Here is a 72,089-nt window from a genome sequence, read left to right on the forward strand (position 1 = left end):
GCCTTGTACAGAAATAATACATGAGAGCTTGTTCCATTACCACATGGATCTAAAGCCATTGGAAATAAATGGGTCTACAAGATCAAACGAGATGGTAACGATCAGGTGGAACGATATTGTGCAAGACTGGTAGTGAAAGGGTATGCTCAGAAAGAAGGTATTGATTTTAATGAGATATTTTCTCCAGTTGTTAGACTTACTACTATCAAAACTGTATTGACTATGTGTGCTGTGTTTGATTTATATCTAGAGCAGTTAGATGTGAAAACTGCTTTTCTTCATGGAGAACTTGAAGAAGAAATTTACATGCTCCAACCAGAAGATTTTGAAGAAAAAAGAAAAGAAAACTTGGTTTGCAGGTTAACCAAATCTCTGTACGGCTTAAAGTAGGCGCCAAGATGTTGGTACAAGAGATTTGATTCCTTCATAATTAGCCTCAAATACAACAGACTCAGTGCAAACCATTGTACGTACTACAAGAGGTTTGATAATAATGATTTCATTATTTCATTGCTGTATGTGGATGATATGTTGGTTGTAGGCCCTAACAAAGAAAAAGTCCAAGAATTGAAGGCACAATTGATTAGGGAGTTTGATATGAAGGATTTGGGACCAGCAAACAAGATTTTAGGGATGCAAATTAACTAAGACAGAAAAGACAAGAAGATTTGGCTTTCTCAAAAGAATTATTTGAAGAAAGTCTTGCGACGCTTCAACATGCAAAATTGTAAGCCAATTTCTACCCCACTTCCTGTCAATTATAAATAATCCTCAAGTATGTGTCCTAGCAATGAAGCAGAGAGGATGGAATTGTCTCGAGTGTCATATGCATCAACAGTGGGAAGCCTAATGTACGGTATGATTTGTACAAGACCAGATATTGCTCAAGCAATTGGTACGGTCAGTCGATTCATGGCGAATCCTGGTAGAGAGCATAGGAATCCTGTGAAGAGGGTCCTAAGATACATTAAAGGGACCTCAGATGCTGCATTATGTTACGAAGGATCAGTATTTATTGTCAGAGGATATGTTGATTCAGATTTTGCAGGTGATCTTGACAAAAGAAAATCCACTACAGGTTATGTGTTTACTCTTACAGGAGGAGCAGTAAGCTGGGTATCAAAGTTGCAGACTGTTGTGGCTTTGTCTACGAATGAAGCTGAATATATGGCAGCTACGCAGGCTTGCAAGGGGGCAATATGGATTAAAAAACTATTGGAAGAACTCGGGCACAATCAAGAGAAAATTTTTTTGTATTGTGACAGTTAGAGTGCCTTGCATATTGCAAGGAATCTAGCTTTTCATTCCAGGACAAAACACATCAGAGTACAATATCACTTCGTTCGAGAAGTTGTGGAAGAAGGAAGTGTGGACATGCAAAAGATTCACACCAAAGACAACCTAACAGATGTTATGACAAAACCAATCAACACTGACAAGTTCATATGGTGTAGATCCTGTTATGGCTTAACAGAAACGTAAATGGCATGAAACTGGCAAGACTAGAAAGGATGAAAAAAAAAAAAAAGATTTGAAAATGACTTTAAGTGGGAGAATGTTAAATTGTAAAGTTATTTCTAGAATTCAAAGTCTAACATAGGGGCTGTACTATTCATATGGTGGCTGTACTATTTATATGGTGGTTGCACTATTCATTTGGTGGCTGCACAAGTTTACAAAGGTGGTTACACTATTCATTTAGTGGTTACACAAGTCTACAAAGGTGGCTACACTATTTATTTGACGGCTTTGAAAAGGAGGCTTACAAAACCCCTATAAATAGGGAAGTGGTGGTGAAGGAAGAAATCATCCCAAGCATCTCCAACTCCACCTTTAGAGAGAGAAATCAAGTACTCTCCTGTAAAGTGTCTTTGTTGAAGCCTGTGTTTCTAGTTTCTCCTAATTTGAGATAAGTTGTATCATAATTTTTCATAGTGGATTCCTTCTACTCTTGCCCGTGGTTTTTCTCTCAATTTGTTTGAGGGTTTTCCACGTAAATCTTGGTGTCAATTCCTATTTTCCCATTTTTTATTTTAGTTGTGCGATACTACCCATTCAATTTCCTAACATTCAACAATTCCATTGAGCAGAAACTCCATTGATGCATATTTGACAAGCATCTGTCTGCAACCAAAGAGATGTTGGAGTAGCTTTTACAAAAAAAAGCTTCCATTTCTCTCTTTCCAGATTTCCCAACAAATAGTCACTAGGATTGCAAGTGTGCCCATCTTAGGAACTCCTTGCTTCTAGTTAAATTCCATGTGCAGGACAATAAAGATAGCTTACTAGGCATAACCCAATGTAGATTCATCTAATGCTAGGTGTATTTTTTACTAATTAGTACACTACTAATTTTCAACAAATTAGTAGTATATTAAGTTATTTTATGATATATAACAATCAACGGGATATGACTACAAAGGAAATCAAATATATAATGGAGACAAGTTTCAATATCCCGAACTTATTAGATAAAATTTTTACAATTTTGTTTCTTGATTTATTATTATGATAAACATAGTACTTAACTAGTTGTTGATCTAGTACTTGCTGGTATCAAGAGTTTCTTTCTTGAAAACGTATTGACTAAGGGTAACTGGTGGTAAAACAAAAAGATATTTTTTAGGAGAGGAGGGTAATTTTGAAATGCACAATCATTTTAGAGGGAACAATTTAATTTATTATTATTTTCTAAAAACTTCGCATGAAAAAGGTACACAATTCTTAGAAAGGGATCGAATCCTATATATATGCCTTTAATATGTCTACGTAAATGGAGGGTGTCATTTGATGTGACGTCTTTTGCTTCTCAAAAATATCATTACTTGTGAAACTTTTAAAAATTCATAAAAATATTAAAGTAAGTTTCTAAGTGATAAAAGTAGAAACACACCTCCAACGACCAAAAAAGCAACATAAAATATTGAGCTCATACGTGTTGCTAAAGACAAACATATAATTAAAAAAATTAATAGCACCACTTAATTAAGAATGTTTTTTTTTTTTTTCTTCCTCTTGCTTTCAATCCCCCGAAATATATATATATTTTTTTTTCTCCTTTCCCAACTCTCTAGAGTATTTATTCTATTTACTTGGACATACATAATTTGTTGGTATACATATATACAGTGGGCATGACAAGATGAAGAGACCAACTAAGCATTATCCCAACATACAAGAATGTGTACATATATTTCCTTTCCCCTTGTATTCATGTTCCAACACAAGGGGGACAGCCTTGTCCCCTCTGCTCGAATCACTAGCCTTTCTTTTCTTTTTTCTTTTCCATGTTTTATCTAAACCCTCTCAGTTGAAAGAGACACATACACACAATTTCCAAGTCAATTTGTGCAAACTCCCTCTCCCTATGGCTCTTCATTTTGCATATTGATCCATGTTTATGTTTAATTAAGTACATTTCTTTTCTTGCAGGGCCAAATGATTAGGGTTGATCATCATATATTCCAATTCCATGGACAGTGTGCCTTTGAAGAAGCTCTAGCCACTGCATATTAGTTATTTCTCAACACAAATATGCCCAAATATCCAATCAAACAATCCCATTTAATTTGAACAACATGCATAAATTCTATCAATCAGGTAGTATGGTAGGAGGATTTGTGTGTGTGGCTCAAATTTAAGATGTGATAGACTAGGTCAACCTATGAAAAATGGATATACATGCAGGTCAATTAGTTAATGTCTTTTTAAAAGAATTTGGTCGATCGAATCAATTTGTCATGGAGATAGTTTTGGTAATAGTTTTGATTATTAGGTTAGCCAAAAGTTCTAGTTTTCTACCATAAGAAGATGCCTATCCTGCTTATTCAGTTAAGGTAATGACAGCAGTGCGAGTGACTTAATGTATAGGTGGTTTTGTATGAGACTCAATTCCTCTTTGAGAATTTATATAATTGAGCTCTTAGGTTTAGTGGAAAGCATGATGAAAGGTGAGCATAAGCATGGGCAATTGATGTAAATAATTGTAATAAAAGTTTCTCATAGTGTGAGACTGTTTAGTAGAGTGGGTTAACGTCAACTTACGTTATTTGCTCGATCACGTTACTTCCTTGTACTTTTCTTCACCGCTGTCAATTCTATTCCCAACAAAGACATACGGGAAAACTACTCATAAAAGTGATTTATATGACTTGGCAAATTATTCTTATAATTTAAATTAATTATGTAAGTTATAAATCGTAAATCATAAATATCACTGTGTCGTGCGTGTTACTTTGACAAAATAAAAATCAACGTCATCCCGGTTTGGGAATATAAATTTAAAAATTTTTAATAAATGTAAACCACGTTTAACCCAATATTTTTCACTTAAATTTACACAAGTTTCACCATTTCAAACCCATTGAAATTCATACGAGAGGATTCCAAACACAGTGTTAGCTAGTGTGCAACTTTTGTTTTTGGAATAATCTAAATTTGTGGTGGGAGGATGAGGGTGGCCCCTCGGCTATTAAGGAGGAGGAGAATATGATGGATTGACGTGGTCCAACCCTCATAACATTAATAATTAAACACATTCATATTCTTTTTTCTTTTTTATCAAAATGGATACAGAGCTATTCTGCTTTAATTTGCTTGAGGAGACCCCATTGAGAAAAAGAAAAAGGCAAAAATAATCTTGACCCATAATCACCTTTGAAAAGAAAACTGATAATATTAAATAAAATTCAATAAAAACAGAAATCAACCAAAAAAAAAAAAAAATTCATTCTTTTGGGCTTCACCTAGCTAGCTAGCAAGGATTTTTTTTTTTTTTTTTAAATGTATATTTAGAACTGTTATCTGCTAAATAAGTGATAGGTTTCAAATTGAAGGCGACGAATCTAAGCCGTATCTAAAATCTCCACTACTAAGAAAGGAAACAGTGGTATGTTGGGACCTCTACGGTACAATATGATATTTTGAATCAAGATGCGGGTATGTAATATCACCATCATTATTATTATTTTTTTAAAAAAATATATCAAAATATAGAGTCGTCACTATTATTGTATGAGCATTAATATTTCAGCCATAATTTTGATGAGTTGGAGTTACATATACTTATGATTGAAAGCGTTGAAACGCTAATATTTTCATGGACGATAAAACAATGCTCTAGAAAAGCTCTCTATAGACATGTAAATTGATCTCCTACAAGTATGAGGGCATAACCCTAGGACAAATTTCTCTTTTTCTTTTTGCTTTTTCCATGATTAATCATTATCCATGCCATGCATATGCCTGGCTTTGATCCATCATTTATATATCTTCTGCTAAAGTAGCCTTGCTTTGATTATCAATGTTTGTTGATTCTCTCCAAGTTGGAGGGTATTGGGTATCTTTGTTTTTTGGGAATATAGAGAGACTTCGCAGAGAAGAAAGAGAGCATATTCAACACACATGCACACATACATGGGAAAAGAGAGAGAGAGAGAGAGAGAGAGAGAGAGAGAGAGAGAGAGAGAGAGCATGTATCTGCCTAGGCTTTTTGCTGTGTTCTGGGTCAAGAGAAAAGTTATCTTTGACACTCGTATACCCATCAAATCAAAAGGGTTATGATCAAAATCAAAACCCAGTTGAACTATAATATTAAAGGAGGAAGACCCACCTGTTAGAGTCTTCATATATATAATGGCTACACTTAAAAAGTGCTTTAAGGTCTAATGGGTAGCTAGCTAGAGATCCCATGCAGCATGTCTCAACTTGGGCAGAAGAAAATAACCATTGCATTTGATGAGATGCATATATATAATATCAAGGTCTACTTGCAAAACGAGTTTGGGTGCATGCATGGCTTCATGATAAGGTCATGCCCAGAAGGTATAATAGATTTGATGGCAGAATTAATATACCTTAAGTATATATGCATATGCTACATTATTGTAATCACATATCAGACATAAAAGCCTTTTTCATATATAAATATTAATAAATATAATTCAATGATCATATCTATCATAGACAAATCATAGTGTACACGTACCTACACTTACTGAAAAAGGCTACAATTTTTTTTTTTTATTTTAAAAAAAATGCATTCACCAAACAATGCCTTCACATCAAATAAGGGTTTACTTTTTGAGACTTCGTTGGACAACATCTGCTACATAAAATTAATCAGAGGGAGGGAAATATTAGTGTAATGTGGCATGGGAGTGGTGTTGACTGGCCAATGGCATGGCTCGGATGAACACTTAGGTGTGGGGTCTCTGTAAAATATAGTGCAAGGCCCATTCATTATACTGCCTCGTCGACAAATAAAAGAATGGGAAATAAAAAGGCTAAGCTTTTTCTTTCAAAAAGAGACTTTCACCAGCTTCCAAGAAGGATCCTATCCTTGGGATTAATACGTAAGAGTAAAAAAGTACAAGAGGAAAGATGGTGAAAAAGCAAAACCTAATGAATGTTACCCAATGGATGTGTGATTTGTAAAGGCTTGTTCAAGAGTGATACTTTTTAGGTTCATTATTCAGTTTGGTTAAATATATATATATATATATATATATATATATATATATATATATATTAAAATAAGATGCTTGGAAGCTGATCATGTGCTTGAGAGTTTAAAGTTCAGGAGTAGGATTTAAATTAATACAAATTTAAATGGAATATAATATAAAATTATATAAAATCATGTCTAAACTTTCATAGCTCAAACCAAACCTGAAATTTATGTTAATAACAGTGGATTTTAGACTCTTAGTTTAAATTTATTTGAATTTAAATAAAATAAAGATAGGATTTAAGAATATGAATTTTGAGACTTAAATTTGAATTTGCATGAATTTTTTTTTTTTTTAAAAAAGCACTCCATACATATTCAAATTTAAATTTAAACTCAAACTTTCAACCCTCAAATGCATTGTTAAAGCTCCAATAAATTTGTACGGGTCAATTTAAACAATATGCATTTTATAATTCTATCGAATTTCATAAAAATATTCACATGTTCAAACCTAAAACCCCTAATCGTAAACACAACCTAAGCATTTGGCTCAATTCAAAAGAGGAGATAAAATTGGTTCATGAGTGGATTGTTTAAACTTGGGAGGTCTGCTTTAGATTAGGGCATGGGCGGGATGTAAAACATTTTAAGGGCCTCTCCGCCCTTAAAATCAGGAGAAAGGCAGCTGTTTTGAACCCTCCAGACAAACAGAATAAAGGGCATAGGCCCCAAACTGCCCACAGGGTTACCCTACACAAGCCCATAAATGTCAAAAATGATGCCCGCAAAACGGCAAGCACACGTGCCCCTATGAGCTATAAAACGCATAGGACCATAGGCAGATGGGAGATATGGGTAGATGAGGAAAGTGGCCTAACTTGGTGCTGTAATACAAGTTGCTTATTTAATGGACCCCATATGCAATAGATTTTTCACAAAAGGCTCCTGCATTACCACTTAAAAGAAACTGAAATCATATGAATCAGCTTTAGGGAAAAAAAAACCAGAAAAAAATAGGGATTTGAAATTATATGGATGGACAGAAACAGGAAATGAGAACACATTCATTGTGCCAAACAAAACCCTAATAACAGGAAAGGGGCAGGAAATGAGAATACGACGAAAATGAAATTCGGAAAGGGGAAGCGAATGAGAATACGAGAAAAATGAATTGTCTCATGTTGTATAGCTCAAATACAAGCTCCATGAACATCTAAACGGACCCGGAAAACACAAAAATAAGAATGTTGTTCTTGAATTATTAGAAAGTCACCGCCAGTGTCGCATCCCGTGAGATGGGGAAAGCTACCATTTTTGCTTCGAAGGGTTTCCGTTTCCAGACAGAAGTAGGGGCAGTGCATGTGAACATGACAAGGCAAGTGGAAAAATGAGAGCAAAATGGAGTGTCATTTACAACACAGATAATTTCAAAGGTTGATTTCCTGCCAACTGTTTCCATCCATTTCCCTTACCATTTTCCTCTAAAAGTACAGTCCTGGATGTCAAATTTATTACCTGTTTCCTGGATAAGGCAAAAAAGTAAGGAAATTCTTCCCATTTCCATCTGTCTCATGCCGTTTTCCATGCCCATTCATCTTACTCATTTTTCAAGACATCAAACATGGGTTTAGGTTAGACACTAACTTAATCATTCATTAGACCATCACTTCTCAACATCCATCAATGTCAACTTTCAATGGGCTTTAATGATTACAGAGGATCAAAACAGGCCAAGGGTATGGGCATGTCCTGTCCTTAAAGTCATTCTGCCCATCAAATTATCTTTACACAATCTCATTGATGGTGCAATTTCATAGTGGTTTCCTATGAAACAGTTGAACCGATTATTAAAGAAGTCCTAGTTCAATTTGGACCAAAAATTAAAGAGTCTAACAGCGAGAGATGAACCTTTTGTACCCCAGGAAGAACATGAAAAACTGCAAGCTCAGTTCTATGTAACCAAACAATTAAATATGAATACAAAATAAATAACTCAATCAATCAGATTGCTTATCTCTGTTCTCACTTGTATTGACATTCTGACCCCATATCCCAAAGAATCGATGGAGTATCCTATCGACATATTCCTGTCCATATTAATTACAGCACTCTAGCCATTAGTAACTAATCACCAGCCAATAAACTACTAAATGGAAAAGCGCATCAGGGAGAGGGAGGGGGGGGGGGGGGGGGGAGTCATTCCCACCAACTATTTTACAGCAACAAAATATTCACCTATTTCAATGTGATTTATAACAGAGGAAACAAATAAAAGTAGGCCATGGCAATAAATTCTACCATGCAAATGGCAACCCTAGACCACGAGAAAGATTGAAAATATTAAGGGAAAAAGAGGCCCATTCTAGTTCGCCCTCTTTCTCTCTTTTGCTGACTTTTCCTAAGAGTGGAACCTGACCATTTCAACCTTTCATAAATTTTGTACCACTATGCCCATGCCATCAATCAAGGACTGATATGCTCCATTTCATTCCTCTCTGTCACTGTTCTGTTGGGAAAAAAATTGACAGCTTTTACATGTGAACAAACAATCTATCTTTGATTATGCTGAGTGTATCTAAAAAGTAGTGCCTCTACCAAGCAAAGACTGAAATATGTGAATTTGGCTTCATTCTGATCAATGATTAGGGCAACCCCATCTCAATAGAACAGGGCACCTCCTAATAACTAGAAAGCTAGAATGGTCCTTAAAACATATAAGATGCACCAAAACAATTGTTCTACCTTGCAAGGGCAGCATAATATTTTTTCTTAAGAGAGTGCCCCATTCATCATGAATAGGGCCAAGCACCTGCCTTTATCTATCCTCTTCAGTGGAGGAAACACTTTTCCACTCTTTTGCTTTAAATGAAGGAGTCTTTAAATCTCACTGCCCTCTCTCATCTACCTTTGAGAATCCAATCAAAACCACACCTTTTATTTCTCAAAATTAAGGAAAAAGAACTAAGCAGAGAGCTTTAGTTCTGATGAATCTCTTTCACATGTTTGAATTTCATTCATGACATGTTTGAGAATTTAATTCCCAAAAAGCAGACATTCTCTTTGGAAATTGTGTGGGAATTAAAGACTAAGAATGAAATTTTCAGAGGGATCTCTCCACAAATTAATGGATTTATGACACTGTTAAAAGATAGGATCAAGAAAAAATATTTATACCTTGCCTCTTGTGGACAGCCATTAATGCATAGGATCATGCTTTATCTGCAGTTTCTTTATTTCCGTCAGTATCATTCTGTCAATCTAAGTTAGTTGCAAAAGCCTGTGAATGGCTGATGGCACATGGAATGTAGGCAGATGCATTACATTAACTCTCTGCGTGTCTCAGAGAGAAAAGCAGCTGGCCAGGCTAGAGGGGGAGTGGGTGGGGTGAGGGGATAATTGGTTCAAGGATGTCAAAATGACGAGCCAAATCATAATTGAGAAAATGACGCACCTAATTCAAATAATTCAAAGCATGATTCCCAATTGGCTTCAGTTTCACAGCTTTAAAGGGGGAGAGATTTCACATAAAAGTTAAATAAATTGCCGCTTGAAAAGCTAGATGGAGTTAATATTTAAATTTCAATGACTCAGATTCCATTTTTACCAGTAAACAACTTCATACTAAAAATTTAAAATTTGAATATTAGATTTTATATATATATATATATATATATATGAGGACTGGCCTTGGATCAAGTAAGATTGCTCTTTTGTGATTGATTTGTCATGAGTTCAAATCGAAGGAAACTACCTCTCAGCATTAAAGCAGGAGTAAGGTTGCATACACTGTGATGGCCCTTCCCCCCACCCTCACGAAGCGGGGGAGCCTTGTGGCTCGGGGAGACTCTTATATATATATATATATGTGTGTGTGTGTGTGTGTATTTTTATATGCTTTTCTATAATTTAGAAAATATATATCTTATTTGAGAACAAATCACATATTCTATTTTCTGGACAATAATTTTCTAGAAATAATTGAAGACTGAAGAGGCATATTTTGCATTTTTTTTTTTTTGTTGTTTTTTTTTTTTTTTTTTTTTTAGAAAAAAAAAAAAAAATATAAACATCTGAAGATCCAAATATCAATATTTAGAATCAACTCAGAATGTGGTCAGATACTTCTAATCTTCCCCCACTTTCAGTGGGGGCGGGACGTCTCACACGGGGCTTTGCGCCAAAGCCCCAGTGATGGTGCTGGTAAGATGACTTACAAACATTTGCATTCTTCTTTTCCAATTTTATTGCATCTTCAAATCTTATGCTAGAATATTGGCCACATGCAATATTTTTACATATTTTTTCTTTGAACACCAAGAAAAGCATTATTTGCACGAAGGATTTGAACACCAAGTGTTGCTAACAGTTTCCTTCAGACATATATATATATGTATATATATATGTATGAATGCATGTATATATTAATATCAACTCAAGTACTCCCAGAAATTTCATAGAAAGCAGTACTATGTCGCCCTCTGTTCCCATTTGGGTCAGCACACTATTCTATTCCCCTCTATCTAGATCCTTTCAACTAAATCACACTCTTTTATGTCTATCCATTTATTTATTTATTTATTTTTCCTGTTTTTGAGACAAGCATACCTCACATTAGGTACCATGGTGCATGGTTAGTCCTATAAACATCTCTCGAATTTGATGTGTATGTCAATCATGCAACACCCCAAATCAAATTAAAAGTTCCTTGATTGTGGGGTGGCTAGGATTTTGTGGAACTTGTTTTCCAGCTTTGGTGAGAATCGTGAGATTTTGGTGGCTCTGCAGATTGTTCACGATTTTATAGTGGTGAACTTTTGTGGTTTTGGAAAGGACAGAAGTAGGACTTCTTGGAATTGTGCAGTTTTTGCTACATTGTGGACACTATAGCTTGAAGGAATGCTAGAATTTTCAAAGATCAGAAGACTTCTCTGAACTCACTTTGGAAGAAAGTCATTTATTTATTTATTTTGCTTTTTTCTCGAGCTCATTCTTTTGGGGTTTTTGAGGATCTTTCAGTCCAACGTCCATAGGTATTGGAAGGCAGTGTCGATGTAACTCTTTTTTATTTCTTTGGAGGATACCTTATCCTCCTCCCACTGTAATTTTCTTTATTCTTGCATCAATGATTTTTTCTGTTCTTTTAAAAAATTAAAAATAACTTCTAGTAAACTGAACTTGTGAAACCTCAACAGATTGGGCTCTTTTTTAGTACCTCATAGCACTCACTGTAGAGATCAACAGCAAGACCCAAACCCACCCACCTGAAAACCCACGACATAAGCTGATTTATAGGCTTCCTAGTATACAAAACTTTAAAGAGGCCAAATTCTTAAAATTGTTCTCTAGTTACGATTTCTAGGCGAAGACATGCACTAAACAAGATATTAAGCAGCACAGGCCACAGAGAAGACCAGACATTTCTTTAAACAATGTCAAAGAATAGTCACTTCCTCTGATCATAATTTTAACACGCACAGTTATTTAGAAGCCCTCGCAATGATTTTAAAATGAAAAACATAAAGCATCCTTGATCAATTCAATATAAAAAGGCTCACTGAGCTGATTTTGAAGAAATAAAACTTGACATCACTTTCAACTGATGGAGAGAAAATAATTCTTTCAAGAAATCATTCACTTATATGCATGTACATGAAACTTGCATATGGATGTATCGTGAACATATGTATGTACAGATACCAACAAGTATGCATATGTGCTGGCAACATATTTGTATATGTACACACAGATGCATGAATGTACAAGTGTTAGCAAGCTTGTAAATGTGAATTAAATACAATGAAAGTTTATGGTAGTCAAGACTAGTCTGAGCTGAAATTAAAAGACAAGAATCAATCAATAAAGGATAGAAAAATGGCAACACAATTGTTGCAAATTATCACCCATATAATCAGACACTTGAATTTATATCCTCAAAAAGCCTTAGAAAGTGAGCAGGTGCATGCCTCAATATCTCCGCAATGAAACTTGCAGGAAGCCTGAAAAAATTCAATGAATAAATAAATTTTAGAATTCACACTAGCATGGGATTTTATTCAAAAAAAGTAACCAGAACCAAAAGGTAAGCAATCAGAAGAGATACAGCCTAACACACTGACACGCTAACTTTAGAAGATATTGCATAACATTGCATCATAAATATCTAAAATATAAATACACATACAGGTACAATAGTGTTTCATATGTGCCACACACTGATGCATAACATCATCAAGGATCTGCTGCCAGAGGAAAGAGAGGGTAAGGGGAAGGGGAAGAATAAGAAGGAAGAAGAAGAGAGGAGGTAGAAGGAGATACACTAGGGAGAACAAGAACACACGTTAATCTCAATTCAAGTTCAACAATAACCACCTCTTACATGGATTTCACACACTATTTATAAGAAAGCCTTTAACACGAAATTACAACTATATCCTTTAAGCAATATGAAATTACAAACATACCCCTAAACTACACATATTACAAACACATCCTCAAATAAACATATTCCTACACTAATCAAACTAAACACCCAATATACTATTAACTAAACCCAACAATCCCTTGACCCAATTCTTCTGAATCAATCTTCAAGAAAGGTTTTCCCATGGTCACACTTCTTGTCCTACATCAAATCACCCCCAATTGGGAAAAAATTGGCCTTGAATTTTAAATCTTGGAGTAGTCAGAAGTAAGAAGCAAACTTGGACTCTTTGAAAGCGGATGCTTGAGTGATGCAAGAAATTCCTTTGGTAGCACCATAGACTTGAGAATTGGCATCAATGAATGCATTGGGAATGACAAACTCAATAACAGGAATGTTGAAAGACTTCAGATGTCTTCAAACACAAGCATTTCCTTGCTAGTAGTGTCTTCAAGTTAACTTTGACATAATCAACAATTTTTGATTCTTTGTCTTGGTTGGTTGGTAGAGTGGGCTTCAAAAATGATCTTCTTATCATAGTGAAAGAAATGTGTTCTCACATACTTGAGTCACACCCAAATCATCCAACCAAGGAGAATGAAGGGCTACATGACCAATATTCATGGGTATGATATCACACCAAGCAATATCAAAATAGTCACCCATTTGGATAGAAACAAAACATCTTTCACATACATGATAAGTAGTATTATCAGTCCATGATATCTCATAATGTTTTGGACAAGGTTCCAAATGAAGTTGCATATGAGTGACCCCATTTATAGAAACCACATTGATGGGGCATCTTCCGTCAATGATGATTTTGCAAACATTTTCTTCACACTTGAGAAAGGTTTGAAAATGCTTGAAATTGCGCCTGAAATTTGAAAGATGGTATCCCTTTTCAAGAACCATCTCTAATCCACCTTTAGTCGTGAATAGCACATGTAGAACAAAAACACAGTCACTTAGGTAATCTTTGGGAGCATTAATTTCAATGTTTGGATTTGGATTTGGATTTGTGAATTTGGATTATGAAGATTTAAAAGAAACTGAATACAATTTTGTATTGCAATTTTTCCAAATTCATTTAGATCCAAATCCAAGGCCTGAAATCCATATCCTGAAACACAGGGTTAGAAAATTCACAAAATGAAGCAATGAAACCTGATTCTTGACTCTAGCAGTAACAATTTCCAACTTCTTATATCAAATTGTGCTTGCTTGCTATGTATCAAGTTTGCATTCAAAATATCATGCTACAGATTAAAATGTCTTGGAAAAAACCCAAAATCTCGCAGTTGGACTGGACAAATTTATTGTGAAATTGGAGAATATAGGAGAGATTGGCAGTTTTCCTTACGCATGTTGCCGGCACATGGGGCGTGCGTGTCATTGGTGATGAAATAGTGCTAGTAGATTAAGGGATGGTGAGTCCAGAGGTGGTGGTGGTGGTATGAAAAGAAAATGCCACAAAGGGATTTCAAAGGGGGTCGGCAAGGAAATTTTTCAGAAGGCGCATGAAGCCACACTGCTTATCAGATGGAGAAGAAATTTTTGTGCAAGGCTTTTTGGAAGTTTTTGTTTCAAATGGTAGTGATGGTACTGCAAAATAACTCATGCAAAGTGGCATTCAAAATTTGAGGGCACAATTATAATTAGCCTAGACTAGCCATGCTATATGGATAAGAATGTTGGGCAACTAAGAAACAATATATTCAAAAAGTAAAAGTCGCTGAAATGTGAATGCTAAGGTGGATGACCAGTGTAATATTAAAGGATAAATTAAGGAATGACCATATTAGCAATAAGTTAGGCATAGCACCGATAGAAGATAAGAAATGGGAGGGGATGCTTAGATGGTTTGGGCATTTGAAATGCAAGCCAAGTAGTGCACCAATGAGGAGGAGTGAATTAGTTATTGTTAATGTTACTAGAAGAGGTAGGGGTTGACCTAAAATAACTTGGAATGAGGTAGTGATTGCAGGATTTAACAGCTCTTAAATTAGTTGAGGATAATGCCCTCAATCGTGTGAGCTAGCGAAAAAGGATTCATATAACTTACCCCACTTAATGGGACTTAAGGCTTGATGTTGTTGTTTGTTGATTGTAATTAGCTTGGAAGTTGTAGTTTCTTTCCCCCCAAAATCTAGGACTGATAATTGATGTAGGATAGGGATAGAAAGTTAGAGAGAGAGAGAGAGAGAGAGAGAGAGAGAGAATTAAGAAAGAGAAAAAGAATGAAAAAGAGAAAAGAATAAGAAGAAGAAGAGAAAAAGGCAGAAGAGAAGAAAACAGAAAAATATTTACACAGAACAAAGGAGAAAGAATAAAGGAAGAAAATTAGAAATCAGAGACTCTGAGAGAGAAGATTAGAAATCAGAGAGAGAGAGAGAGAGAGAGAGAGAGAGAGAGAGAGATAATTAGAAATAAGAGGAGAAAGGAAGAGAAGGTGAAGAGGAACATAAAGAATGCTGCTGAGCAGCAAAGAGCAGAACTGAACTGAAGAGAAGGGAAGAAGGACGAGAAGAAAGGAGGTAGAGAAAGAATGATTGGAAGGAAAATGCCGCCCCCGGGGGGGGGGGGGCGGTGCTGAAATTGGAAGAACGGAGTTGTGGTTGTGATTTGGTACCAAATGATGCAGGACACAGCTCCAAGGATATGTTGCCATGGGAGAATTTAGAAGAAACTGAGGAGAGAGGGGAAGGAGAAGGAGAATAGAGGGTGAAGAAGGAGATCAATTTGGGGGAAAGAACACATGTTAATCTCAATTCAAATTCGATCATGCAGGACAGCATCAAGGATCTGCTGCTGAGGGACAATTTAGAAGAAATTGAGGGGAGAGGGGAAGGGGGAGGAGGAGGAGGAGAAAGAAGAAAAAAGAGTGGGGGTAGACTAGGGGAGAAAACACATTAATCTCAACTCAAGTTGAACAATAACCATCTCCTAGATAGCCTTTGCACACCATTTATAAGAAAGCCTCTAACAAAAGAAATGACACATATACTAAAAATACACAAGCACTACAAACAAGCCCCCAAATACGCATAATCCTCCTATACTAGTCAAACTAAACACACAATCAACTATTAACTAAAGCCAACAATCCCTTGACCCAATTCGTCTGAATTAGTCTCCAACAAGGGTTTTCCCATGGTCCAACTTCTTGTCATGCATCACGTGCATTCAGCAGCAGACCCACATATAACCAAATGGGGCCAGATGTCCCCACTGAAATTTTAAAAATGAAAAGGACTGTTTGGTAAATTAAAGGCTTATCCTCACTAAAAACACTACTATGCCCCCACTCATGAAGGCAATAAACATGAAACACCTAGTACTTTTATGTAAAATAAATAAAATGAGGCAAATTAATTATAATGAGATGCTAGGAAGTGTTTCTTTTAGCTCATTTTAAAAGAAAAATAAGTTTATTTGAAACAATTGTAATGTGTTACATGAGTGTTAATATACATTTTAATTTCATGTAAAATATAAAATTATTTTAATTTTTATAACTAATATATTTCTTTGGCCCCCATTGGAAAAAAATTGTGTTCGTCACTCCGTGCACCAAAGTCCTGTTCAAACAACAAATATCAAAACCTACTTCATATGCAGGATCTGTGTCCCTAATGAAGATTAAAACTAACTACAAAAATGATTACACATCATGATCAAATACGTTATCTAACTAATAAACTTGTTTTATTTAATTTGGCCTTTAACATGATTTTCTTTTTCTTAATTTACAATTCAGTCAGTTTAATTTTATGACTAGGCATAACTCTGAAGTTATAAATAAGACAGTTCTACCACTTAGAATAAAATTTTGATCATCGAAGTAGTTTGACGTCATGTATTTAGAAAAAGGGAAAAAGAAAAAAGAAAGAGAAAGAAAAAAAAGCAATGTCCAGTACACAATACACAATATTCCCATCCATATCAAGGATGTGGGAAGGAAATGATGTATATGTTATACAGCCTTGCCCCATATTTAGTGAGGCTATTTCCTTTACTTGAACCTATGACCTTTAGGTTTGGGTGCAATGCCCTTACCATTGGGTCAAGGCCTATTGACCCACAAATCATATGTAGTTGGTAAATGTATTTCACAAATGCAAGATAGTTCTTCTAGCAAGTAATAAAGCTATCATTCACCATGCTTTCTCTAAATTTGAACATGTCTTAATACCTCGGGGAGGCTTGTGGGCAGGAATGGAATATATTAATGCCTCGTGATTTATGCAATAAGTTGAATAAAAAAATGCAAAATGCAACACCCAATGCACAAACTCCGATGCTATCAGGGGGCTGGGAGGGCATGATGTATGTAGCCTTACCTTGACAACGGGAGAAGGTGTTTTTGTGACTTGAACCTGTGAACTTCAGGTTCAAGTGTAACACACTTATCATTGGGTCAAGAAGTTGAATGATACATAAATACATGCATATGTACACACGCAAGCACACACACACATATATACATGAGGCACAAGCACATACATTCACATGTATGTTAGCTAAAATAACACAATTTAATTTTAAAACAGCATAACCTTCTTACTTTAACTCATTAGATTGAGTAGCAAGTTCTTTCACATGACATTCATATTTTGAATGGAAGAAGAAGGCATCATACTATATCACTTAGAAAAGTAAAATCAAATCTATATTTTGGTCCAACTACTTTCCTTTATATTCATAGGATCCACACTTTGTTTTTCCATATTATAGATCCATGTAGTTATGTCAAGAATCTTCAGATCTAACACAAAAATTGCAAACATTATGAAGTATTGATTACAATTATTTCATGAGCAATGCAATAATAATCCATTTCTTTACTTACAAATGTGGCATTCTATCATGGATTGCAAATTTCTTAAGGTCAGGATTTTTAATAAAAATTGAAGTTTAATAAATAATGTGAAATAACACATCAACAGCCATATTAGTGAGTACGAGTTTTGAGTGGGAATTTAGAGTATAAGTAGCATTTTCCTTTATTCTTTGTTATCTTTTGGTCATTGAAAACCATCAATACTCTTAATTCTTATTGGATGACTAAGAAACACTTTAAAATGGGAAAAAGGAAAAACATTATAAGTTATAACGAAAAGAGAACCCCTACTACAACCATGAAAAAGAGATCCCTAGATTTCACATCTAATTGGATCCCTAGAATATAATAATCTACCTCGTGAAAATTATTACAAACCAACACTTTGGATTCACATTTCACTTGACCATCAGTTCTATTATTTCGCTGCCATTTTTTTCCCCTGATAACATATTAGCTCTTTAAAAGGTTCAAAACATGATTTAATAGGGCTATCTTTTGTATCTAATTTTTTTATTTTTTTGCCAACTTCTTAGAGATTTGACTGCCAACAAATGACATTATAAACTTTCTGAATCGACACAATCTGAACCCCAAAGTCTCCTGACTCAGCTAGTCACTAATTAAATTTAGGGCAAAATATATTGACTTCTACAGAATTTTGTTAAGGCAGCAGAAACTTCCAGACATGTTAAAAATTCCACTAGCCTCCTCTATCAGTGATATCCAAAAAATGGTGTGTGCTTAGATTTTGTTTTTTGCCATTGTACCCTTATACAAAATAAAGCTCTGACAAGATCCTTTTTAGACTGAGACATTTATCAAGTAATTATAGAAAACGACATTTTTTATTCACCCGTGCGATTCCATTATCAAGAGACGCTGCTGGCTACCCAAAATTATACCAATTGCCCTTTCACCATTTCACTGCGAAACACTTGCAAGCAAAGAGAACGGCATTATCACTTCTGACTGGCCATTGCAGCTACAATCATTAACTGTGGTACCCCATGCCCAACATGGAAAAGGAGACAGGGCTTCAAGATGAACGAACATAGAGGGATCAAAGAGAGAACAGAGGTCAACTAGTTTAATTTCATTTCAGGATTGGTGAAACCCAAGGATGTGAGAGTACTGGTGATGCAGGCTAGCATGGGTTATGGGTTTGTAAACCAAGATGCCAACTTGATCTAGACAATCAACATCCATCGATTTATCATGATGACGTAGACTTTGAAGAATCTCACACTGAGGATAACTAGGAAATTGCTTAAGCCTAGCTCTACCCCTTCTGTGGGTGCTCAGGCGACCTCCTAAGGCTTGAGTTGACATCACTCTTCTACAGGAACTGCAACAACCATGGACACATTTTGGGCATTCTGCTCATGCCATGAAGGAACAACAACAAAAACTTAAGTCCCATTAACTGGTCTGCTACAAGATTTCTGTTTTTCCAATTCACCCAATCGAGAGCATTTTCCTCTACTAGATTAAGGGCTATTAAATCTTTCCTTACTACTTCATTCCAAGTTCTTTTAGGCCTAACCCTATCCCTCTTCATGCCAGAAACAATAACTACTCACTCCTCATAGGTGTTGTACTAGGTCTTTATTTCAAATGACCAACCATCTAAGTTGCCCCTCCCTTATCTTGTCTTCGACTGGTGCTATGCCTAAATTATTGCATATGTGCTCATTTGTTAGTTTATCTTTTAATGTTATATTACTCATCCACCTTAACATTTGCATTTCGGCAACTTCTACTTTTCGTACTTGTTTTTTAATTACCCAACATTTGGAACCATAAAGCATAGTCGACCTTATAGCCGTCTTCTAAAACTTACCTTTTAATTTTAAGGGTATTCTACAATCACATAATACGCTTGACACACTCCTCCATTTTACCCAACTTTCTAAATTTTATGTATTACATCTTCTTCAATTTTCTCTTCTGCTTGCATAATAGATCCAAGATTTTGAAATTTATAAGTGCTAATAATTTCTTGATTATAAAAGTTTAATCTTCTCTCCACTACTCCTTACATTATTGAAATTACTTTTCACATATTCTGTCTTATTCCTACTTATCCTAGAACCTTTGGACTCTAATGCAGTTCTCCAAAGTTCTAACTTAGATTTAACTCCATTCCTATTTCCATCAATCAACACAATATCATTTGCAAACAACATACACTAAGGGATCTCATTTGGGATATTCCTAATAAGTTCATCAATCACTAAAGTAAAAAGATAAGTATAAGGATAATAAATGGTACTAAAAACTAAATGTGAAGTGAGATTTGTGGAATTTCTTAAATGTGAGGGAGGCCACATCTTTTTGTCAAAACTTAAGGGAGGTCAATATTTTGGCCTTAAAACACAATCCATTGCTGCATTAAAAACAGGGTTTTTCCAATAATGATGTTAATTTTTGACAAAACCATTTACTACTTAGTATCCTTGTTAGTGCAGGGATCAATTCGATATCAGCCCACAATCATGACCAGCTCACATTCAATCCCAAAACAACTGCATGCTAATATATAGTCTGCCTGATCTAGCTTTGGCACATTTGTAACATAAAAAATGCCCTTATAAAAAAATTGCTTGGGTTCTAATTATGAAACAAAATCATCCCCCTGCCTCCTATCCACCAAAAACTCATCTCAAAAATTTTTGACAACTCCAGCTAGGAAATATCCAGGCAACATAGTGATCCTGCTTGGAGCAAACCACCATTGATAAAAGAAGCAATGTGTCTAGCCAGAGACGGATTTGCAACGATCTTACTCTCAGTCTCACCCAGGGTCTTCAATCTCAATTTCGACTACAATTTCAAGGCTTTTAAAGCATGAAAATCTCAATGGAGATTTTTTTATGTTAAACTCAATTTTGATGATTTTAAGAAATGAAGAAAATTTGTAGTAAAGCATGGATTTTTTATGTAACTTTAGATATTATCAATAGACATGATAATGCAAGATTCAGAACTTAAATATTATAAATAAATACATCAAGGACAAGTATGTGGGGATAAGGTGCAATAAATGTAATATAATAATCACATTAAACATATCCAAAACGAGATCCCATGGTATTTATTGTTTGCAAATGATATTATTTTGTTTGATGAAAGTACGAGTGGGTTAGAATCTAATTTAAAACTTCAGAGAACTGCTTTAGAGTATAAAGGCTTTAGCATGAGTAGAAACAAGACAGAATATATGAACTGTAAATTCAGCCATGTAAGGAGGAGTACCAAAGATAAAATTAAACTTGAAAATCAAGAAATCAATGGTGCTAATAGATTTTGATATCTTGGATATATATATATACATATATATATATTAAATAGTAAACAAAGAATTTCATTAATAGATTAAGAATATACAGCCAAGAGAATAACATATCTCTTTAACAGAGCCTGGGAAAATCCAGATAAAAAACAAAGAAAAGAACCAAAAAACTAAAAAAAAAAGACAAAATAAAACCTACACAAACTAACAATCCAACACATAACGTCAATCGTGCTGAATATCAGAAAAGCTCACCCCCTTAATATTCACCTGCCCCACAAACCAAAGAGAAGCCAAATAATGTATCTTTTCCCAAACTAGCAAAAGCAACGATTTCTTCCCTAGAAAAATACACGCATTATGCTCCATCCACAAACCCCAAAATACTGCCAAAAAAAAAAGGCACATTTCCAGAGCTCTATCCTTCCTTTCTCCTTCCAAAACCAACATAAGAAACTGCCAAAAAGTCCTCCACTGCCTTTTAACTCACCCAACATTCGCCTAAACTACCAAATAGCTAATTCGCCACCCTCCAAGCATAATCACAATGCATAAACAAAAGCAATGCAAATTTTGAACAGTTAAAACAAAGCACACAGACGGCTGGAGATAGAGCCTTTAAAGGCCTTATTGGTATTAATTCTATCAAGGGCAACCAACTAGATAAAAGCCTAGATATCTTTGATCTATTATGCAAGTGAAGGGAGAAATTGAAGAGGATCTTGTACATAGGATTAAAGTAGGGTGGATAAAATGGAGTGCTTTGGGTGTGTTATGCGATCATAGAATACCATTTAAACAAAAAGGAAACTTCTATAGGACAGCGATAACACCAGGAATGCCATATGGATCAGAATTCTGCGCAACTAAGAAACAACATATCCAAAAAGTAAAAGTAACCGAAATGTACATGCGAAGGTGGGTGAGTATTAAATTAAAGGATAAATGTAGGAATGAATATATCCACTGTAAGTTCGGCATAACAAGGGTTGAAGATAAGATAAGGGAGGGACTACTTACATGGTTTGGGCATTTGAAATGTAGGCCAAGTATTGCATTGGTGAGGAGCAAACTAGTTATTGTTAATGGTACTAGAACAGGGAGAGGTAGACCTAAACAACTTGGAATGAGGTTGTGAGGAAAGACTTAACAGCTCTTACGTTAATCGACTAAATACTCTTGATTGAGTGAATTGGCTTATGAGGAGTCATATAGCCAACCCCACTTAGTGGGACTTGAGCTTGTTATTGTTGCTGTTGTAATATAAATCAAATTCATAATTCAGTTAAATATTATTTATTATACAAATACAGATAACTTATACATAACAGGTCAAATAAAATATTGTAGCTAATATCTAAGTTTAGTATTTTTTTTTTTTTTCATATAATTTCAAAACTCTGAAAGCTATAATTCATATCCTTCCTATAAGAAATCTCAATTTGAATTTCAAGGAAATTTCATTTTATTGTTAAAATTTTGACAAATGTTGCTGAAATTTCAATTTCTATACATTTCGGATGATTTATCCAAATTTGGACAGAAATTTTGTAAAATAGAAATTGACTACCCTTTCTATTTCAAGGGAAATGGAAGTAAAAAGTTTCGGCAGAAATTTCAACAATTTCATGGAAATTTAAGACCATGGTCTCTCCAGAAATCCCTAGACTGGTGAAACCATAACTATGATCTTGCTTTAATATGCTTCAAACCTCATCATTACAATCTTCATGGTGTCATAATAGTCAAAATGCCCAAGCCTTTCCCCTACCATTGTACCCGAACCTATAAATGCAGACAGTTCAGAAATGCTAGGGTGCCTACAACACAATAAGCAGAAAGAAAATAAGCAGAGAGAAAGAACCAGAAGTGAGAAAGGAGGGATCTGAGAGAGATGGAAAGGAATAAGCAGCATAGTGTTCCCCATATATCTGATTTTAATTATAATAATTCCTAAATTACAGAAACATCACTCCTAATCCTAACAATTTCAATAAACTACTCACCCTAATCAGGTGCAAAGATAACACATGCTCAGCTTGGGTAAAAATGAAATTTCACAACAGCACTCATTTGATCAATATGTCAAAAACTACTCACCCAGGGACCAAGGCATGCAATCATGCACTCGGAAATCTCCTTCATACAATTTTTTTGGGAAAAAGTGAGATGGCTTTTGATTTTATTATCAAAATATTGTCTCAAAGGCTTCCTATTGTCAATGCCCTGAATTGTCTACCACAAACCATTTTTCTTCATAGGTCAGGTGAATAAATTTCCTACAACAAAATCAGAATAACCTGAAGCAGATCTTGGTACTGGATCAGTTGGGAATCAAACAAGAACAAAAGTAAAGAAGAAAAGTTAAAAGTTTGGATAATACAAAAAATCAATGCCTTAGAGATAGAGATCAAGAAGATAGTTCATCATCGATCACTCAATGAAATCCACCAAAGAGATACAGAACCAGAGGGAAGCCAAAAGCTACAATTTCATTCAAAATAACATTTTGATTCTCTTGATTACAACAATGGGAATTATATATATATATATATATATATGTATGTATGTATGTATATATAATTTTGGCAAGCAATGAAAATGTGGAAAATAAATTTTTCCAAGTTAAAAAATGACTACTATACTTACAAAGACTCTTTTGACCACAAATTAAATGCTAGCATACTAAAAATTGCACTCCAATTGATGCTTCGGGAATTGAAATCATTAAGTTGTTAAATGACATCTCATTTGATGATTAAAATGAGGGAACCACACCAAGTCTGATTGGACTCAGAATTATCCTATTGGATTCCACAAAGCATTGGACTTAGGATTCAGTAGGGCCGGGATTTTGAGCTTTTATTTTATAACTCCTGCATCAATCTTCCTCAATTGAGGAGAACTTGCCCTCAAGTCCTTGTGGTCTTCATCTCGATGATAAAGAGACAAATCTTGAATAATGAAAATAACAAAAACACCATTTTGTATGCATTTTGTCCAGTATGCTCAAGTATTTTGAAAAGGAAACCAGAGCTAGGCAAAAGCTCGGAATGCCTTTTGCCTAAAAATAATTTCCTTCTCAAATACATTCAAACAAAATTTCTCTCCTTGAAAGCAACTAGTTTTATGCCTAGTAGCTTGTGCACTATACTTTTCATTTTGCTTAACACTGTAATCTCAAAACTGCTCATGCACCATCTTGATGAACAGAGCATGTTCTTCAGCATCTCCACTAAATATTGCTTTATCAGGAGTGGAGTCAAACCAATGGATTCAAGCGACTGTTGAGTAATTGGGTAAAATGGAAGACCCAAACTCAATGATAGGTCTCTCCCTCTATTTATAATATATGTAAGTACAATTGGAATGACTAAAATATCCTTACTAACACACACTTATTACTAACAAAATTCTAACACATAATAATAATAATGCTAAAAGACACATTGTACACCCAACAACAACCAACCAAAGACTTATCAGGAAGAAGAGGTACCAAATCCCAAGTATCATTATCATGTAGTGCGTGCATCTCTTCAACCATTGCCATCCTCCACCCAAAATGGGATAGGGCTTTAGAAATAGATCTTGGAAGAGCAACAGAAGATAGAGTACTAAAAAAACAATAATAAGAGGGTGACAAGAAATCATAACAAACAAAATTAGAGATCAGATGTTGGATACAAGTGCAATTACGTTTTCTAACAGCTATTGGAGTATCAACATCACAAGAAATAAGATCATTCGACGAGGGAACTAAAGGCATAGTAGTAGAAGCTGGAAAAGGCACTTCCCTCTTGAGTCTCCATGTGTATACCTACAAATTGGGATGATTCAAGCGACGAGAAGGACTCAAACTGGATGAAGATGTAGGAGGATTGGGCATAGATACTAGGTTTGGCTCTGGAAGGCAAGGCAGAGGGAGTGACTCATCAAGGTCAATAGAACTCAAGGAATCAAAGTAGTATGGTGTAGACTCAAAAAAAGGTGTCATCAACAGAGAAAGAATCGATGGTATAGTAATCGATGTAAAGTAGGACTATAACATCGATATCCCTTTTGAGTATAGGAATAGCCTAGAAAAATACATTTGATAGCACAAGGATCCAACTTATCCATTCTTGGAGATAACTAATGGGCAAAGGAAACACAACCAAATATACGAGGAAGGGAGAATGAAGGAGCCTTAGGAAAAATAACTGAATATGGAATTTTACCACCAAGAACAGAGGATGGCATTTTATTGATGAGGGAGCAAGTTGTGAGCACAACATCGCTCCAAAAGACTCTAGGAACATTCACTTGATACAATAGGGTACGAGTGACTTCAAGAATGTCTATTTTTCCGCTCTGCAACTCCATTTTATTGTGGAGTGCCAGCATAAGAGGACAGATGGATCATGCCAAAGTTAGTCATATAAGCACTAAATTGGGTACTGAAGTACTTCTTAGCATTATCACTACGAAGTATTGTCAAATTAAGTCTTTATTTGGGAACAGAAAGCACAAAAGATATCAAACAACTTGGAACGATCTTTCATTAAATATAACCAAGTCATCCTACAATAATTATCAACAAATGTAACAAAGTACCAAAACCCCAACTTCGATGTCACATGACTAGGACCCCAAATATCAGAATGGACAAGCATGAAAGGACTAACCACCCATTTGTTGACCCAGGAAGCAAAGGGAACACGATGATGCTTGCCCAATTGACAAGACTCACACTCAAGATTAGACACAAAACTCAATATAGGAACTAGCTGTTTCAACTTGTCCAAGGATGGATGACCAAGACGACAATTGATTTGAAGTGGTGTAGCGGCGATTGTGCAGGCAATGGGTGGAGAAGGCAACTCAAAGTTAAAAAGTCCATGAGCCTCACATTCTGTGCCAATTTTCTTTCTTGTCTTTCGATCCTGAATAATCACGTAATCAGGAAGGAATGTGATAAAAAAATTTAGTGACTTTGTAAGCTTACTAACTAACATAAGATTGAAAGGAGATTTAGGAATGTCTAAAGCAGAAGAAAGAGAGATAGAAGGAGTAGGGTTTACTATTCCTATCCCCTTAACAACAATAGTGGACCCATCAACAAGGGTAACTTGAGGAAGATTTTTAGGATAATGGAAATCAAAAAAGAAGTTGGTTGCACCTGTTATATGGTCAGTGACAGCAGAATCAATAATCCAAGGACTGGTAGGAAGGATACCAAATGACATGTAGACTGTATGATTACCTTTCTAGGCAAAAGAAGCAATGTGATAAGATGCTTGTTGAGACAATTGATATTGTAGAAACCTGAAATACTCCTCGTCTGATATAGTTATAGTACGCAGTTCACTCAAACAAGTGACTGATGAAGGAATCATACTTTTGGGATTTGCAAACGCCATTCCAACATTCACAAACTCAAATAAATGATCATAAGATTAATTACTAGAACAATTGGAACAACCACGAACAAGGTGATGCACCATGAACAAGCCACAAATAAATCAACACAAGGCTGCCATAGCACCAAGAAACTAACACGCAGCCCCAAGAAAGCAACACTCGGCACTGGAACAATTGGAGAGGTAAACCACCGAAACTACCATGAACAAATCACCAACTACCTCAGAAGCAGCACCAAGAAAGCAACAATGCCACAGCTTTAAAAAAAAGGACAACTTATGCGCACTGCCACTGCCCCGAGAAGGTCACCAATGACCGTTACTAACACCGAACAACAACTAATGAATTACCATGAGTGCATTGTCACAACAAAGATTGGATCTTGGAGCAAAAACACATACCCAACAGCTTGATACTTTGGCATATGGAAGGAATTAGATATAAAAAGCTTCACAAAGCATCAAACAACCATTCCTTGGGTGCCACACTGCCATGGACGAGGTGAACAACTCACGGACGGATATAGCACTGCCACAGCCTCACAACTGAACATATGTATGCTGCCACGACTCCAAAAAACTCACAAAGAAGCCTTCACAAGCCTTGAACAAACATTAACGAATGCCACAGCTGCAGTCGGAAAAGGTTGAATTTTTCAGCAAAAAATAAACCTAACAGCTTGATAATATAGTCTAGAGAAGGAGTCAGAGCATAGCAGAGGAAAAAAAGAATAAGAAAAAAGTGGCCGGAAATTTACTCACACGCCAGCGTGTGGGGGGCGCAGGGGCTCCTCCGGCGATGGGGTTTTATGGGGTGAGTCATCCGCAGGGGGGTCTGTTTATGGGTGTATGGTTGGTTTTGTGAAATAATATGGGATGGAGGTGAATCTAGGAAGGACAGCCGTGGGAATGGTGTTTTCCGGCGATGGCTGAGGAGAGTAGGATTTAGTTTGATTCACGTTCGAATACCATGTTGAGTAATTGGGTAAAATGGAAGACCTAAACTCAATGATAGGTCTCGCCCTATGTTTATAATATACGTAAGTACAATTGGAATGACCACAATACCCTTACTAACACTCATGGTCTTATATTCCGTTGAAATTTCTGATTTCCGTCACCCTCGAAATCGAAATGGCAATCGATTTAAGTCTTGCATAATTTCCATTGAAATCTCAACGAATCATCCAAAATTTATTGAAATCTCAAAATTTTAATGAAACTAGTCGAAATTTTAACTATACGATGAAATTTCGTCATAATTCAAATGAGAAATTTAAGAGTGAAGTGAAATTTATATATTAATTTATTTTATTTATTTTATCAAAACATAAGATTATACAAGTGTTTTTGAAATTATATGAAAAAATAAACTTACAGTAACATTTTATTTAACCATTCATGTCTAAATTATCATTATTTGTATAAATAAATAATATTTAAATGATTTATGAATTTCATTTGTATTAACTGAATATGTTTAATGTACGTTATCTTACAAATATGTTTGATACACATACTTTTTTACAACTTTTCCACCTTATACAAAACATAAATGTATTTAATTTGTAATATATTAGTCCTAAAACTTATATTATTGTTGTTGACCTTATAGGTCATATCCCGTTTTGATTATGACCAATACTCTGGTATTTAATGGTTGATGAGTTTGTGTGTAGGACCAATCGAAAGTATCATATGGTGCACGCACATGGGCTTAAAGAAGACAAAGATCCAGAATGTTTATTCATTGTAATTTAATTAAGTTGTTATTCGGGTCTGTAATAATTAAAGCTCAATAGTCTGTAATAATTAATGCATTACATGCATAATAGGGTAAATAAGCTCAAATGACCGATGCCGGATTTTTTTTCAGTCGGCTCTTAAAGACCTTAGACTGGTCATAGGACACTATTATGCATGAAAATGTTACCTATTGCCTTAAAATTAATAATTATATGTATAAGGACAACATTATAAGTGGAATAGGACCAAAATGCCCAAGGATGGCATGTTCGGTCGACCGAACTCAGTAATACTAAGATCCTCGGTCGACCGAACCCCCACCGAGTCAACAAGTTCACCCCTCGGTCGACCAACCAGATGCATATAGCAATGCCCAAGTCGACCAAACCTTCCTGGGTAAACAAGTTGACCCCTCGGTTTACCGATTAGAATTATATGGGCAACGCCCTGGTCGACCAAACCGCCACGTAGGAAATGCCAACCGCTCGGTCGACTGAACTACCTAGTTCAAAATCATCTGGTCGACCAAACCGCATGGAATTGAAAAAATCGCCTTTGAAACCCTCAGTACAGTCGACCGAACTCTCAGTTCAAAATTCTCCCGGTCAACCAAATCCAACCACTCTGTCAACCGAACCTCAAGTTCGGTCGATCGGAGCTCTCCGGTTGGTGAATTTTACCAAGGTTAAAAACATTTTTATTTTTACTAACCTAAGTTAAACTTTTCCTAAAATGACTAATATGTCCTGAACGGTTATAATTTTGGGGAATCCTATATATACCCCCTCATTTGCAAAAATTAGTCAAGGATTAGCAATCTTAATTAGCAAAAATCCTCTAAAATTCAAAAAATTCTACTTCCATTTTTAAGCCTCCTACACTCGTTCTCACTAAATTTTATTGCTTAAATCTCTTTATAAGTGTGCTTGAGTGTTTTTCCCATAGGCTTAAGCTCTCTCTTATTCTTAATTGATTAAGATTATTTTATTTGAGAGCAAAGCTTTAAGTTTCCTTAGGAGACTTTGTTAATAAATCTTCCTTCGAAATACATAATTAAGCCTTTAAGTTTTGCATTGTCATTGCAATACTCAAGGAGTTCACATTGGATTTTGATTGCTAAAATATTTTACAAATCATTTTCAAAATATCTCTTGTGCTTATATTTGAGAAATATATATTTTGAGATATTTGCTTGAGTGCTAAAAGATCTTTGTTGCTATACTTTTGATTGAGATTATCATTTTAATACAAAAATCAAATAAATATTTTACAAACCATTGTTGAACATCTCTTGTGGTTTATTTTGATAAAAACTTTTGTTGAGATATTTGAAGTATACTTGCGATCTTTGCTAGTGCATTGTGATTGAGAATATTATTTTGACACAAAGATCCTATCACTTACACTCTCACATACTGATTGCATTATTGACATTAATTTTGAGAGTAGACACTAAGGCTACACAGAGCTTATCTCATTCGGTAGTGTATTGATTACATTAGTACATAATCTGCTTAGTTGAAAAGCATATTTGTTGTACGCAAATTTTATTGAGAAATATGTTGTATTTCAGGCATGGCCTAAGGGGGCGGTAATCCAACCCGGTAAGGATTGGTTGTAAAAGGTTGAGGTCAGCCCTGTACTAATTGACCTGATTGTTTAGGTACCGCTCCACCCGTTAAGTGAGCCTATAGTGGTAATCCTTGTGCTTGTTAGCCCAGGTGGGGACGAAGGCAATTTGCCGAACCTCGATAACATTTTTGGAGTCGTCTCCTTTACTACTTTATTGTGCATGCATGGTTAAATTTCTATTGCAATTTAAATTCCGTTGTATATTTACATTGATTTATTTTACATGCACTAAATTGACCTTAGGCTTGTGCAATACTGCTGTTCGTGGATTAACCTAGGGGATAAAATTTTTTAAATACCAATTCACCCCCCCTCTTGGGATTGCCTCAAAGCTAACAATTGTGTGTTAACCATTTCTAAAGTTTCGCAAAGAATTCTATCATTTACTACTAATTTCCGTTATTTTTTCAAATCAAAATCGAAATTGACATCGAAATCCAAATTTTCGTCGAAATTTCCGTACTTTAGAGCTTCGAAATTTAAGTCAAAATCGAAATTTAAGACCTTGCTCACACTTATTACTAACAAAACTCTTACACATATGCTAAAGACTAAATAATCATTAACAGTGATATTCACCATAAAAAACAACAAGAAAGACTATAACCAGCAGTTTGGCTAGAGGACCAATTATATATGAATTTAGAAAAAGTTAAAAGAAGATCCCACTCTATAATATTCTTTTTTACCAAACTCCTAAAAAGATTGCCCAAACTCCTCATATTGAATTGGATATTGTTAGACCAAGTAGTTAAGGGTCTTTCATTCCTACCGTGTTTTGATGATAAAACCCATTAGCTGCTCTTAAGGCTACTAACGTTTGTCTCTAAGTCATGTTCAGCTATATAGAACGGAACCTGAACCAACAAACAATCAAAGCAACCCATGCCATGACCAAAAGCACAAGCCTCTCAACGCATTCATGGACGATACACAAATATACAAAGTCATCTGAAGGATGAGTGTGAGAATAAGAGAGAGATCATCTTGTATATAGAGTAAAACTCAAAACTAAGAGCAAGAAATGGGCGTATCACACACACACAACAAAATACAAGTAAAGTTATTTTAAAGTGTGTAAAGAAACCCCCCAAATGAACAAGGACCTTCATAGAAATTAAAGAACAAGTCCTAAGTAGAAGGAACTCGTCGACGAACATAGGGCTTCGTTGAAGAGTGTAACACAAACTTCGTCGACGAACATAGGGTTCTCGTCGACGAAAATACACCGAGGGGCATCTGAATTCAGAGCCACAACTCGTCGACGAACACAGGGCGTCGTTGACGAATGGCATGAAGAACTCGTCGACGAACACAGGGTTCTCGTCGACGAAAATATACCGAAAGGCACCTGAATTCAGAACCAGCAACTCGTCGACGAACACAGGGCTTCGTCGATGAATTTACTGAAGAGCTCGCCAACGAAGTTAAGGCTTCGTCGACGAACGTTGAGTAACAACGAACATTAAATGCTGCAGAACGGCTAGTTTGACCCTTGTCTCATATTCATAAATGCCCAACGGCTCTCTAGCATTCCCCTCGCCCATTTGGTGTTTAAATAGGAGTAAATAACATTTATTCCTTACCCAAGAAAGTTGATATTGTAAGAAGATCATTCATTGGTGTTGTTATTTCTAGGGTTTGCTCATACATTCACTTGTCCTCTTCTTGCTGCTCTTAGTCTTGCTTCTACTCTATTGACAAGAGGACATTGAGTAACGATTTTGTTGTTGTAATCAGCTCAAAGGGAGTATTCAAGTTTACATTTATTTCTCTTCTACTTCTTGTAAAGAAAGACTCTTTGTGAGCTATTATTGGGTGTCTCTAAGTGAGCACCTTGTTGAAGCTCTTTGTGAGCTACTGTGTATTGGCTTCTCCGCCCAAAGGCACCTGAATTCAGAACCAGCAACTCGTCGACGAACACAGGGCTTCGTCGATGAATTTACTGAAGAGCTCGCCAACGAAGTTAAGGCTTCGTCGACGAACGTTGAGTAACAACGAACATTAAATGCTGCAGAACGGCTAGTTTGACCCTTGTCTCATATTCATAAATGCCCAACGGCTCTCTAGCATTCCCCTCGCCCATTTGGTGTTTAAATAGGAGTAAATAACATTTATTCCTTACCCAAGAAAGTTGATATTGTAAGAAGATCATTCATTGGTGTTGTTATTTCTAGGGTTTGCTCATACATTCACTTGTCCTCTTCTTGCTGCTCTTAGTCTTGCTTCTACTCTATTGACAAGAGGACATTGAGTAACGATTTTGTTGTTGTAATCAGCTCAAAGGGAGTATTCAAGTTTACATTTATTTCTCTTCTACTTCTTGTAAAGAAAGACTCTTTGTGAGCTATTATTGGGTGTCTCTAAGTGAGCACCTTGTTGAAGCTCTTTGTGAGCTACTGTGTATTGGCTTCTCCGCCCAAAGGAGGATTATAGTGGATTTTGGGAATCCTTGAGTCGGTCTCAAGGCGTGAACGTAGGCGGGGTGCCGAACCACGTAAATATCTTTGTGTTCAACTTTTCTTCTCTCATATCTCATTTATATTGTTATAGTAATTTCCTGCATCTTTACACTACAACTTTATACACTTGCTCTTGGTAAGGTTTTTGTGGTTGTAGAAAGTTAGCACATCCGTGAAGAAAGTCTATTCACCCCCCCCCCCTCTAGACATTCAACCGGGCCAACATATATTAATCCCAAGTTTCAAAATGAGTGTCCCCCAAAAAGTCGCACGCAAACTTCAAGTTTAAATTTGAAGTAATAGACTTCAGGAAGTTCATGGAGTCAAACTGCCTCACAAAACTGACAAAAGTAAAGATAAGCAACATTATGCACCTAATGTTTTGTTACAAGGGATGAAACAAGCCATTCAAAGAATGTGCCAATGATAACCAGCATGGACTTGTTCTATTGAGTTTGAGGCAACCCCACAATGAAATCCATGCTAACATCTTAAGGAGACTATGGTACTGAAGTAGGGTATACAAACATATATTCTATTAATGGATTTTTGTTCTACAAAAAATCACATAATGATCAACAAAATGCATGGCATATTTATTCATCTTAGGCGAAAAGAAAGTTTTTTGAACAAGAACAAGAGTTCTATCCCCATCAACAACATCCACCAAGACATCCTCCATGAACTTATGTAATGACAATTATGACAGCCTAACCCAAAGAACATGGTGGAACGCACAAGTCATTTAGGAAATCATTTTTCTAGAAGAAATGCCCAATTGAACCATGGAACACACTATTCAAATGGAACCAAAATCATCATCATCAAGATAAAGAGTTTTTGCCGCTTCGATTCCAACACATTAGTTTCCATGATGTTCATAAAAAAGTGTCTCCTACTCACATCAAGGTCTTATTTGACTTGGTGATAACCTTGCAAATCAATTTTATAAGATATAGCATTGCAACATGTAGATGGTCAAGAAGATCATCAAATACAATAACTAGGATCATCATTGTCGGGTCATCGTATCCAAATGGTTGAGAGAGCTCTTTGTGTCTTGGAAAGGGATGGGCTGAGAAGGCAAATTGAATGCCTCCAAGTACACTTATCATTGTGAAAATCAATGTGAATGAAAAGAATGGTTCAAAACATATATTTCTTCCAATGTGATGAAGATGATATTAATCCTTTTCACCATGCTATAGGACATGAATCAAGAAATGGTTCATCTTCTCATTATTTGGGCAGTTTGAGATGGGAAAATTGTGAGGTATCAACAATGAAGAGTAGGAAATTCAATTCCATGCGATTGTCAAAAGCCAAACACAATTATGACTCTATGTCGCAGATAATGGTGATTCTCATAGTCCAGAGCAAACTGAAAACTTAATGAAGAACTTTTCTTTTGTGACCCCTTGCAGTGGGAGTGTGGGGATAATTCATTTCTTTCTAATTCCTTTGATATTAACATCAAAGGTTACAAATGGCAGCATTCAAAAGGAAGGTTCTTACATAAGTGATTAGAATGATGCTCCTTGCTTTGCTGTATGATCCTTTCAGTTGCGATCTTGTTGTGGTTTATCAGGAAGCTTATTATTGCTGGCTACATTGACAATAGATAGGCCAATTACATAATGGACGAACTGATGAAGTAGGTAAGTTCAAATTTTCCCAACATATTTCCAAAAGAAAAGAAACTACAAAGGCGAAATTCATAGGTTAATTTCTTCGGTTTGACGCAAGAGCATCTTGAGCAAGCCCATCAAGAAAAGTTCACATTTGCAGCAATGTTAAGGGACTCCATAATATTGAGATTTATTTCATGCAACCAAGTCCAAACATGCAACTGGAGTGCCAGGAATGCAAATTACTAAAGCTCTTGGAACGATTAGCAAAGAGAATGATGATCACTTTTTATGGCAAATTCATATAAAGGACTTAAATAGAAGCACAACATGTTGTTATAAGTTTTTCTTTTAAAAGTGTCTTATACACTTTATCCTACACTTCTCTTACAAAATGACTATATACAGCTTTTTTCTTCTCTCCCATTAGATTAACCAAATAGGAAAAAATAGATTTCTTCAGATTTTTCTCTGGTTCAACCAAAAATACAAGAGAGAAACTACTTTCTCTTCTCTTCTCTTCTCTTCTCTTCTCTTCTCTCAATCTCTCCTATTAGTTTCTTTTCCTTTATCTCCACTTCTCCCCAACCAAATGCAATCTTAGTGATGAACTATTCCTGCTCTATACAGTATCTCTAAGATGATGGTTTTCCTATATCTTGGTGAGTTGACTAATCCCTTCAGTGAGTGTGGGTTTTTTTCAGGGTTTCAACTTGGTTTGATCAACTCCATATAAATAAGCCTTTTGGTTTTTTTTTTACTATTTTTGCATCTTCCCACTTGTTTGTATAGACAAGCACTTGGTAGTGGAATTGCAAGAATTATAATTTTTTGGTAAAATCACCCTAACATGACCCAAATATCATAAGCCAAAAATCAGAAATAGAGATCATGACAGATTAATTCCTCCCCCACCCAAAAAAAAAAAAAAATGGCTTTTTATTGGTTATATACACATTTTAATACTAATGTATCCAATATTTAATTATGACTACATAAAACCAACTCCACAATAATAAATTCCAAAATGCAAAATAGTCAAAATTCCAGAAAATTCTTTCAGCAAATCATTTCAATTTTGACTAGAAAATGAGCGAAACTATGCAACCTCAAACTTCAAATAGCAAAGTTTGGAACTACAGCTGAAGATTCTACAAGCCCTGGATATCTATACTATAACAAGAAAGAATAATGGAAATGTGTTGTCACAAATAGTCTAAACATTGTACTTGTACCTAATCATCAACACACTCTTGACCTGTATCCCTTCAAGCCTTATATAATATAATAGTACTGTGTGTGTTGACATCTATTGAAAAGGTATCTTTTCAATTGGGCCACCAATAAAGAATGGACATGTGTTTCACATGCAGTCTAAATAATGCACCTATTCAATTCACAATCTTTTAAGGCATCCCTTCATTGTATCCATTTAAGTATGATATAATACAAATATACAATAATTCTATCATGTACGGTGTGTTTAAAATTCATTGGATAAACATCTTGCACCTATTCTAACTATTTTTTCAACACTCTCGTCCCTTCCTTTCATTGTACCCATTTACTTTCAAGTCTAATATAATATAATTATGGTATCATTAAATGTCACGCATCTATAATGCTACAATTATTGAATGGAAATATGTCAAACATATATAGATCTGTACTCATCAGTCAAAACACGATCCAAGTAGTTATTACTCTCAATTAAAAAAAAATATATATATATATATATATATATATAAAAAAGACCTTGTTGAGACCATTATGCCTAAGCGTCAGTTATCTTTTTTAATTTGATGAGCTATGAGATATGTTTTTTTATAAAGGATTCACTCTCTCTCTTGCCTTAATGTGTCACTAATTTTGCCTTATGTTTACACTCTCTTTTAATACATGACCACTTAAAGGAAGTGGATATACTAATATGGGTCCATTCTTGCCCTGGAGACTTGTTTACATAACAAACCTCAGAATTTGGGCACTGCTTTTATTATTTCTTCATGCTTTTGAGATCCTTTTGGTTCTATTCACCTACTAGAACCATGTGTAATGGATTGTTTGATAAGTATGCATTAAGATTTTTTGAAAATATTTTATTAGTGAAAAGGTCATGGTTCGGTTTGCTTAACTGAGACGGCTCTTTAGCTGCTCCGGCAAAAATTATCCCTCTCTAATAGTATAAATATCTGAAAATCCTAATTTCTAAAAGAAGAGCAAATGCCACAACCACAAATCAGAAATAAAAATTCAGAAGATTCTAAAAACTCTAATACTAGTAAAAACTACATGCAGAAAAAAAAATAAAGAAACTGATAATGTATGAAGATGAGATCATGAGAATGATAACTGATGGCTATGGAGTAAAGAATCAAGAAAAAAAACAAAAGTCCTCTCCAACAAAAGATTACAAATCAAGGAAACGGACCTTGTTTTCATCCTCCGCCAACTGCGACTTCGTCGTTCCTCTACAGGGCGCTTCGCCTTCGGTGCTCGGTAAGCGGAAGAAGAACGGTGAGAGAATAAAACGAGAGGACGAAAATGCCCACTATCACTATTCTCTATTCACTATTGTTGAAATATGGCTCATTCTAGATCCTACAATTGCCATTGAAGTCTTCAATGGTGGGCTATTTTTTTCAAAGGTAGGTGATTAGTGGTTGTAATAGTGGTATTTCCTAACCTATATAAACCCATCACCTCCATTTGTATTCTCATCCCCCAAATTTGCCTACTTCTCTCTTAGACACATTCTCTCTTCTCTCTCTCATTTTGTAATATTTCTACAATAGAGAAATATTGATTGATAGTGTCCGAGGACGTAAGCACAATCAGCCGAACCTCGTTAATTCTGGTGTTCTTCGTTTTATCTATTCAGTAGTTAACTTTTGTCGGGTATAGTTGTAGTAATATATTGTGTTAATTACATGTCTAAGGAAAATTCTGTCTAGGAAAGAGGGATTTAAGTGGTCCGTTGTGACCCCCCACTTCCCTGAGAATTTACCTGGTGTAATTTTATACAATTATTCACTCTCTATTTACCTGTACAATTGTAACCGTGATAAAGTTAGGTGGAACAGTCTCAAGTTTCACAACAATTGGTATCAAAGCCAAGGTTATTCTTAGTATGCTCTGTGGTTGCAGCTTAGTCTGATCTTCCACATCAGAAAAGTTTTCCTTGGGCTATTGGCATTCCGCATCGGCAGCTATTGAATAGCATTTATGGTAGAGATGGCAGATAGTGCAAAAGCATCCACATCAAACTCGTCTATTTTGGCAAAAACTACTGTGACAAATGCCAGATTTGCAGTGGAGATTTTTTACGGCACCGGTCATTTTGGTATGTGGCAAAGTGAGGTTCTATACGCTCTCTTTCAGCAAGGTCTAGACATTGCCATTGAAGAAGAGAAACCCGAAGATATTGAGAAGAAAGAATGGGGGACCATCAATCGGTTAGCATGTGGTACAATTCGATTGTGTCTTTCAAGAGAGCAGAAGTATGCATTCTGTAAGGAAACTTCTGCAAACAAGTTGTGGAAGGCACTGGAGGAGAAGTTTTTGAAGAAAAGCTCTCAGAACAAACTCCATATGAAGAAGAGACTATTTCGCTTCACTTATGTCTCGGGTACCACTATGAATGATCATATCACCAACTTTAATAGGTTGGTTACTGATCTAGTTAATCTGGATGAGACTTTTAAGGATGAAGACCTGGCTTTGATGTTGTTGGGATCCCTTCCTGAGGAGTTTGAGTTTCTTGAAACTACTCTGCTCCATGGAAAGGATAAAGTGTCTCTTGGCGAGGTTTGTGCTGCTTTGTACAGCTATGAATTGAGGAAGAAGGACAAGCTTGAAAGCACAAATGGAGCCAACGAGGCTCTAGTAGTACGAGGTCGTTCACAAAGCCAGAATAGAAGAAAGAAAGAGAGATCCAAGTCAAGATCCAGACCAAACAAAGATGAATGTGCCTTTTGTCGGGAAAAAGGGCACTGGAAGAAAGACTGTCCAAAGTTAAAGAATAAAGGCAAACCTGATAAAGAAAAGGCTATCTCAAATGTGGCTGAGTATGAAGATGGGAGCTCAGATCTTTCGCTTGCTGCTACGCCATCAACTAGTTCTTTGAGTATATGGCTACTCGATTCTGGGTGTAGCCATCATATGTGTCCCAATCTGGATTGGTTCTTTGATTTTAAAGAACTAGAAGGTGGAGTCGTCTACACAGCAAATGATGTCCCTCTTACCACACATGGGATTGGTTCAGTCCGCTTGAGGAATCAAGATGGATCAATCAAAATATTGACGGACGTTAGATATGTACCAAGTTTGATGAAGAATCTTATTTCTGTGGGAACCCTTGAATCAAAGGGATTCAAAGTAACAGCAGAAAACGGAGTCATGAAGATCATCTCTGGTGCACTTGTGGTAATCAAGGGAATTCGGAAGAACAATAACTTGTATCACTATCAAGGTCGTACATTTATTGGGACGGCAGCAACAGTTTCTTCTGATGATAAAGCCATAGAAGCAACTAGGTTATGGCATATACGCTTGGGGCATGCAGGTGAAAAATCCTTGGGACTTCTTACAAATCAAGGATTATTAAAGGGAGCAAAGACCTGCAAGCTAGATTTCTGTGAACATTGCATCAAAGGGAAGCAAACAAGAGTGAAATTTGGTACTGCAATCCATAATACCAAGGGTATTTTGGATTATGTTCACTCTGATGTGTGGGGACCTTCCAAGACAACTTCACTGGGAGGAAAACACTACTATGTGACCTTTGTTGACGATTTTTCTCGAAGAGTATGGGTGTATACTATGAAAACTAAGGATGAAGTGTTAGGAGTCTTCCTCAAATGGAAAAATATGGTGGAAACTCAAACAAGCAGAAGGATCAAGCACCTCCGTACAGATAATGGTGGAGAATATAGAAGTGATCCATTTCTTAAAGTCTGCAAAGATGAAGGTATTATACGACACTTCACAGTGAGAAGTACACCACAACAGAATGGAGTGGCAGAACGTATGAATCGAACATTGTTGGAGAAGGTTCGGTGTATGCTATCCAATGCTGGGTTGGGTAGAGAATTTTGGGCTGAGGCTGTAACATATGCCTGCCACCTCATCAACCGCCTACCATCTACTGCTATTTGTGGTAAAACACCATTGGAGAAATGGTTTGGAATGCCTGCTACAGATTATGATTCCTTACATGTATTCGGTTCCACTGCCTACTATCATGTCAAGGAATCAAAGCTGGATCCGAGGGCTAAGAAAGCAATCTTTATGGGAATCACCTTTGGAGTAAAGGGATATCGTCTTTGGTGTCCAGAAACAAAGAAAATAATCTTCAACAGGGATGTTACCTTTAATGAATCTACTTTTTTAAGAAAGGTGACAACAGAAAGTGTTGAGCAAAAAGATGGTGCTCCAAAACAGGTGGAGTTTGATAGAAGAATTGTTTACCCAGAAAATGAAGACTCTCCTATGGTAGAAGAAGAGTCGCCTATAGAAGAGGTTTCAACCCAAGAACCTCAACAGCAACATGAATCTATTGCATTGAGTAAGCCAAAGAGAAAAATTAGAAAGCCTGCTTGCTTTGTTGACATGGTGGCTTACGCATCTCCAATTGCAAACGATGATACTCATGTTACTTACAATGAAGCAATCCAAAGTTCGGAAAAAGAAAAGCGGAGGGAAGCCATGAATGAAGAAATGCAGTCTCTTCATAAGAATCGAACATGGAAGCTTGTTAGTCTTCCGAAGGGAAAGAAGGCAATTGGGTGTAAATGGGTATATACAAAGAAAGATGGATTTCCTGACAAGAATAGTGTTCGCTACAAAGCAAGGTTGGTGGCTAAAGGCTATGCACAAACGGAGGGAATTGATTACAATGAGGTATTTTCTCCAGTAGTAAAACATTCCTCCATTAGAATCTTATTGGCTTTGGTAGCAAAATTGGATATGGAACTAGTTCAATTAGATGTAAAAACTGCATTTTTACATGGAGACTTGGAAGAGGAAATCTACATGACTCAGCCAGGAGGTTTCAAAGTTGCTGGAAAAGAAAATATGGTGTGCAAACTTGAAAAATCGTTGTATGGATTAAAGCAATCCCCAAGGTAGTGGTACAAACGATTTGACAAGTTTATGATGGGGCAAAAGTACAGAAGAAGCAAATATGATCACTGTGTGTATTTTTGCAAGCTACAAGATAGATCCTTCATATATCTTCTTCTTTATGTTGATGATATATTGATAGCCTCCAAGAGTCAAACAGAAATTGACAAACTAAAGGCTCGATTGAATAGGGAGTTTGAGATGAAAGATCTAGGCGAAGCAAAGAAAATTCTCGGTATGGAGATAAGTAGAGAAAGGAAATTGGGGAGGCTTTGTTTGACTCAAAAACAATATTTGAGGAAAGTACTGAAGCGTTTTGGTATGGATGAGAAGTCAAAACCTGTTAGTACTCCGCTTGCTCCTCATTTCAAGCTGAATGCATCTATGTCTCCAAAAACTAAAGCAGAACGAGAATACATGTCAAAAGTACCGTATTCAAGTGCTGTTGGTAGCTTGATGTATGCCATGGTGTGTACAAGGCCCGATATTTCACAAGCCGTTGGAGTTGTGAGCAGGTATATGCATGATCCTGGAAAGGAACATTGGCAAGCTGTGAAATGGATTCTACGATACATTTTGTATACGGTAGATGTTGGACTAATATTTGAGCAGGATAAGCAAGATGATCATAGTATTGTTGGATACTGTGATTCCGACTACGCTGGTGATTTGGATAAGTGTCAGTCAACTACTGGCTATGTTTTTACTCTTGCAAAAGCGCCAGTTAGTTGGAGGTCTACTTTACAGTCAACAGTTGCTTTGTCCACTACAGAGGCAGAGTATATGGCAGTCACAGAGGCTGTGAAGGAGGCAATTTGGCTTCAAGGATTGATGAAAGATTTGGGAATTGAACAGAAGCACATCAAGGTGCATTGTGATAGCCAAAGTGCTATCCATCTAGCAAAGAATCAAGTCTACCATTCAAGGACAAAGCACATCGACGTTCGATATCACTTTGTTCGAGAAATTCTGGAAGAAGGTGGAGTAGTAATCCAGAAGATTCGAACCACTGAGAATCCTGCTGATATGATGACAAAAGTGGTAACTGTGGTCAAGTTTTAACATTGCTTGAACTTGATCAACATTGTCAAAAATTGAAAGATTTGCGCTACAAGCGCGTTTGAAGACATTATGGAATCTATGAGAGATGTTAAGAGATGGAATTTCGCCAAGGTGGAGATTTGTTGAAATATGGCTCATTCTAGAAGCCTACAATTGCCATTGAAGTCTTCAATGGTGGGCAATTTTTTTCAAAGGTAGGTGATTAGTAGTTGTAACAGTGGTATTTCCTAACCTATATAAACCCATTACCTCCATTTGTATTCTCATCCCCCAAATTTGTCTACTTCTCTCTTAGGCACATTCTCTCTTATCTCTCTCATTTTGTAATATTTCTACAATAGAGAAATATTGATTGATAGTGTCCGAGGACGTAGGCACAATCAGCCGAACCTCGTTAATTCTGGTGTTCTTCGTTTTATCTATTCAGTAGTTAACTTTTGTCGGGTATAGTTGTAGTAATATATTGTGTTAATTACATGTCTAAGGAAAATTCTGTCTAGGAAAGAGGGATTTAAGCGGTCCATTGTGATCCCCCACTTCCCTGGGAATTTACCTGGTATAATTTTATACAATTATTCACTCTCTATTTACCTGTATAATTGTAACTGTGATAAAGTTAGGTGGAACAGTTTCGAGTTTCACAACAACTATTTCCTTCTTTTGCATTTCCAAATCGTGACACTTGGCACGTGATTACTGGTTCATTGATTGCCACAGCACGTGCGGTAAAACCCGTCCACGATTCCCGCCAACTCAACAATGCACATTACCCTCACGGCGCAAAATAGGAACTCGCCCGCTATTTCGATGCGAGAGCCTCTCTCAGTCTCACCATGTATTGGCTGCGAAGCGTAAACCAATGGAAGTGGAGGCCCTTACTTGTCCGTTTCTCTGCTCAGAGACTCGCAGACGCAAGCCAAGCAAGAGACTTCACAGCCACAAAGCAAGAGCTTCTTATGGGTCCCTTCAGAATCCCAGCATAACAGTCTTTTTCCCCTTCTTCTTCTTCTTCTTCTTCTTCTTCTTCCCACTTCAAAACCATTACATTTTCTCCAATTTTTTTTGCTGCCTGAAATGGAACCTCTGTGCCCAAATCTCGATCTCAACTCGCTCCACCTCTCACCGGTTTCGAGAAATTTCTCAAAACCCGCTTCAGTGCCGATCTACGCTTGCCGGTTTTCGAGCTTCAATCCATGTTTAAGCAAGAAATGGGGAGTGCTATCAATGCCCTGTTCTTCGCAGAGGGTGGTTGGAACAAGGGTGAAGACGGAGTCTAGTTCTGAGGATTTTACTACCACCCTAGAAGAAAATTTAATTGACAGGGTTGCTAGAAGTTTCGTCAGTTTCGCTGCTGCGGCCGCCGCGATAATTTCGTTGTGCAGTGATTCTCCGGCCTTCGCGGAGTCTCTCACCATCGCTTTCCCTGTTTCTCGCGCTCACGAGGTCATCAATTTTGTTTTCCTATTGAACTTTAGTTTGTTATCATTTTCAAGTGCACTGTTAATCACTAAATTTTTAAAATTATTTTATGTTGATCTTATTACTAGGAATTGTTACATTTTTTATTCCATAATTGCACCGAGTTTCATGATTTTATGTAAATTGCAAAGTTAGATAGTATAATGATGTCATTAGGAAAAAAAAAATTTGTGATCAATCTAGAACGTTTTAAAAAATTTAGTGACCAACTGAGCATTTTGGATTGTTGGGTTGATTGTTTAGTTCAATTGGTTGTTCAAATTCTCAATTTTCCACTCAAAATTGCTAAATGGATAAAGATTTTTGTTTGGTTAGGTGAATACAGTTCAGAGAACTCTTGTGGAGGCTTGGGGTTTGATTAGAGAATCCTTCGTAGATCCTACTTTTAACCATCAAGGTCTTGGGATTCACAGCCTAACATTGTTTGTCTTTGCAAGGGATGTCTATATCAATTATAAAAAGTTTGTTATTGACATATGCTGATATGAATTTCTGGCAGACTGGGATTTAAAGCTGCAGCAAACAATGGTGGAAATGTTTCCTCTGAAATCGGCTGATGCAGCATATAACAAGATTAGAGGAATGCTTTCTACTCTTGGAGATCCTTTCACTCGAATAATTAGTCCAAAGGTTTTTTAATTTCTCTGGAAGTTTTAGTTTTGGGCTTTTCCAAGTATAGAAATACATGAGCAACAGCTGCTACATCAATGGATACATAATATGATCCTGTTTTTATATGGCAGTTCCCTCTTGCTTAAGTCACCAAAAAAAAAGTCCAAAAATTGATATGCTGTCATTGAAGGCTTATATGCTTCTATTTTCTTCTCTTAAATGCTGCTGTTTTATTGATTCTTTTCTTATTATTGCAAGTAACAACTTGATCTCACACTTATTTCACAACATTCTCTTTGGCTAAATACACAAGATTTATTTGGATTTGGGTTTTTACCTTCAGGAATATCAAAGCTTTAGAATTGGAAGTGATGGAAATCTGCAAGGAGTTGGCCTCTTTATAAATGCTGAATCCAGCACTGGACATTTGGTTAGTATTACCAATAATTTTTTCATGATTTTCTCTCTTTATGTCAGAAAATGTTTCAACATCCATATTGGAACTTTATACTTACGTGAAATTTGGATCCTAAGTTTAATTTTGGTGAAATAATTAGACAAGGTCCATGAAAATAGTTGGATAAATTGGCTATATTGTTATGTAGAATCAATACTAGTCCATTTAATCTCCTTATCAGTAGATTGTAAAGATATTTCTTACGTATATAATATTCCTTGTGATCTGTCAGCACATGTGTGAGACATATAGATTTGTCATCTAAGTTTGTGGCAATTTAGTTTTGCATGTGTTTTGGCAATTAATGAGAAGGAAAGCAAGTGCATAGTGTAGGCATTAAAAACATGATATTTGCAGTTACGCATAGATTATAGCAGTTGTCACACTATATGAAAGGAATGGATTTCCAAATCAGCTTTAATGCATATGTTTGTGCTTTAAAGAATTTCCTCTTTTAAGTTTTATGGGATCAAACCTGTTAGCAAATGTGTTGTTGAAATTGAAAAGTAGGTTTGTTTCCTATGACACTCCTTGGCATTTCAGCCCTAACCATGGCATTACCCATGGTTTAGCTCATAGAAAGTATACATTGGCTAAGTTGCTGAAGTTTGTACATGAGTAGGGTAAATCAAAAATATTTGCAAAAGTACACATGGCTAAGTTGCTGAAATTTGTATAAGAGTAAGGTAGATAAAAAATATTTGCACTATTAGCTCATGCTGATACCTGTAGATGAATCATCATTAGTTAGGCACAACTGCTTATATTATGTTATTTCATACATTTGGATTTCAAATCATTTTCTGAGATTGAGAAAAGATCTTTATAAAGCCTTATTGTGATTTGTACATGAATCATTCTTGAAGAATTAAGTTCTTAGTTTCCCATTCAACTAGTTGTGAGATGCCATAAACGCATAAGGAGATCCAGGTTTTAAGCTTTCTTGACAATGTACTTCTTAAGCCATAGGACATTAATGTCATAGATGCTTTATTACTATTTTAAAAAATGCATGCTGAAAGATTATATGTTGAACATATTTGGATGGTCAGTTGATGCCATCAATCCTGAAATTTTTACAGGCCATAATGATTTTATGCTGCTTGAGATTGCAGGTTGTTTTGTCTTGCATAGAGGGCAGCCCAGCTGCTCGTGCTGGCATACATCAAGGAGATGAGTTAATTGAGATTAATGGTATATGAATATCTACATTGCTTTTTGCTGCAAATATTTTAAGCTTTATGAAACCTCTAATATCTCCAACGAAGCCCACCCTTTGTTTTTGCCTCAATACAGTACCAATAGAATCAATCTGAATGTTAACTGCAGAAAAGATAGTCCCTGTCTCATTTTGGGACAAACTGCACAGATATTGTTAGAATAAAAAAAGTGTGAGACCCATTTGATTTGCTCCTCAATGCCACATAACCTGTTGAATTCTGATTTTACTAATTTGAATATTGAATAGGGTGACATAGTTCAGGTGAAGTGTTATTATCTGTGACAGTTTGTCTTTGGAGTGGGATCAACAAATAATGGAAGGCTAACACCAGAGCATACCACTTGCTATAAATAAATAAATAAATAAAACCAAAACAAAAAGAGAAAAAAAAAAAAACGAAAACGCCATCACATACCAGTAATTATTATGAACATTCCAAAACTTGGTACATTTTTCCTGTAGAACACTAAATCTAACAATCCAAAGTTTTAACTCAATATGTTTCAAGAAACATATCTTCTATTTATTAAAAATGAATTATCAAAGTATATTTACTCAATTTTCAGTCAATTGTCATGTTATATTTATTCATTTGATTTTCAGCCAATGTTAATCAATTTTACAAAAGAAAATCTCATCTAGATTTGGAAACACTTCTACATCTCTCCAAAATATAAAAATACTATTGCAAATTTTTTCACCAATATATCTATATAATTATATGCCTAATTTTCCACATTTTAGAGCATGTGTCATACCAGAATAGTGCAGAATGTTCCACACTTCCACATGCTAGGTAACATTTTTTTGGGCCCTTAGACATGTACGCTTGTCGCAACAGCATTGGAATGTTCCCATTTGGTGCTGAAGGAACATGGGTTTAGCCTTATTCAACTGGTGGTTTTGTGAGCTAGCTAATGAATATGAAACTTCTTTTCATAATAGTTGGGGCATGTTCTTCTTCTTCTTAGGTAACTGTCAGTTAGCTTTAGAGAAGTGTAGTCAATTTTTTTCCTGCCTGAATTTTTCATGGGATCTGGATTTTAGTCTGGTCTCATGTGCTTTACACAACAGCCTCAAATCATTGCCTGCTGATGTCTCTGAATTTATTTATTTGCTTCTGGTTAGTTTTTCCAACAAAAAGCTTTTTGTAAATTCTGATCTATTGATGATCACACGTGATCTTTTTTTCTTCCTACTGTTGGCCTTGATAAATGGGCATATAAATTCACATTGTTTAATCCTCTAATTTTCCTAATGATGAATGTAATGATGTCTCTGTTGCTGGTCTTGTCTTTCAACTGTGTTCACTTACCATGATTCAAGAAATTGTCTAATCCATTGTTTCCGTGTCTTTAGGGGAAAGGCTTGATGGTGTTGATAGTGAAACTGCAGCACAGAAGCTTAGAGGGCGTGTTGGAACAACTGTTACAGTAAAACTCCACAGCGTAATAATTGAATCTCACTCTCTCTCTCAATATTTGATGATCATGTTCTATCAGTCAAATCCATATTTCTGGTATTAAACATATTTGTAGATGTACTAGTCAGGACTTAGGTTCTTGCACCCCTATGAAACTTAATTCTGTATATTTGCATGAAATCCTGTTTCTTTAAAACCATATCGAAGTCTACAATAATTTTGACATAATGAGGATAAGTTTTATGCAGATCAAGAATTAGTAGTCTTTTGTTATATGCTTTTGAATTGAAAAATATATAATACTTCTCAGAGCGAAGAATTTAATAAGACAACAACCAAAGCAACAAACCGCAGCAGCAACTAAGGGTCTTTAGTACCATTTATGTTTTCTGTTTTTATTTTTGTAGAGTTAATAAGTAGATTATAGAAATATTTTTATTTAGTTTGCTAGTTCTCTGTTAATGCTATCAGTTTTTAGCAATTTTCGCTGAAACTGAAAACCAGATTCTATGGCCTGTCATAATAAAATAATACATTAATATCCTAATTAAATTTTGTGGATTAAATCTTTCATTTTATTCATATTTTTTTTATTAAAATAAAAATAAAATGACTATACAGATTATAAAAGGCATTTAATTTTTATTTTTTTTACTATTTTTCAATGGCCATTTACAATAAGAGTGTCTGTGTAAAGTGAAATTAAAATATAATAATTAATTAAAATAATAAGAATTATTTGTGTTTTTGTTATAATATTTTTTAATTTATATTTTTTTGTATTTTTATTATTTTAATCACATTTTTTTTAATTTTTATTTGATTCAAGGACAGAAATAAGCATTTGTTCAATCAAGTTTTCATTTTATCTTAGTTTTAGAAATATTAAACAAATAGGTTGTTGGTTTTCAGTTTTTAGTTTTTGTTTCTGGTTTTATTATTTTATTTCCGTTTTTTTATAATTTTGACAGTGATACCAAATGGCCCCTAAGCCTTTATTGTGAAGCAAAGATTTGTTGGTTGTTATCATATTAACTTATAGGGTTGGAACAGATGATCATTAAATATCATTTGAAGCCCTGAACTGTTATCTAAGACAGCATCTCAGAAGTGCTTATGTGAATTATTTGTAGTCATATTTCTTTCCACGTGGTTCTGGTTTGGTTTTAATCCATGATGTTTTTTCTGCCGAAATTTTTTTAACTGATTTACCTGAAGTGGCATCACAAGGACAAGTACTTGATTATTGATTTATTTGTGTGACTGGAAATGCTAAGACAAAAGCAGGATGAATTTTTTATGTTTTCTGAGTGTGTGTAATGATTTGTGTCTGATATGATATCTCTACATGGATGGCAAACAGGGAAAGGAGTGTGTACATTGTATGGTTGTATTTGAGGATTTATGAGGTGAAATTTTCTGTTCTTTACAAGTACAAATTTCTTAACATAACTGATATGATGTTCTGTTCTTCAGGGAAGAGGCTGGGGATCTGATTCTTCTTTCAGGGAGGTATTGATATGCATTTTTTACAGTTTGTGTTGATTTATAGAATGCCACTGGTTTCATTTTGGCGACTGATGACACAGGCTACCATCTGGCTTGAGCTTGTAGTTAGGCACGTTTGAACTTGATAATAATCTATTTGAACTGATATGGAAGCACCTAATCTGCTTGAAGGTAAAACTGTCTCGTGAGTTTATCAAACTTTCCCTTCTATCCAGTGCCATTATCCCTCATAGAACCCCAGACGGTCACGTGGCAAAGACTGGATATGTTAAACTGTCGGCCTTTTCTCAGGTGAATATTGCTTTACTATTCTCTTGGTCATGCATCAGTTTTTAATATTTGCTATAAAAGAACTTGTAGTTTATTTCCTTTACATTAGGATTTTTTCATCTTAAATATTCGGATGCATTTCAATCTGGTTGAGTGAACATACTACTCTATTTAAGAAAATGACAAGCTATGTATTATGATTATACCTTGGATAAATGGTTTAATACTGTACGTCAGATACTGACCCATATTGGTTTGCAAGAGATATGTTAAACAAGTCCCTCTTGGATGGATGGTACAGATCAGAGAGAATTCTCCAATAGTTCCACATCCTTTTGGTGTCCATCAACTACTACAAACCCAACTCATAGGTCCATGCCTCGACCAATAGTATAACACTTGATAAAGCCATGGGCCTGCCTAGTAGTAGTCTAAAATAGGGCATGCATACCTGCCTCCTTTTTTACTAGGTGATTGACCACTGAAGCAAATATTGGGCAGGATCAAGAGAAGAGGGTATAACAAGCCGTCACGCCCTCTGTGTGTACATCTAACCAGCTTGATTGGTTCGTGGTTCTCCTGACGAGACCTTTCTAGTGATTTATTTGATACATTAGTTGCTCGAAGTAGAGGATGCACCCCTCCCCCACAGAGCCCATCATTGAGGCAGAAGCAGCACCCTCTTGCTACTCATATGCAAGGTGTTGTCTTAGTCTTCCATGACCAGTATTTCTCTTCTACCTGTGGTGTTCATGATTGGCCTCCTCAACAATGTCCCCACCCCCCTGGGTGGCCCCCAACCAAGGGAGAGGTTGGTGGTTATGTCCTTTCTGTTCCCCTTGATCCCAACATGCTATGATGCTCTGTGATGGGTAGGAGCAGGTTGAGTCTTTCTCTGTCGAGCAACAGCAGTATCTTACTAATCTGGTCTATCTACACTGAAATTCATCTAGTAACTTCAGTCCCAATGAAGCCCCAAGAAGCATCAAACATTTCTGATGAGATCCATAGAGCAATTCTTAGATAGCAAATATTAGCTCCCAGAGCAACTTCATATAATAAGCAACAAAAAATAAAATTGAGGGGAATGAAATGCACGTAGTGGTCATTATAATGGTTCCTTCTGATTCTAGAAAATGTGTGAAAAACCTGCCACAGAGCTTCTGAACAGGGGAAAAAATATAATAAATAGATACGTAATTTCATGGGTGATCAAACAGCCAAAAACAGATGACAGAGCGGTTCGTGATTGTGTCATTGTTTGATTGATGTCCAAATAGCAATTGACCAAATGAATGCATATCAAAGTGAGTTGTAAGCCTAAAAAAGAAACAGTTAGACTTTTAGGGGAGTAATCCACTTCCCATTACTCAATAGGTTGTATATATTATCATCATTATTACTTAAGACCTTTTCTATTACTTACAGACAGCAGCTGCTGAAATGGAAAGTGCAATTCATGAGATGGAGGGTCAGGGTGTACACTCATACATCCTGGATTTGCGAAATAATCCAGTAAACTTCCTGATTCTTGGTTTTGTTAGTGACCAAAGTTTATTTACTGAAATTTTACATTTGAGCACTCATTGTCATTCATGTTTTACTTTTTCTTTTTCTCTCCTTTGTCCTTGTGTAATCCTTTTTGCAGGGTGGTTTGGTTAAAGCTGGGCTTGATGTTGCCCAAATATGGCTAGATGGAGATGAGACTCTTGTGAACACTGTTGATCGGAGTGGGAACATGTTGCCAATTAGCATGGTCAATGGACATGCTATAACACGTGATCCACTTGTTGTGCTTGTGAGTTCTAGTGCTTCTTGTTAAATTTCCACAAAACTGTTGAATTTTCCATCGAAATTTCCGCTTTCCATCACCTTCGAAATAAAAATGGCAGTCGATTTCCGTTTTGAATAATTTTCGTTGAAATTTCAACAAATCATTCGAAATTTATCAAAATCTTGAAAATTTAGCTAAAGTTGTCCAAATTTTAACAATCGAATGAAATTTCCTTGGAATTCAAATGTGAGATTTAGAAGCAAAGTGAACTTTCTCTCTTAATCTATACTACTTTGTGATTAAAACAAAAGAGTATTACAAGGGCTTTTGAAATTATGTGAAAAATTAAACTTACAACAACATTTTATTTCCATTCATATCTAAATTATCTTTATTTATATTATATTAACCAAATATGTTTAATACGCATATTATATTTACAACTATTGCACCTCATACACTTAACTTATGATATATTAGTCCTAGAACTTACATTATTATGTCTATTAACCATCTCTAAAGTTTCATAAAAGAATTCCATGTTTTCTTACTAATTTCCATCATTTTTCAAATAGAAATCGAAATTGACATCGAAATCGAAATTTTTATCAAAATTTTCATACTTTTGGAGCTTCTCAATTTTAGTTGAAATAGAAATTTAAGACCTTTCAAACAACTCAAGTAAATTCATACAAATATTAAAGTAATTATGTTAGCATCAAGGAGTCTTCCTGGACAAACTTGATATACATAGGTGAGCACCAACTTGACCCAAAAGTTTAATCTTATTGAATCTTATAAGTTTCCACCTTTCACTCTATTTTCTAATGTAGGGCAAACTCACTAGTCGAATTCTCAACAATCTCCCCCTAACTTGTTAGTTTCAATCACTCCCATTTGAAAAAAAAAGTCATTACTTGTTATGCAACCAACTAGGAGTGCCATTATTCAATCATGGGAAAGCGCTCGCAACCACGGGAGTCCACTCAGCATCACTTCCTCTTCCATGTGTGTACATTTGCAGGAATACATGCATGAATTACTCAAGCCCAATTCAAAACTCTCTCAGTAGAAATCGTCTCCCTTGTGGGAGTTAGCCTAATTCTTCAACAACTACTTAAGTAAGCCTTACTCCACCTGGATGAATTGGGTTCAAAGAAACTTGCGTTCTTGAGTACCAATTTTAAAACAAATTCAAACAACTATGGTCTTAAATTTCCACGAAACTGTTGAAGTTTCTGTTGAAATTTCAGCATTCCGTCACCTTAGAAATTGAAATGGTTGTCGATTTCCATCTTGTGATTTTTGTCAAAATTTCAACGAATCATTCCAAATTTATCAAAATCTCAAAATTCTAGCTAAATTTGTCCAAATTTTAACAATAGAATGAAATTTTCTTGGAATTCAAATGTGAGATTTAGCCACAAAGTGAAATATCTCTCTTAATCTATATTATTTCTTGATTAAAACAAAAGAACAAGGGCTTTTGAAATTATGTGAAAAAATAAACTTACAACATTTTATTTAACCATTCATATCTAAATTATCTTTATTTGTATTATATTAACGGAATATGTTAAATACACATATTATATTACAACTATTGCACCTCATACACAACATAACTGTATTTAACTTATAATAATATTAGTCCTAGAACTTGCGTTATTATGTCTATTAACCATCTCTAAAGTTTCATAAAAGAATTCCATGCTTTCATACCAATTTCAATTGTTTTTCAAATCGAAATCGAAATTGACATAAAAATCAAAATTTTATCGAAATTTCTGTATTTTTGGAGCTTCACAATTTTAGTCAAAGTAGAAATTTAAGACCTTGCAAACAACTAAAGTAATTTCATACAAATATTAAAGTAATTGTGTTAGCATCAAGGAGTCTTCATGGACAAACTTGATATACATGGGTGAGTACCAACTTGACCCAAAAGCTTAAGCTTATTGAATCTTGGGCCCAACCATATATACAAGTATCCATCTTTCACTCTATTTTTCCAATGTAGGACAAACTCACTAATGGAATTCTCAACAATCTTCCCTTGACTTGTGAGTTCCAATCACTCCCATTTGACAGAAGTCATTACTTGTCATGCAACCAACTAGGAGTGCCATCACTCAATCATGGGAAAGGGCTCACAACCATGGGAATCCAATCAGGATTGCTTCTCTCCCATGCGTGTACATTTGCAGGAAAACATGCATGAATAACTCAAGCCCAATTCAAAACTTTCTTCCTTAAGCAAAAATCGTCTCCTTTGTGGGAGCTATCCTAATTCTCCAACATTTGCTTAAGTGGGTCTTACCCCCTTTGTTGGAATTGGTGTACTCCCAAGAGAGGGGTGAATTGGGTATTAAAAATTTTGTCCTAGGTTCAATGTACAGCAATAGTATAACACAACCTAGGGGTCTGTCTATACAATCCCAAATGGCAGATAAATATAATATACGGAAATTAAATCATGCTCAGCATTCACAGTCTAATGAAAATAACTTACATGTGCAGTAAATAAATTGCAGAAATTTAAATTGCACACACAATATGTTATCGGGGTTTGGCCAATACTGCCTACATCCCCGCCTCAGCTCGCAAGCCTAAGGATTCCACTAATGTTCATTTAACGGGTGGAGTGGCACCGGTTACAATCAGGTCAAATTACCAAGGTTGACCTCAACCTTTACACACTCTCCTTGCGGGGCGAAGAAGGCCCTACCGATCCTTACGAGCTAGTTCAACACCCCCTCAGCCCATGCCTGGAATACAACAGTGAGTATTCAATTTTTGTGTACAATTCTAATGCTTCTAAACACAAGCAGATTTGTACCAATACACACATTCAATAATTAATGCACTTCCAAATGATAGATCTATAAGCTCAGTGAAGATAAGTCAATCTACTCTCAATATTATGTCAATATGCAATCAAAGTGTGAGAGTGTATGTCTTAGTGATCTTTGAATCAAATAACAATTTCAATCACCATGTGCAATATCAAAGATCAGAACCACACAATCAAAAATCTCGAAAATGATTTTCAAAAACCAAGCACACGAGATATTTTGAAAACAAAGCTTGTCGAAAATATTTTTCTTCAAAACACAAGACAAGCTTAAGAGTCGTGCAATAAAAGTGCAAAGACTCACAAGCTAATAAAAAGTTTCCCTACAAAATAAATTTATGAGCTAAATCTATGGGGAAAACCTTTGGGCTTAACTCTCAATATAAATCAACAATCAATCACAACAATGAAAGTATAAGCTAGTATAGGAAGAGTGGGTGATCTCAAAGATACTCTCACTCAATAAGATTTTGCAAGGAAATGAGTATATGAGAGGTTTATAGGCTTGAATGGGGAAAGGAATTTTAAAGAGAAAAATTTTTAATCTAATCTCTAATCACTCTCTAATTTTTGCAAATGAAGGCATATATATAGCCTTCACTAAAAAATATGACCGTTAGGATATAGAGGGGATAATTAAAAATTTTTTAAACAAGTTTAACCCAAAATAACCCTGTATCCTTAATAACCCGCAGTAAAAATAGGCCAACCCGAGAGGTTCGGTCAACCAAATTTGAGGTTCGGTTGACCATATCACTAAGTTCGGTCGACCGTGGCATTTTTGAACTAAGGTTTTGGTTGATCAGATTAAGGCGATTTTGAGCCCTCCGAGGTTCGGTTGACCAGGGCAAGTTCAGTTGACCAAATTCTGAGGATTGGTTGACCAGGTCAAATTTTAACTAGAGGTTCGGTCGACCAAAACGTTGGGAATCACCCACGTGTCAGTTCAGTCGAGCATACAGTTCAAGTTCATTTTAAAATGGTCAACCGAATAGTCAACCTATTGACCCTGGTATGTTCGGTCGACCGAAGCTTCTATATGGCTTCGGGTTCGGTCAACTGAAACCGCTTAAAATAAGCATTTAAGTTCTGTTTTGAGTTTAAAGTTACGTACAAGGACCTAGGGTCTACGGTCATTATTGAGCTTATAGTCCTATTATGCATGTCATGCATTAATAATTATAGACCTTGGATTATAATTACAGACCCGAATGATAAATATGAAACAAAATAATACAACTTGAAATTAACTAGGACCTCATGCTCTACTCCTCTACATTTCTATGGAATGCGCCGAATGATGTACTCGTTTAAGTGCTTCTTGGCTTCCAAATTGCATCATCATCTGAGCTAACTAAAACATAAATCTGCTCAAATACTCAAAGCACACAAATGAGATACTGTGATTTGTCATAATCAGAACAGAGATCTGACCAAAAAGTCAACATCCTTACGTTTTGTGTTTCAAATTGCATTACATGTGCCTCCAAACCAACACATTCTCTCACATCTTGACCCTATTTGGATCTATCTTCTAGGCCTAGATGATCCTTCTTAGCCTCAACCACACACTTGGTTCTCCCGTTGTTAGCACGTTAGGAGAATTAGCTTCATATCTCGACTTTACGATGTCTCGCTTATATAGAGTTGCGAACCATTAGTTCTAATGCTACTTGTTAGCATTAGGGGAGTTTTCTTAAGCAGTCTTGATATACATGAGTGAGCACTAACCTAACCCAAAAGTTTAAACTTATTAGGTCTTTAGCCCAACCATGTATATAAGCATCCACCCTTTGCTCTATTTTTTAATATGGGATAAGTTCAATAGTGGAATTCTCAACAACTAGTAATAAAAAAAGTAGAGGAAGAGATATGCAAACTCCTTTTTTTAGCAGCTTAGCTATCCCAAGCCTATGTCCATTCTTTCAAGACCCAACCATCTTGAGGTTTTACTAATTCCCTTGCTTTAACGAAGGCAAGGCCATGAATTGTACCCTTGCTTTGATGGAGGCAAAGACACCAAGAGATAACAATATTCTCTCATGACTTTCTTTGGGCTTAGAGGACATATATATAGAGTTTGGAATCAAACTAGCTATTTTTTGCCCATTGGGATGCGTCAGCCTGCATGCTGGTCGGCCTATGACTAGCCTGATAGATACACTTAGCTTAGGGTCCAGTCAACTTGTCACAAGGGCTGGTCGATCGGGCAACCATTCCGCTAAGGCCAGTTGACCTACTCCCAGGGCTGGTGGACCTGTACCTTAGCATTGTGCACGGAATAGCCCATTGTTACCTCGTTTCAGATTCCTTTTGAACCTATACACTTTTCCACTAAATTTAAGGTTTAAAACAATGTTTTCTTGTGCCATGAGATATTAAAACACGTGGAGCTTAAGCACACAAAATTACAATTGAGAGAGATGAATAAATATTATGAAAATAAATAAATAAATAAATAAATAAAAGACAAACAAAAGATCATCTTCAAGCTCTCTCAATCTTCAACTCTAATGGATTGAAACCTATTGAAACACAACTTAAAAGCAAAGTCATTTGTCCAAAATAGTTTATTATCATCAAAACCAAGCTAATATAACCTTGGGGCTAACACATTCCACTACTTGCTCTTATTCATTTTACAAGTTCTGTGTTCTAGAGATCACTTAACATGCCACATGATATTTGCATAAGAGAAACTGAAATTATGATATCCCTAATCACCCCCAAGCTTTTTTATTTTTATTTTTTGGTTTGTTTCTCTCTAAATCATCTAAGTTTGAACCTTTCCATTTTGTTTGATATGCTTTCAGAACTAAAAATCTTATGCCTGAAACTGTTTATGAAATCATTGTGTTTTTCAACATCGTAATAGGCCTGCAAGGTTTCACGCCTTATTTAGGATTTCATTTGAAACAGGTGAATGAGGGGAGTGCGAGTGCAAGTGAGATATTGGCTGGGGCACTGCATGACAATGGTCGTGCTATCCTCGTGGGGCACAAAACCTTTGGAAAAGGAAAAATTCAGGTATTCTTATCTATCATTAAGAAATTTCTTTTTCTTTTTTACAGTTAATTGCATTGCCTACTATATTAGATTGAATATCCTTTTTTTCGGTCAATTAGAAGCCTGCTTGGGATGCACAATGGGAGTTGCCGATCTCCCATTCCATATAGGATTCAAACTCCAGGGCCTCTAACAAGGATGTCTCAAGTTTTGACTACTAGGATGTCTCTTAGGAGATATATTAGATTGAATTTCTAATTTTTGACTAATTCAAACTAATTTAAATTGTTTTAGTTTGAAAAGAAGGCTTGATTTCAAGTCTAAAATGTGATTTACCCACAATGGCTGTGATAACTATAGTTGAATGAAGTGCAAATTATGTGCCAGTCTGCCTAACATTGATGCGTCCTTCACTCATGTCTACTGTTTTCAGAGCTTTTGTAATAGGAATAAATTTCTGTACTTAACTATGGACTTACAGTTGAGTGTCACTCCTACTGATTTTAAAACCGAACTCCATAATTGTTATAGCATATGCTCCTATTTTCCTCGAGCTAATAATGCCTGCTGGCTGCTACAGAGTGTTACAGAGCTTCATGATGGATCTGCTCTGTTTATCACGGTCGCCAAGTATTTATCACCAGCACTACACGATATAGATCAGGTAGGAATAACACCGGATGTGCAGTGCACGACAGACATGCTCAATGCACCTAAAGAGTCATCAGTTAAGGATAAGAACACAGATTCATCCCTGGAAGCAGATTCGTGCATCATGGTAGCAGAGCATGAGTTGGATATTCAGGAATCCAGAGGTACTGCTTCTTGAGAGAATACCTGCATCTAAATAGAGCACTGATTGGATGTAGAAATTGGAGATGTCCACCATATGATGTGTACCAAAAGTGAAATGTAACCCAAAATTTTTTTTTTTTTTTTTTTTTTTTGCGAAAAAAAAAAAAAAGGAAAGTTCTGCTTAAATTGGGCTCATCTCTTTTTTTGTAAGTGGCTCTTAAATCTTCTTATACAGTTGTCAATGATTTGTTTGATACACAAAAATGAAATGGAATAGAATGAAATTGGTATAATTTTACATATTTGTTATATAATTTTTTTCATTCCATTGCGTAGGAGTTGAAAGTTTTCCTTTGATTTCAATGGGTTCTTCTCTACATTCAATTTTAAATTGGAATTTACCTTTGATTTCTGTGCGATCTCCATTCAATATTCTATCATTCTATTCCCCTCACGCTCATTCCACTAACCGGCAAAGAGATTACTAACTAGCACACAAACTTTTATTCCTATGTTTGTTGTTGAACACTAGAATATGCTTTGTAGAAAATCAGCAGCATGACCAATTCTGTGCTACGATTGTCCTTGGCAATTTTAAATTCATAGTTTCATGAAGAGCAGCAGCTGGTAATTGCTTCATCTCGACAGTTGGTCAATGATTTGTTTGATACACCAAAAAAGAAATGGAATAGAATGAAATTGGTAAAATTTTTCATATTTATTATAAAATTTTTTCATTCCGATGCGTAGGAGTAGAATGGAATCCAAATTTTCCTTTGATTTCTATGGTTTCTACATTCAATTTTAAATTGAAATTTACCTTTGATTTCTGTGCGATCTCCATTCAATTTTCAATCATTCTATTCCCATCGCGCTCATTCCACAAACCAAACTTGGCAAAGAGATTACCAGCGCAGACTTTTATTCCTATTTGTTGTTGAACACTAGAGAAAATGCTCGTAGAAAATCAGCAGCATGACCAATTCTGTGCTACAATTGCCCTCGGCAATTTTAAATTCATAGTTTCATGAAGAGCAGCAGCTGGTCATTGCTTCATCTCCATCGACATGCCCAGCCAACATCTTCCAGGAAACCCTGCTTCCAAGATGTTGTGAGGAACCCATCACCATTAGAGTTCAGCTTCATTCAAGGAAGATAATTGATACATATATGATTTTGTGGTCAAACAGTAGATCCCTGCAGTGGTTTTATTTTTTGTTTTTGTTTTATTTTTGGGTTAAGATGCGCCAAGATGCATTGCATCTTCCAGTAACCTAACAACTCCAAACAGAAGTTAAAATCCAAGAGCGATCAAAGATGAATATTAAAGAACATACTGAATAAACCAAAACCGGCCACTTTCCAAAAAAGGAGACAGCAAAATTTAAAAAAAAAATAATTTAATTTATATAAACATAACAAATGATAAAGAATCAGACTCGTCCAATCCCCAAGCCCTCAGAAAATCACAAAATAACACAGAACTCTCATATCCCACTCTCAGCGGCAGAAACCTCTCTGATCCAGGACTCAGTGCTTCAAAAGAGTAAGAAGCGACAAGACTACGGAGAAGCACACAACAGCGCTCGATACCGGCAAGGAGAAGGCCGCTCCGTCATCCGGCGATGGCGCCGGTGCAGACACGCTGTCAGCCGCCGACACAGAAGCGGCAACAGCAGAGAGTATCACGACGAAGAAGGCGAGCACATTGGCCTTCAAGATTCCACTTTGAGCCATTGCTGATTCGCACAGAAACAGATTCTGCCTATCACTGAAGAATGAAACTGAGGCTGGGGTTTCTGAGCTCCGGCGAATTTACTTAACTGAACCGCGGTTTGGGTTTTTGGAGAAGAGGATTCAGTATATATAGGCCTTTCGTGGAGCGCGTGGGTCCCACAGGTAGAGTGAACGGCTGGGAACGCGGGCGCACCAGGGGTTGAACTGTTGGCGATGATTGGGCTGAGACCGTGAATGGCGTGTCGGTCGAAGGAGCCGTTATTAAAAAGGTTACGACGTGGCGGACTCTTATTGGCGAACGGCATTGGACCAAGCTGCGCTGGTTTGGTTTGGTGGGCCCGGAACGTCTGACCGTTGAGCGGAAATGAGCTGGCTCGAATGAAATGAGAACATTCCAGATCAGAGCCCGGGGAAAAAAGGTTCTTTAATTTGAAATCAGTTTTAGATATTTTTAGAATTTAGAGGTTGGCAGAACCACCGCGTTAACATATATATATATATATATATATATATATATATATATATATATATAAAAGATGGAGTATAAGAGAAGGAATGTCCATTGATTTCAGGTTCTAAGGGGGTATGGGTTTTCCCTTTTCTGAGGGTGGGCAGAACTTTGACTCTATATATCAATTATCAAGAAGTTGGCAATTGAAACTTTGATTGAGTTCAATACATAGAATTAAAATAGATAGGGTAAAATGGAGGAGTGCATCCGGGGTGCTATGTGATTGTAAAACATTCTTAAAATTAATAAAAACGAAAGTTTTATACGACAACTATAAAAGTCAACTATACTTTATGACTTAAACGTTGGGTAATTAAGAAATAATATATATAAAAAAATAAAAATAAAAATAAAATTTATTGAGATGCAAATGTTAAAATGAATGAGTGATAGGAATTTGTGAATAATAAACACACACCAGAAAAATAAGAGACACTAGAAATTATGTTGTTCGATCTAGATTGACCTACATCCACGGAACACACCACAATTCACTATTAAATCGGAAGAAAATACAAACTCTCTCTCTACTCTCTCTGCACTCTTCCTCACGCTCTGTTTTACACACACTTTTTTTTTTCACTCGCACACACCTCTCTATTTATAAATGGCTAGAGGAATTATATTAAATGATGATGGAGAAATTAAAATAAATCAACAATCAATAGCTGCGGACACAGCTCAATGCTGCTCCAGTTTGCACCAGCTTGCATGCGTCTCTGGCTCCAGCTACTCAACAATCTCTCACTTGGAGATGGAGACGCCTCCTCAACCAGTGATAAATTATGTGCTCAAATATGTCTTCAGGCATGAAGACCAACTGAAGTTGAACACAACTTCAACTTCTCTATAGTCACCACCTTTGTCAACATATTAGTCAGATTCCTACTACCTTGGATTTTTTCCAGTATCAACACTCCATCTTTAATAGAGACCTCACAAAATGATAACGTAATCCAATTTATTTGGTTCTGGAATAAAATGCAGAGTTCTTTACCAGATGTATCACATTCTGACTGTCACTATACAAAACATTTCTTTCTTGCTTTATTCTGAGCTCCGTTAACAAACTTTGAAGTCAAATCATCTCTTTACTTGCTTCTATCATTGCTTCATACTCAGCTTCTGTAGTGGATAGAACAACATTCTTCTGTATCTGTGACATCCAACTAACAGTTGTTGTGCCAACAGTGAATATATATCCGGTGGTGCTTCTGCAATGATCAATTTCACCTATAAAGTCAACATCTACATGCCCTTGAATTTTCAAGTCGTTTTTGCTGAAACATAGGTACTTATCAATAGTGTTACGTAGATATCTCAAAATTCACTTCACTGCTTCCCAGTGAGCCTTCCCTAGATTTGACATATACCTGCTGACAGCTCCCACTACTTAGCCAATATCTGGTCTGGTACCAACCATAGCATACATAAGACTTCCAACGGTTGAGGCGTATGGTACCTTAGCTATGAAATCTTTTTTTTCATCTATCTTGGGAGACTGATCCTTAGAGAGATGGAAGTGACCTGTCAATGGTATATTTACTGTTTTGGCCCTGCTCATGTTAAACCTCTGTAAAACACGGCTAATGTACTCTGACTGAGATAACCGCAACGTTTCTTGTTGCTTATCTTTAGAGATATGCATCCTAAGAATCTGTTTTGCAGGACCCAAGTATTTCATGTCAAACTCCTCTGACAATTGCTGCTTCAATTTTCTGATATCTTCTATATCTGATCCTGTGACTAGCATATCATCAACATATAATAATAGGATAATATAACTAGTATAATACCTCTTGAAGTAGCAACAGTGGTCGGCATTGCACTTCTGAAAAATTTTCCTTTGCATACGGTTGTCAAATTTCTTGTACCACTGCCTAGGAGCTTGTTTGAGACCATACAAGCTCTTCTTCAATCTGCACACAAGATTCTTTTTACCTTTAACTGAGTAACCTTCTGGCTGTTGCATATAAATTTCCTCATCAAGGTCACCGTGACGAAATGTCGTCTTCACGTCCAACTGCTCAAGATGTAAGCCCTCTGAGGCAACAATACTCAAGACAGATCTTATGGTTGTCAGCTTCACAAATGGTGCAAAAATATCAGTGTAGTCAATTCCTTCCTTCTACTCGAAACCTTTGACTACTAATCAGGTTTTATACTTCTTAGATCCATCATGCTCTTCTTTGATCCTGTACACTCATTTGTTGTGAAGAGCCTTCTTACCTTTGGGCAACTTAACTAGTTCTCATGTTTTGTTGAAGGTAAGAGACTTCATCTCGTCTTTCATTACAAGCTTCCACTTACTCGAATCTCCTACCTGACATGCTTCAACATAGCATTCAGATTCTCCTCCATCTGTAAGAAGTAAATGATTCACATACCTCATATTTGGTACATGCTGCCGAGAAAATCTCCTCAACTCTGGAGCTAGAGTAGGAGGTAGTGGTGCAACAATCTGCTCCACAGGTTCCTCTGCCTGAGGATGCGGTGTTCTGTTGAGGATTCTTGATGTTCCTCTAACGTGTCCTTACACCTTCTAGGACATCATCCACATCTACATAGGTTGTTTCAAACACTGTAGGTTCTGTTGTGTGTCTATCTTTGTATATTACCTTTTCATCAAAAAACACATCTCTGTTTCTGATCACCTTTTTGTTTTCATCATCCCAAATACAATACCCATAGTCATCTCCATCATAATCGACAGATCAAGCTTATTCCTGATATGATAATTGATATGTACATATACAACACAATCAAAAACTCTCGAATGTGAAATTCTTACCTCTTTACCACTCCATACTTCTTCTGGTAGTCTATAGTCCAATGGTACTGATGGACTCCTATTAATCAAGTAAGCTGCTATGTTGACTGCTTCTGCCTAAAACATTTTTGGTAAGCCTGACTACATACACATGCTTTTGATTTTTTTTGTCAACAATCTGTTCATCTGTTTGGCTACGCCGTTGTGCTGAGGCATACCTGGCACAGTTCTTTCCATTCTGATAATATGCTTATAGCAAAATTTCTTGAACCTGGTGTCATCATACTCACCACCGTTATCGGTTTTCACCTTCTTGATTTTCAAACCAGTTTCATTTTCAACCATTGCTTTCCAAATTTTAAAAGCATCAAAGACATCAGATTTGTTTTTTGGAAAGTAAACTCTTACCTTCCGAGAATAATCGTCAATAAATGTTACGAAGTAGTGTATCCCAGTTGTGGATGAAATGGTCATTGGTCCCCATACATCTGAATGGACTAAATCAAGTCTCTCCTTCTTTGGGGTAATGGTGTTCGTCTGGAAACTGACTCTCTTCTGTTTCCCAAGTATGCAATCCTCATATGTGTCAATATTTTTTGACTGTAAATCTCTCAACTTTCCTTTTGAGTGCATCACTTTGAGTCCCTTCTCACTTAGCTGTCCGAGTTGTTGATGCAAAATGTTTCTATCATCATTTCCTGTAGCAACTATAATAGACATGCATGCATTAGAGGTTACATAAAGAGTTCCACTTTTCTTACCTCGTGCAATTGTCAGTGCAACCTTCGAAATCTTCCATTCATCACCAATGAAAGTTGTGTTATATCCTTCATCTTCCAGTTGGCCAACTAAGATCAAGTTCTTCCTCAGGCCTAGAATATATCTGACATCTCTCAGCTTTCATACTGACCCGTTCATCTTGATCTTCATTGTCCCCTTGCCGGCAATGTCGCAAGATTGATCATTGCCAAGGTGTACTTTACTGAAGTCACCTAGTGTATACTCCTCTAGACAATCTCTGCTGCATGTGGCATGAAATGAAACTCTAGAGTCTAGCACCCAAGACTTCTTTTTGCTCTCCAAAGAGCAGATCAACATATCATCATTTTCTGAAACAATATTTGCTTCTGTTTTTGCCTTTGTCTCATATTCTTTCTTCGGGCCTTTGCACTGGTTTCTGTAATGACCAGTTTTTCCACAGTTCCAGCACTCAATATTCTTTGTGCCTTGGGAACCTGTGTCCTAAGAACCTTTGGGTTTTCTAGATCTGGATCGGCTGAACCTAGATCTGCCGTGATTATTTGATCTTCCATACCTACTTCCTCTGTCTCGACTTTCCATGTTTAAGGCTGAACTCAAAGAGGAACCATGGTTTAACTGCATTCTGATTTCTTCCGTCAAAATCATGCTGACGACCTCATCATATACTAGCTTTGATTTCCCTGCAAAGCTACTGATTGTAGTAACAATATCATTCCAACTTTCAGGCAACTGACTAAGAATCAGTAGGGCACGAATCTCACTATCAAATGTAATCCCGACTGAAGTGAGCTGATCCGAAAACTCGTTAAAACTATTCAAATGCTTGCTAAAACTTTCACCTGCAAACATGGTCATAATAAATAACATTTTCATAAGATGTACCTTATTAGCAGCTGACAACTGCTCGTACATGTTAAAAAGCACATCCATCAGAGACTTGGTGGATGATATGTACTTGAAATTAAATGTCACGGACTTCGACAACGTCATTCTAATAACTCTGAGAGCTTTTCGGTCAAGCAACTCCCACTCATCCTCGTTCATAGATCTTGGATTACCCTTCAATGGTAAGTGCAATTCCTTCCCAAACAAGTAATATTCAATCTACATCTTCCAGAAAATGAAGTTGTTGCCATTAAACATTTTGATCTTTGAGCTCTTTTCGTTTGACATCTCGATTCACTGATTTAGCGATCAAATTAGCTCAAATGGACAACACAGTTGGATCCGAAACTGTAACGTCCTGCTTAACTTATCACATAATTAACATAAATAATAATAACATCAACCCGAACCCGTGGGTAGTGGGAATAGCCTGACATAAAATAGTGGAAACCTAAGCATTAGTAAAAATAAATTACACCGATTAAACCGTTAATTACATAATACCAGAGTCTACTACATTCCCACAATACAGTATTTGAATACAATCTCCAAAACATCAAAATAGACCTAGGATCATACAACAAAAATCTACTGATCCTAGATCAAAGGTTACCCTTCTAGCAGAGAAGCTTAACTCACTCAACGGCGGCCACGACCTGCCGGTCTCTTAGGGTTTCCTAAAAAATCATTTAATGTTTGAGGGTGAGACACTTCTCAGTAAGGGAAAATAAATTTAATACAGTTGTGTGGCAACATGAATATTTATTGCAGTTATACATATACAATACATTTCATATTTCTATAAACGTTCATCATATGGTGCTGAATAATTACATACTTTCATATTTACTAATAAATCATATTGTACATAAAACATCTGTTATAATTGATAATACTGAAAGCATACCCAGGATGAATAGCTAGCTGATGTCATGTATTACCCCCTATGACGAGTTGTACAGCCCGAAGGTGGGACCCGACAATGGTTGGCCGACCACTGCCGAGTCAAAAATGTTTGTAAGTACGATGGGCCCGCCACACCCTGGTCCGAACTGCCAGGTGGACGTCCACACTTTACTGAAAGCCACATCGACTATCCATCTCCCACTCCCTCGTGGGGTGGTTAACACCAATCTGATCATAGATATCTGATCTATAAGCTATGGTACCGTGCTCCTGAACTGAACTATACTAACTTCCGGGTTCTGATAACATATAATACATGATAATATAGCATCTTTCATAATTTCATAAATACGGCCTCGTGCCAATTGTTTCATAAATACGGTCTCGGGCTGAAATCATACATAAATACGGCCTCGCACAGAAATCATACATGAATACGGCCTCGCGCCGAAATCATACATGTAACACCCCAACCCCGAGGGGTCTGGTGTGACGCCCCGATTTTCATACAATTTTTTTTAATATAAATAAATAAATAATCATGTCATAAATCCATTAATCGGTCACGTCAACAATCCTACTATCATTCATACGACCCGACTCGCATTGGGTACCGGGTAAAAAGTATTTTATTAAACAATCTAACAACAGAAGACAGTATATACACATCAGTCAGAATACAATACCCAGAGTATCAACGTACATAAATACACAACACTATCTCATACCCAAAAATAATACAACCCTAGGAAACCACACCTCCCTAGTCAAAACTCACCCTGTATCTCAGGGTCCCAGCTTCCTATGATCACGGAGCTCTACCAGCTGGCGTATCTCTGTTCCCTGAAAAATTTAGATAATTTGGGTGAGACACATCTCAGTAAAAAGGAATAGATTATTTACAGTGTGTGGCCAAATGAGTACAATTATAATACACTTTATTTTTCAAATCACCATTTCATATGAGAAAATACACTGATATTCACATACACATAATCATATAGATATACAACACAAGATTTTATAAGCTTTAAAATCATTTATCAAATTCAATGATTTCCAACACATATTTACCCGCGAAGTTCCTAAGAATAGGGAAGATTACCCGCCCATACAGGTAGCTTCCCTTTGCCCTAACACGTTATGCAGCCGGGTATGGTCACATCTGATACCCATCAGGGCACTCACCTTACTCAGTAAGCCCTCAGGCGGAGAGTTTCACTTCGCCTTAATTATTTATATTATTAACTCACATTATTCCATTTCTCAATTTTATCATTCTTTATTTCTCAATTTCCATTCTTTCTTTCATTTCTCATTTTAACCAATTTTATCATTCTTTCACTTTTCATTTTCACTTTACTTTCCGGCTTATGAGTATCCTCAGTATCAAATACCAACATCGCATCTGTAACTCATGGCCACCCTGAGGATCTTTCTATACACGCCATGCTTCCACCCATGGTCAAGGTTGTGCGGCCCGAAAGTTGGATCTAACCGTGGTTGGCCGACCTGGTTAGATCAAATATCATATCACATATCGCATCTGTAGTATGACTGGCCGGCCTAATACCCTGATTCGGACTCAGGGGGCCCAACAACCCTACACAATGGCACAGTCGACTGTCACGTCACACGCTCTAAGAGTCCGTGTGGTTGCACTAACACCACTCGCAACGGTACCATACTAAATATCATAACCATCCAACAGGGTTTACCACTACATACCCGCAATCATTATGCGGTATTGACATTTCATCAATTATATTCGAGTATATCACAATTCAGTTCAATATAACTATTCTCATCATTTTCTATGCACATTTCATCATCTCCTAATATCATATATCATATTTCATGTATTTTCACATTTTCCCAAAATACTCATATCAACAATTTGTATAAACTCATTTCTCATGCAAATAATTTCCACTCACAAATAAATACCACTTTTCATTATTTTCCAATATCAGTATTTCACAAAATCTCATTTTCCAAGCAAAACATTTCTACTCATATAATAATACCATATTACATTATTTTTCACTAATTAGATCAGTAATTCTCATTTCAATATTTTCTCAGAAATTACACAGTATTATATTTTACACTCCAAAATATCACAATTTACAATTACTCAAATGCCACACAATTTATCTGATATTTATATCATAATAATTTTCAGACAAAATATCATATGCTCAGTTTCACATATTCATTCAAATAATAATTCTAAAAACACTGCTATAATTTATTCCCCTTATCTGACTTACTGAGAGTCTCGCTAGAATCCAAAATTTCACGCCCTTGGCGCCCAAAATTTAACTCCTGCAATTTACATTTTTTCCAAATTAATTAATCTATTTCTCCAAAATAATACCCATCTAGCCTTCCTTAGGCCCCATATATCTCAAATTAATATTTAAACTATTATTTAATATCCCCACTTAATTTTTTGAATTTTACCTGTGGGTTCCAAAATTACACCCGCGGCGCTTACCCGGAACCTAAATTTCAGAAATCCTACTTCAGTTCCGAATGCTTAATATTTTAGTATTTCTAAATTAATGCTAACTAATTAAAAATAAGCCCTTTAATAATCGCCGCACTCCAAATTTGGGGTTTTGGCCTGATACTCCCACGAGAATTCCGTTCCACTAGACTTGTAGAGAATCATCCCTAGATTCTCGTGGTGGTGTCTGTTTGTCAATTGAGCTTATATTTTGCGAGAAATTAAAGAAAAAGGAGGAAATGGCTTACCCCAGGGAATACGCTTACACCGCTCCTACTACCGATCCGCTCCGGTAGAAATGACGGTAGCAGTGAATGGAGTCCAATGGTATTTTTGGATTTTCCATTGGGCGAAAATCCGTCATGAAATCGAGGAGAGAGGGAGAGAGAATGAGAGGAGAGAGAGAGAGTGTTCAGAGCTGCGCTGCAGCAGGAGAAGAAAAGAAAAGAAAAGAAAAGAAAGAAAGAAAGAAGAAGAAAAAGAAGAAGAAGAAGAAGAATCCTGAAGCTTTCAGCTTCAGCATAATAATAATAATAATAATAATATATTTAATTAATATTAATAATAATATATTTTATTAATAAAAATAAAAATAAATTTTAATTAATTTTTTTTCCTTTTTCTTTTAAATCTGATTAATTAATTAGTTAATTAATTTATTATTATTTTTAATTTTTTTTAAATCACTTCACTAATCTTCTATAACCCTTTTTGGGGTTATTACATCTGGGATATTAACTTTTTACTATTGATTTACAGCGGAAGCAAATAAACTCAATTATTATTAAATTAGAGAGCTAATTATTCATATTACAATCATTTATTTCAAAAGAAGAAAAATTACACAAACATAAATATCTGAAACCATACTAATATTTCTAATCAATCTTTATTTTTCTAATCCCCACCCGCATACTTGCTAAGCTTGATTTCCGACATGTCCTTCAGAGTTATCTGAAATAAAATATGATTGGGGTGAGACGACGCTCAGTAAGTAAATAAGATTATTATTAGTGTGTGGCCAAAATGAGCTTTTAAAGAATTTCGTAAAACAATATTTAATATTATAACTTCAAGACTATTTTTAGAATAAATATAAATTTAAAAATTTCTACATAAAACTTTTGTCATCAATTTCAACAGTAAATTTTTATAATCATATACTATAAATGCTAAATTAAACTTTTAACTTCAAAACTGTAAAAATATTTAATGATAAACATATATATAATTTTCCTTATACGTTTTCCTTAGATCGTCATTTAAGCACCAGAATGATCCTTTACTTACACTTTTCCTTCAAATCATTAGTAACTTTGTACACGTAATTAAATATGTATAAACATATATTATAAAAAAAATCACCCTTAGGCCTGTTTGCCTTAAGTCATGTTTACCCCCATGATTGGGTTGTGCGGTCCGAAAACTGGACTTAACTGGCTGGCCGACTAAACTAAATCAACGTACGTAAACTTTAAGTGAGATTTTCCTTATTAAGTCCTGGTCCGAAACCAGGTGTGCACTCAGGAGAAATCCACTAATATAAATAACCACTTTGTAAACAGTGTGGGTGCACTCTGATTCGTATAAACTTTAAGCTGCGGTACCGAGCATCTGTAACTTTGAACTTTCGTTGCCATAAGGAGTTTTAAAATCATCTTATTATAATTTATGCAATTTAAAATAATATCGTAAAAATCTCATCTTTACTCATATTTTCATAAAAAATGTAACGTAAAAATAAACTCATGGCACACAATTTTTGTGTTAAAAATATATATAATTTTATTTTTGAATAGAAAGAAATGCTGAAAATTTACCCGAGGGGATTAGAACATTTTTTAACCCAAAAATAGATGCAAGTATATTAAAGATAGAACTTGTATAATTAAATATGCGTAAAAATAAACTCATGGAAATTTTGTGGAACTAATTAACATAATTGAAATTTACTTATAAAATAAACTCGGGTATAAATTTTAAATAAAAAAAAAACTAACATAATCAAAATTTATTTACTTTTTTCCTTACGAATACTGTAACTATCTCTAAGAAATGAGATCGGAAAGAGTGGGTGATTGAGAATTTACTCAAAAATTCTCTCTCCACCACAATTTCTTTCACTCACCAATTCTTCTCTTCCTTAGAAAATTGTTGTGAAAAATGAAGGTCAAGAGCTCCCTATTTATAGGAAAATTTTGGGGAAGAAATGAAATTTATAAAAGTGTGGAGAGATGGGTAAAATTATAATTTTTAAAAATTAAAGAATGGGCAAGGGATGGGCAAGGTATGGATGGAGTATGGAATGAGAATGGAGGCCATGTGGGAGTGCTTGCCACCATTCCCATTAAATAAATTTTTAATTAATCACTTGCCTAATTAATTAATCAATTAGTTAATTAATTATTTTATTATTTTATTATTTTTCTTAATCATTATTATCATTATTATTATCATTGTTATTAATTTTGAACCATTTTTAGTATTTATTTATTTTATTATTTATTTTTGAATAAGAATTAAATTTGAATTTTGAAAACTCATGTGGGCCCCATATGGTCTTGTGGGCTCCACACCACTTCGAGACCCAAACAGATCCTACGTAACTCCAATAATTCTCATACAATTTTATGAGCCCTACACAGTTTCGAGACTCGTGTAAACCTCCACACGGCTTCGGGACTCATGTGGGCCCCACACAGTCTTGTGGGCCTCGCATATGATACTTATATTATTATTATTTTATCATATATTTTTACAAATTATGTCAGTCAAAATATTATTTTATGTACATATTTACTATATAAACAGTGTCTACCCTATTTTATCCTATGAAATTCCATTTTGACCAGGCCGACTTCTAGGGAGTGACTGAGCCGCAATGGTCTTTGAGCACTCGCTTAGACAAGGTCTTTCTTAGGCATCAAATATGGAATCAAGGATCTTAACAGAGAAACACTTTCTTTTTTAATACTATCTATTATTATTATTATTCTTTTTTTTTTCTTGGGTTATTACATCCTCCCCTCCTTATAAAAATTTCGTCCTCGAAATTTACAAAGATTTAAATGAGTACCTTGTATAATGTTGTGCTTTTACCTGATCCTGCTATCGTTGAAAAAATGTGGGTATTTCTAGCGTATTTCTGCTTCTAGTTCCTATGATGCTTCCTCAATGTCGTGGTTGTGCCAGAGCACTTTTACCAGTGAAATCTTCTTTGTGCGCAGCTCCTGATCCTTCTTGTCTAAAATCTAGATTGGTACTTCTTCATATGATAGAGTGTCACTAACTTCTAACAACTCATAACTTATCACATGAGAAGGGTCTGGGACGTACTTTTTTAACATTGAGACATGGAATACATCATGAATTCTCGATAGTGCAGGAGGTAAGGCAATTCTGTAAGCGACTAGACCAATCTTCTCCAATACCTCGAATGGTCCAATATACCTAGGGCTTAGTTTGCCCTTCTTCCCAAACCTCATGATTCTTTTCATTGGAGCTACTTTTAAAAATATTTTATCCCCCACTTCAAACTCCAACTTACGTCGACGGGTATTCGCATAGCTCCTTTGCCGACTTTGAGCGGTTTTTATTTTGTCCCGGATGAGCTTAATTTTCTCAGAGGTTCGTTGTATAATCTCGGGACCTAAAATTCGTCGTTCGCCAACCTCATCCCAATATAATGGGGATCGACACTTTCGGCCATATAACGCTTCATACGGTGCCATCTCTATACTGGACTGATAACTGTTGTTATAGGCGAACTCAACTAACAGTAGATACTGAATCCAACTTCCTTTGAAATCCAGTACACAAGCTCTCAACATATCCTCCAATATCTGAATGGTTCTCTCCAACTGTCCATCAGTTTGAGGATGAAATGTTGTGCTGAAGGTAAGTCGCGATCCCAAGGCTCTTTGCAAACTCTTCCAAAATTGTGATGTGAATCGTGGATCTCGATCTGATACAATAGAAACGGGCACGCTATGTAGTCTAACTATCTCTTGAACATATATTTCTACAAGCTTGGTCATAGAGTAGTTAACTTTGATTGGAATAAAGTGAGCGGTCTTTGTTAGACGATCAACAACCACCCAGATGGCGTTCTGTCCATGGAATGCTGGAGGTAGTCTAGTTACAAAATCCATGGAAATGTGCTCCCATTTCCATTCAAGAATGTGGAGTGGTTGCAGTGGTCCTGCTGGTCTCTGGTGCTCAGCCTTTACTTGCTCACAAGTAAGACACTGTTCCACAAATTGTGCAATCTCCCTCTTCATGTTATTCCACCAAAAAGACTCTCTCAAGTCCCTATACATCTTCGTGCTTCCCGGATGCACTGTATAAAGAGATCGATGAGCTTCTTCCAAGATTGTTCTTTTGATATCTTTTTCATTGGGCACACACAATCTAGTTTGGAATCTCAAAACTCCATCGTCAGAGATGTTAAAGTCTCCCTTCAGTCCACTTTGTACCTTACCCATAATCTTCACTAGCTTTGCATCTTCCATCTGTGCAGCCTTAATCTTTTCTAGTAAGGTCTGTTGGATTACCAGATTAGCAATAAGAGTTTGATGATTTCCTTCCACTATTTCCACACCAAATCTTTCCAGGTCCATCATAATTTGATGTTGGGTCACCATTGTCGAGACTGATGCATTCATTGACTTTCGACTTAATGCATCTACTACCACGTTGGCTTTTCCCGGGTGATAGTTGATGGCGCAATCATAATCTTTGATTAATTCTAACTATCTTTTCTATCTTATGTTTAATTCCTTTTGTGTGAAAAAGTATTTGAGACTTTTATGGTCTGTGAAAATCTCACACCTTTCACCATAGAGATAGTGTCTCCAGATCTTTAATGCGAATACCACAGCTGCTAGCTCCAAATCGTGTGTGGGATAATTCTTCTCGTAGTCCTTGAGTTGTCGAGAAGCATATGCAATGACCTTCCCCTGTTGCATTAATACACACTCGAGCCCTTTCCGAGATGCATCACTGTAGATCACAAAACCATCTTCTCCTGATGGAATTGTCAGCAGTGATGAGTCGTTGCTTTAATTTTTGAAAGCTTTGCTCACATTCATCAGTCCATTCATACTTCACATTCTTTCTTGTCAATCTCGTCAGAGGACTAGATATTTTAGAAAACCCTTCCACAAATCGACGATAATATCCTGCCAGACCTAAGAAACTCCTGATCTCATGAACATTCTTCGGTCTCGCCCAATCTACTACTGCCTCTATTTTACTTGGGTCCATAGAAATACCATCCTTAGATATCACGTGCCCTATGAATGCAACTCTTTCTAGCCAGAACTCACATTTCGTAAGTTTGGCATAGAGTTTCTTTTCTCTTAGTATTTTGAGTACTAGCCTCAAATGGTTCTCATGTTCTTGGGGGCTTTTTGAATAAATCAAAATATCATCAATAAAGACCACCACAAATTGATCTAGATATTCATGAAAAATCCTATTCATAAGTTCCATAAAGGCAGCAGGAGCATTGGTCAATCCAAATGGCATGACTAAGAATT

The 72,089-nt window shown here is 36.0% G+C and overlaps 1 protein-coding gene and 1 long non-coding RNA gene across 2 annotated transcripts; one reads left to right on the forward strand and one right to left on the reverse strand.

Annotated features, from left to right (window-relative positions):
- Positions 1 to 12,014: 12,014 nt before the first annotated feature.
- Positions 12,015 to 36,438, reverse strand: LOC131167648 (uncharacterized). The gene is made up of 2 exons (XR_009140126.1): positions 36,312 to 36,438; positions 12,015 to 12,447 (listed from the first exon to the last, which is right to left on the reverse strand). It is a non-coding gene; the product is annotated as an uncharacterized LOC131167648 (long non-coding RNA).
- A 5,402-nt stretch (positions 36,439 to 41,840) lies between these two features.
- Positions 41,841 to 58,303, forward strand: LOC131167649 (carboxyl-terminal-processing peptidase 3, chloroplastic). The gene is made up of 12 exons (XM_058126448.1): positions 41,841 to 42,508; positions 42,860 to 42,941; positions 43,044 to 43,174; positions 43,500 to 43,586; positions 44,729 to 44,807; positions 46,195 to 46,283; positions 47,735 to 47,770; positions 47,939 to 48,058; positions 49,466 to 49,552; positions 49,686 to 49,835; positions 55,585 to 55,692; positions 56,252 to 58,303. The coding sequence occupies exons 1-12, from the start codon at positions 42,140 to 42,142 to the stop codon at positions 56,498 to 56,500; spliced, it is 1,587 nt and encodes a 528-aa protein (XP_057982431.1). The 5' UTR covers positions 41,841 to 42,139; the 3' UTR covers positions 56,501 to 58,303.
- The last annotated feature ends 13,786 nt before the right edge of the window (positions 58,304 to 72,089 follow it).

The sequence above is a fragment of the Malania oleifera genome, chromosome 11, assembly GCF_029873635.1.
Source record: "Malania oleifera isolate guangnan ecotype guangnan chromosome 11, ASM2987363v1, whole genome shotgun sequence".
NCBI lineage: Eukaryota > Viridiplantae > Streptophyta > Magnoliopsida > Santalales > Ximeniaceae > Malania > Malania oleifera.

Coding starts and splice junctions, on each gene's coding strand:
- LOC131167649 (XM_058126448.1), top strand. CDS start 42,140: ATGGAACCTCTGTGCCCAAATCTCGATCTCAACTCGCTCCACCTCTCA. Junction 42,942..43,043: donor TCCTACTTTTAACCATCAAG/GTCTTGGGATTC, acceptor AATTTCTGGCAG/ACTGGGATTTAAAGCTGCAG. Junction 44,808..46,194: donor TGAGTTAATTGAGATTAATG/GTATATGAATAT, acceptor CCGTGTCTTTAG/GGGAAAGGCTTGATGGTGTT.